Source organism: Anopheles arabiensis, unplaced genomic scaffold (genome assembly GCF_016920715.1).
Source record: "Anopheles arabiensis isolate DONGOLA unplaced genomic scaffold, AaraD3 Autosomal_pericentromeric_contig0015, whole genome shotgun sequence".
NCBI lineage: Eukaryota > Metazoa > Arthropoda > Insecta > Diptera > Culicidae > Anopheles > Anopheles arabiensis.
The window spans coordinates 420,425-492,248 of NW_024412163.1; the positions used below are offsets into that span (position 1 = coordinate 420,425).

Sequence of the window (71,824 nt, forward strand, 5' to 3'; positions counted from 1 at the left end):
CTGTTTGGTAGCTCGGAGATGCCTAATCCCGGAAACAATGTTTGAAGGTGTGTATTGTGGATCTGGTGGTTAAAACATCTGTCTTCAAATTCAACCAGTTGGTGTGTGCTCGTATCGATTCCGGCTCAGCTCCTCCGTGCTTACTTGGGCTGAGAAGCGACGAAACAGTTTGAAACGGTATGGAAATATACCTGCAGTAACTTTTTCGTCCCAATTGGTGGTTCGAAAAACATTTGATTGTGCGTTTCAAAATACTTTCCCTCCATTCCCTCCTTTCCCTCTTTTCCCTCCTTTCCCTCCTTTACACCATTTCCTTTATTTCCCTCCTTTCCCTCCTTTCCCTCCTTTCCCTCCTTTCCCTCCTTTCCCTCCTTTCACTCCTTTCCCTCCTTTCCCTCCTTTCCCTCATTTCCCTCCTTTCCCTCCTTTCCCTCCTTTCCCTCCTTTCCCTCCTTTCCCTCCTTTCCCTAATTTCCCTCCTTTCCCTCCTTTCCATCTTTTCCCTCCTTTCCCTCTTTTCCCTCCTTTTCCTTCTTTCCGTCTGTCGCTTACGATAATTTAGCCTTAAAAACAAAGCGTTGCTAGGTAGCAATACTTGCTGAATAGCTACGTTATGCAACGCGACAGCGATGCGCGCTTTTTTAACGATTTTATGGAAAACATAGGCTAAGAAGAAAATGCTGATCGACGACGGTCAGCATTTTTAGAGTATAAATTCAATTGAAAAAAATAATGAAGGCATAATTTGCCAATAGCCAGTTGGTGCGTTTATTATTGTGCTTAAGTCGGCGTGTACTGTGCCTGTCTTGGGCTGCAGCTCCGAAAGACACTTTCGTGTGCGCGACAAATGGTGGCTCCAGAGAGGATGCATTAACCAACGGATCGGCAAGTAGTCCAATGCCCTCCTTTCCCTCCTTTCCCTCCTTTCACTCCTTTCCCTCCTTTCCCTCCTTTCCAAACTTTCCCTCCTTTCCCTTCTTTCCCTTCTTTCCCTCCTTTCCCTCCTTTCCATCCTTTCCCTCCGTTCCCTCCATTCCCTCATGTCCGTCCTTTCCCTCCTTTCTCGCCTTTCCTTCCTTTCTCACCTTTCCATCCTTTCCCTCCTCATTCCTTTCCCTTCTTTTCCTTCTTTCTGTCCGTCGCTTACGATAATTCAGCCTTAAAAACAAAGCGTTGCTAGGTAGCAATACTTGCTGAATAGCTACGTTATGCAACGCGCCAGCGATTAAACGCGCTGGTTTAACGATTTGCAATAAGCCAGTTGGTGCGTCACTTCGGCAGTGTTCGATACGTGTGCTGTTGGTTTGGAAATCGTATCTATACGACTGAATTCATCGAATGTGTTCGAACTGGTGTTCGATCTGTGTTCTGTTGGTATGTAAATCGTACCTACACAACTGAATTCATCGAACGCGTTCGAACTGGCCCATTGTGTTCGATCTGTGCTCTGTTGGTGTGGAAATTATACATATACAATTCAATAGATCGATCCCGTTCAAACGGATTATTCATTATTCGCGAATGAACTGAACTGGAATTGCGCTCATCATATTGATCCATATTTAAGTAGTTTTTTTTATAGAATCCTTGAGTGTGTATAAGGCATAGGGTGCAATATATGCTGGAGACATCTATGCTCGTATTAGTTTTATACATGCTAGTTTTTGGTCGGTTTTTCGATAGCTAGCCAGACAGCAGATGGGCCGAGTGTTTAATGTTTTTAAATTATTGGTGTCAACCGCAGAATGAGTACTTCTTTGGCTACAGTATGCGGTTATGGCGAAATACATTTGATTGTGCGTTTCGAAATACTTTCCCTCCATTCCCTCCTTTCCTTCTTTTCCCTCCTTTCCCTCCTTTACACCATTTCCTTTATTTCCCTCCTTTCCCTCCTTTCCCTCCTTTCCCTCCTTTCCATCCTTTCCATCTTTTCGCTCCTTTCCCTGCTTTCCCTCCTTTCCCTCCTTTCCCTCCTTTCCCTCCTTTCCCTCCTTTCCCTCCTTTCCCTTCTTTCCCTCCTTTCCATCCTTTCCATCCTTCCTTCCTTTCCCTCATTTCCTCCTTTCCCTCCTTTCCATCTTTTCCCTCCTTTTCCTTCTTTCCCTCTGTCGCTTACGATAAATTAGCCTTAAAAACAAAGCGTTGCTAGGTAGCAATACTTGCTGAATAGCTACCTTATGCAACGCGCCAGCGATGCGCGCTTTTTTAACGATTTTGTGGAAAACATAGGCTAAGAAGAAAATGCTTATCGACGACGGTCAGCATTTTTAGAGTATAAATTCAATTGAAAAAAATTAATGAAGGCATTATTTGCCAATAGCCATTTGGTGCGTTTATTATTGTGCTTAAATCGGCGTGTACTGTGCCTGTCTTGGGCTGCAGCTCCGAAAGACACTTTCGTGTGCGCGACAAATGGTGGCTCCAGAGAGGATGCATTAACCAACGGATCGGCAAGTAGTCCAATGCCCTCCTTTCCCTCCTTTCCCTCCTTTCCCTCCTTTCCCTCCTTTTCCTCCTTTTCCTCCTTTTCCTCCTTTCCCTCCTTTCCAACCTTTCCTCCTTTCCCTCCTTTCCCTCCTTTCCCTCCTTTCCCTCCTTTCCCTCCTTTCCCTCCTTTCCCTCCTTTCCCTCCTTTCCCTCCGTTCCCTCCATTCCCTCATGTCCGTCCTTTCCTCCTTTCTCGCCTTTCCTTCTTTTCTCGCCTTTCCATCCTTTCCCTCCTCATTCCTTTCCCTCCTTTTCCTTCTTTCCGTCTGTCGCTTACGATAATTTAGCCTTAAAAACAAAGCGTTGCTAGGTAGCAATACTTGCTGAATAGCTACGTTATGCAACGCGCCAGCGATTAAGCGATTAGTGGCTCCAGAGAGGATGCATTAACCAACGGATCGGCAAGTAGTGAGATTAATTTAGAAAACATAAATAGGCTGCAAAAGCATCTGAAAGGTTAAGCACTTCGTGCAGTTAGCGGGTCAATGCTTAACCCAGAAAACCGTTGCGCTCGTAATAACCAAGCTCGACAAAATGGTCGGGAACCCTGAAAGCATTTACAAGTCTTTACTGCTAGAATTACTAGTGATAAAACATATTTGTTAGGCAGTGTTCGATACGTGTGCTGTTGGTTTGGAAATCGTATCTATACGACTGAATTCATCGAATGTGTTCGAACTGGTGTTCGATCTGTGTTCTGTTGGTGTGTAAATCGTACCTACACAACTGAATTAATCGAACGCGTTCGAACTGGCCCATTGTGTTCGATCTGTGCTCTGTTGGTGTGGAAATTATACATATACAATTCAATAAATCGATCCCGTTCAAACGGATTATTCATTATTCGCGAATGAACTGAACTGGAAATGCGCTCATTATGTTGATCCCATATTTAAGTAGTTTTTTTATAGAATCCTTGAGTGTGTATAAGGCATAGGGTACAATATATGCTGGAGACATCTATGCTCGTATTAGTTTTATACATGCTAGTTTTTGGTCGGTTTTTCGATAGCTAGCCAGACAGCAGATGGGCCGAGTGTTTAATGTTTTTAAATTATTGATGTCAACCACAGAATGAGTACTTCTTTGGCTACAGTATGCGTCTATGGCGGGTAAATGAAAAAGATAACGAGCTTTCTTTGTAAATAAAAACCCCATGAAAAAAGAACGAAATAATCGTCGTTCACGTACGATTCTTTTTGGTGAGCGAACTAGTTCGTTCGCGTTCGGTCAAAAGAATCGTTTTGCCCATGCCTAGTTGAAACACACGATAAGTACTAAACAAGATAACAAGAATCTTACGCTACAAGACCTAGCAGAATGGCTGAAACCCTCTGAAGAACTAGCCATTATGCGGCCGCGAACGATCCTTCGGATACTCCTGTATCCAAGCAAGAAAGGTCGAAACATCAAAATATACAGCATCGTCACAAAGGGCCAGAAAAGGAAACAATATGTATAATTTGTGGATTTCCTCACGAAACCACTCGTTGCAGGCAATTGAACGGTAAGACACCCAATATAAAATTAACTCTTTTTATTCGGCATAGAATTTGCACCAATTGCTGCAAGTACAGCAACCATAACACCAAAAACTGTCGCCTATCAGCACAATGTAGCGTGGTACGGTTGCGGCAAAACGCATCATAGTATCTGTTGTGTACTGGATTGCCAAACTACGATGAGTTTCAATCGATAGGTTTATTCAAACTGAACGTGTTATTTGCATTCCCTACTTTTTATAGTTCAGAATGTAACAACGTGAACTATGATCAATTAATAATTATTACATGTGTGCTATGATCCAACATCTCCCCCTTATAACCGCAGGACTCCACACAGCATTACACGGAGCGCAACATAACAACTGACAGCTGCTTAACGCTTCAGAAAACGCTTTATTGCCGGTACCATGTTATGAATATCCGTAGTAGGCCGCTCATTTCTCATTGAAAAGCTACCAGCCTACTGCGATTACCGACAGTTAATGAAACGCTTTACCTCCTTTCCCAAGCGTTTTCTTAAGCGTTTGGCAGCTGTCAGTTGTTATGTTGCGCTCCGTGTTATGCTGTGTACTGGTAACAATGATCCAACATCTCTCCCTTAATTGGTACTTCTGGAATGAATTGAGTGTTCGGTAGCTGTTTGGTAGCTCGGAGATGCCTAATCCCGGAAACAATGTTTGAAGGTGTGTATTGTGGATCTGGTGGTTAAAACATCTGTCTTCAAATTCAACCAGTTGGTGTGTGCTCGTATCCATTCCGGCTCAGCTCCTCCGTGCTTACTTGGGCTGAGAAGCGACGAAACAGTTTGAAACGGTATGGAAATATACCTGCAGTAACTTTTTCGTCCCAATTGGTGGTTCGAAAAACATTTGATTGTGCGTTTCAAAATACTTTCCCTCCATTCCCTCCTTTCCCTCTTTTCCCTCCTTTCCCTCTTTTCCCTCCTTTCCATCCTTTACACCATTTCCTTTATTTCCCTCCTTTCCTCCTTTCCCTCCTTTCCCTCCTTTCCCTCCTTTCACTCCTTTCCCTCCTTTCCCTCCTTTCCCTCATTTCCCTCCTTTCCCTCCTTTCCCTCCTTTCCCACCTTTCCCACCTTTCCATCCTTTCCCTCCTTTCCCTCCTTTCCCACCTTTCCCTCCTTTCCCTCCTTTCCCTTTTTTCCAACCTTTCCCTCCTTTCCCTCCTTCCCTCCTTTCCGTCCTTAACTCCTTTTCCTCCTTTCCCTCCTTTTCCTCCTTTCCCTCCTTTCCCTCCTTTCCCTCCTTTCCATCCTTTCCCACCTTTACATCCTTTCCCCTTTTCCAACATTTCCTCCTTTCCCTCCTTTCCCTCCTTGCCATCTTATCCCTCCTTTCCCTCATTTTCCTCCTTTCCCTCCTTTCCCTCCTTTCCCTCCTTTCCCTCCTTTCCCTCCTTTCCCTAATTTCCCTCCTTTCCCTCCTTTCCATCTTTTCCCTCCTTTCCCTCTTTTCCCTCCTTTTCCTTCTTTCCGTCTGTCGCTTACGATAATTTAGCCTTAAAAACAAAGCGTTGCTAGGTAGCAATACTTGCTGAATAGCTACGTTATGCAACGCGACAGCGATGCGCGCTTTTTTAACGATTTTGTGGAAAACATAGGCTAAGAAGAAAATGCTGATCGACGACGGTCAGCATTTTTAGAGTATAAATTCAATTGAAAAAAATAATGAAGGCATAATTTGCCAATAGCCAGTTGGTGCGTTTATTATTGTGCTTAAGTCGGCGTGTACTGTGCCTGTCTTGGGCTGCAGCTCCGAAAGACACTTTCGTGTGCGCGACAAATGGTGGCTCCAGAGGATGCATTAACCAACGGATCGGCAAGTAGTCCAATGCCCTCCTTTCCCTCCTTTCCCTCCTTTCACTCCTTTCCCTCCTTTCCCTCCTTTCCAAACTTTCCCTCCTTTCCCTTCTTTCCCTTCTTTCCCTCCTTTCCCTCCTTTCCTTCCTTTCCCTCCGTTCCCTCCATTCCCTCATGTCCGTCCTTTCCCTCCTTTCTCGCCTTTCCTTCCTTTCTCACCTTTCCATCCTTTCCCTCCTCATTCCTTTCCTTCTTTTCCTTCTTTCTGTCTGTCGCTTACGATAATTCAGCCTTAAAAACAAAGCGTTGCTAGGTAGCAATACTTGCTGAATAGCTACGTTATGCAACGCGCCAGCGATTAAACGCGCTGGTTTAACGATTTGCAATAAGCCAGTTGTTGCGTCACTTCGGCAGTGTTCGATACGTGTGCTGTTGGTTTGGAAATCGTATCTATACGACTGAATTCATCGAATGTGTTCGAACTGGTGTTCGATCTGTGTTCTGTTGGTATGTAAATCGTACCTACACAACTGAATTCATCGAACGCGTTCGAACTGGCCCATTGTGTTCGATCTGTGCTCTGTTGGTGTGGAAATTATACATATACAATTCAATAGATCGATCCCGTTCAAACGGATTATTCATTATTCGCGAATGAACTGAACTGGAATTGCGCTCATCATATTGATCCATATTTAAGTAGTTTTTTTATAGAATCCTTGAGTGTGTATAAGGCATAGGGTGCAATATATGCTGGAGACATCTATGCTCGTATTAGTTTTATACATGCTAGTTTTTGGTCGGTTTTTCGATAGCTAGCCAGACAGCAGATGGGCCGAGTGTTTAATGTTTTTAAATTATTGGTGTCAACCGCAGAATGAGTACTTCTTTGGCTACAGTATGCGGTTATGGCGAAATACATTTGATTGTGCGTTTCGAAATACTTTCCCTCCATTCCCTCCTTTCCCTCTTTTCCCTCCTTTCCCTCCTTTACACCATTTCCTTTATTTCCCTCCTTTCCCTCCTTTCCCTCCTTTCCCTCCTTTCCATCCTTTCCATCTTTTCGCTCCTTTCCCTGCTTTCCCTCCTTTCCCTCCTTTCCCTCCTTTCCCTCCTTTCCCTCCTTTCCCTTCTTTCCCTCCTTTCCATCCTTTCCATCCTTCCTTCCTTTCCCTCATTTCCCTCCTTTCCCTCCTTTCCATCTTTTCCCTCCTTTTCCTTCTTTCCCTCTGTCGCTTACGATAAATTAGCCTTAAAAACAAAGCGTTGCTAGGTAGCAATACTTGCTGAATAGCTACCTTATGCAACGCGCCAGCGATGCGCGCTTTTTTAACGATTTTGTGGAAAACATAGGCTAAGAAGAAAATGCTTATCGACGACGGTCAGCATTTTTAGAGTATAAATTCAATTGAAAAAATTAATGAAGGCATTATTTGCCAATAGCCATTTGGTGCGTTTATTATTGTGCTTAAATCGGCGTGTACTGTGCCTGTCTTGGGCTGCAGCTCCGAAAGACACTTTCGTGTGCGCGACAAATGGTGGCTCCAGAGGATGCATTAACCAACGGATCGGCAAGTAGTCCAATGCCCTCCTTTCCCTCCTTTCCCTCCTTTCCCTCCTTTCCCTCCTTTTCCTCCTTTTCCTCCTTTTCCTCCTTTCCCTCCTTTCCAACCTTTCCTCCTTTCCCTCCTTTCCTCCTTTCCCTCCTTTCCCTCCTTTCCCTCCTTTCCCTCCTTTCCCTCCGTTCCCTCCATTCCCTCATGTCCGTCCTTTCCCTCCTTTCTCGCCTTTCCTTCTTTTCTCGCCTTTCCATCCTTTCCCTCCTCATTCCTTTCCCTCCTTTTCCTTCTTTCCGTCTGTCGCTTACGATAATTTAGCCTTAAAAACAAAGCGTTGCTAGGTAGCAATACTTGCTGAATAGCTACGTTATGCAACGTGCCAGCGATTAAGCGATTAGTGGCTCCAGAGAGGATGCATTAACCAACGGATCGGCAAGTAGTGAAATTAATTTAGAAAACATAAATAGGCTGCAAAAGCATCTGAAAGGTTAAGCACTTCGTGCAGTTAGCGGGTCAATGCTTAACCCAGAAAACCGTTGCGCTCGTAATAACCAAGCTCGACAAAATGGTCGGGAACCCTGAAAGCATTTACAAGTCTTTACTGCTAGAATTACTAGTGATAAAACATATTTGTTAGGCAGTGTTCGATACGTGTGCTGTTGGTTTGGAAATCGTATCTATACGACTGAATTCATCGAATGTGTTCGAACTGGTGTTCGATCTGTGTTCTGTTGGTGTGTAAATCGTACCTACACAACTGAATTAATCGAACGCGTTCGAACTGGCCCATTGTGTTCGATCTGTGCTCTGTTGGTGTGGAAATTATACATATACAATTCAATAAATCGATCCCGTTCAAACGGATTATTCATTATTCGCGAATGAACTGAACTGGAAATGCGCTCATTATGTTGATCCATATTTAAGTAGTTTTTTTATAGAATCCTTGAGTGTGTATAAGGCATAGGGTACAATATATGCTGGAGACATCTATGCTCGTATTAGTTTTATACATGCTAGTTTTTGGTCGGTTTTTCGATAGCTAGCCAGACAGCAGATGGGCCGAGTGTTTAATGTTTTTAAATTATTGATGTCAACCACAGAATGAGTACTTCTTTGGCTACAGTATGCGGTTACGGCGAAATACATTTGATTTTGCGTTTCGAAATACTTTCCCTCCATTCCCTCCTTTCCCTCTTTTCCCTCCTTTCCCTCCTTTACACCATTTCCTTTATTTCCCTCCTTTCCCTCCTTTCCCTCCTTTCCCTCCTTTCCATCCTTTCCATCTTTTCGCTCCTTTCCCTCCTTTCCCTCCTTTCCCTCCTTTCCCTCATTTCTCTCCTTTCCTTCCTTTCCATCCTTCCCTCCTTTCCCTCCTTTCCCTATTTTCCCTCCTTTCCAACATTTCCCTCCTTTCCCGCCTTTCCACCTTTCCCTCCTTTCCCTCCTTTCCCTCCTTTCCCTCCTTTTCCTCCTTTCCCTCCTTTCCATCCTTTCCCCCTTTTCCAACATTTTCCTCCTTTCCCTCCTTGTCATCTTAAACATCCTTTCCCTCTTTTCCCTCATTTTCCTCCTTTCTCGCCTTTCCCTCCTTTCCCTCTTTTCCCTCATTTTCATCCTTTCCCTCCTTTCCCTCCTTTCCCTCATTTCCCTCATTTCCCTCCTTTCCCTCCTTTCCCTCCTTTCCCTCCTTTCCCTCCTTTCCCTCCTTTCCCTCCTTTCCCTCCTTTCCCTCCTTTCCCTCCTTTCCCTCCTTTCCCTCCTTTCCCTCCTCATTCCTTTCCCTCCTTTTCCTTCTTTCCGTCTGTCGCTTACGATAATTTAGCCTTAAAAACAAAGCGTTGCTAGGTAGCAATACTTGCTGAATAGCTACGTTATGCAACGCGACAGCGATGCGCGCTTTTTTAACGATTTTATGGAAAACATAGGCTAAGGAGAAAATGCTGATCGACGACGGTCAGCATTTTTAGAGTATAAATTCAATTGAAAAAAATAATGAAGACATTATTTGCCAATAGCCAGTTGGTGCGTTTATTATTGTGCTTAAGTCGGCGTGTACTGTGCCTGTCTTGGGCTGCAGCTCCGAAAGACACTTTCGTGTGCGCGACAAATGGTGGCTCCAGAGAGGATGCATTAACCAACGGATCGGCAAGTAGTCCAATGCCCTCCTTTCCCTCCTTTCCCTCCTTTCCCTCCTTTTCCTCCTTTCTCTCCTTTCCCTCCTTTCCAACCTTTCCCTTCTTTCCAACCTTTCCCTCCTTTCCCTCCTTTCCAACCTTTCCCTCCTTTCCCTCCTTTCCCTCCGTTCCCTCCATTCCCTCATGTCCCTCCTTTCCCTCCTTTCTCGCCTTTCCTTCCTTTCTCACCTTTCCATCCTTTCCCTCCTCATTCCTTTCCCTTCTTTTCTTTCTTTCCGTCTGTCGCTTACGATAATTCAGCCTTAAAAACAAAGCGTTGCTAGGTAGCAATACTTGCTGAATAGCTGCCTTATGCAACGCGCCAGCGATTAAACGCGCTGGTTTAACGATTTGCAAAGAGCCAGTTGGTGCGTTTATTATTGTGCTTAAGTCGGCGTGTACTGTGCCTGTCTTGGGCTGCAGCTCTGAAAGACACTTTCGTGTGCGCGACAAATGGTGGCTCCAGAGAGGATGCATCAACCAACGGATCGGCAAGTAGTGAAATTAATTTAGTAAACATAAACAGGCTGCAAAAGCATCTGAAAGGTTAAGCACTTCGTGCAGTTAGCGGGTCAATGCTTAACCCAGAAAACCGTTGCGCTCGTAATAACCAAGCTCGACAAAATGGTCGGGAACCCTGAAAGCATTTACAAGTCTTTACTGCTAGAATTACTAGTGAAACATATAACGACAGATAATCCTTCAGCATTTTTAGAATTTTCCAACGCTTTGCGCAATCTCATTGACAACATGGTGTTGTTGAAGCAAGAAGGATTTTTGAATGACCAAAGGCTGCTAAACGATTTAACATCAAGGTTTTCAACCGAACTTCGGAACGAAAGGTTGAACGAGAATCGAACCGTTCGAACAGTTCGGTAAAGTGCACGAACGAACGAGATTCTTAACAAAAAACGACCAGGACTTTTGGAAGAAACTGACTACACCGAACGTGTTCGAACGTTCCGTTCATTGTTCGACGACACACATAAATGTGGTAATGAAACGTGCAAAATCATATTGCTTTCTCGCTCTTGCTCACACCGTGCGAACGGGTCGTCTGAGATCAAAATGTACCCTGTTGGTGTTGAACACTGTTGGCTAACACAAGTACACTCTCATTCATCTCATTCAAAGTGGGCATGCCGGCCACTTTACGCAGTTAGGCTCTATCACCTGAGACATGGCCCTCCGCTCTAACATACCGAGAGTTTCGTGACTACCAGAACAACAACAATAACAATCCCAATACACGCGCCGTCATCGATACTAACTCGATACATCAACTCACACACGATCACCCTGCCACTCTCGCTGCAGACAGCTATCACAATCCACTCTCACGGTCCGGAATAAACGCTCCGATATCAAACACCACTACAGATATGCACTCGCAGCCTAGTCCGATTTCCTCTCCTGCTATGACAACTACAGATGCAGGTTTGTTTACAACTGAACCACAGCAGGATCTCAACGAGCGAATGCTTGTCACCACTACACCTATCAGATCTCCTCCTGAATGCTTAGCCGCTCCTAAAAAGACCGCGACGAGTTAACACTAAACGGACTGATGATTCTGCGGAAGCCGGTCCGTCAGATGAATAGCAATTGAATATCAACAACACAACAACAACATACAAAATACAAAATCGTAATATTAACTGGAAACCTGGTTGAACAATAACATAAACAATGAGTTATTCAACGACGATCGCTATTCTATTTACCGATGCGATAGAACCACCACCAACAGCACTTTCTCCATCGGTGGTGGTGTTCTAATAACCTGCTCTCGCTCTCTCTCATCTTGCGAAATTACACCGACGGATCGAACTATGGAACAGTTGTGGGTCAAAATTCGATTGGGCAATATTTTTGTTTATATCGGTGCCATGTATATTCCACCGTACAACGCATATAACGACATAATTGTTAACAAACATCTGGAAAGTATACGCGAAATTTCATCACGCATGAAAGATAACGATCTTCTGCTTCTGCTGCGCTGGAGATTTTAACAAATGGGACATTACGTGGTCCAAACTCAATCCAGCCGATGTCGAGGATGTACCATTGCGCTCCACTTTCATGCACTATAAACCGTCATCTAAGTCTCGAAATAATCATATTTTCATCGATGGTATGGCAGCAAACGGCCTTTATGAATTAAGCAACGTTAGAAACTCCATGGACCGACAATCCTCCTCTAAATCCGAACCGGCCCTGCTCAAGCTCGACAATTATCATCCTGCACTCGAATCGTCAATACGTCACTATGATCCTCATGCGTCTAGCTCCGATCCAAGCAACACATATCAGCAACGATTAAATTACTCAAAGGCTAATATCGTCGAACTGGAGGAAAGAATATTTCTATTCGGTTCTACTTTTAACTGCTCCAACTTTCCATCTGTTGACGACGCTGTTCATGCCTTCACGATTTTCATGAAAGATGCTCTACAATCCTGTACGCCAATTATGCACCAGAAACGCTCTCCAGCATGGAGTAATAACAGGCTTATCATCCTCAAACGAGCCAAAAACAAAGCCATTAGTCGACACCGTTTTTTGAGAAGTAATATCACTAGGGAAAATCGTAACAACGCTATACATGCATACCGTCAGTATAACCGATCAAGATATAAGCAATATATATCTTCAATCGAAAGGTACCTTTTCCGACATCCCCGAAAATTTTGGCGGTTCATCGACAGCAGACGACGCTCAAACGTAGTTCCAAGCACAATCAAATATAATGATTCCGTGGGCACGTCACCCGAAGATATTTGCAACATTTTTGCAGAACGATTTTCCGATGCCTTTTCCACCCCAATTGTAGATTAAACGGTGATCTCAAGGGCCACATCTTACACACCTCTAAACATGATTGATTACACCATTCCTACGTTTGATATACGCACAGTAGAAAAGTGCCTCAAAAGCCTTAAACCATCTACACCTCCTGGTCCCGATGGCATTCCGAGTTTCATCATCAGTAAATGCTATCAGTCCCTAGCACCTGTATTAACAAACATATACAACACGTCACTGAGTTCCGGTATTTTCCCACGCTTATGGAAGACCTCGTGGATGGTACCAATATTTAAAAAGGGGATCGCTCATGTGCTTCAAACTATCGCGGTATCATATCACATATCACATATCACATCACAAATCGTACCCATACAACTCAATTCCTCGAACGCCGTCGAATTTGTCAGGCAGTGTTCGATACGTGTGCTGTTGGTTTGGAAATCGTATATATACGACTGAATTCATCGAACGCGTTCGAACTGGTGCTCGATCTGTGTTCTGTTGGTGTGTAAATCGTACCTACACAACTGAATTCATCGAACGCGTTCGAACTGGCTCATTTGTGTTCGATCTGTGCTCTGTTGGTGTGGAAATTATACATATACAATTCAATAGATCGATCCCGTTCAAACGGATTATTCATTATTCGCGAATGAACTGAACTGGAATTGCGCTCATCATGTTGATCCATATTTAAGTAGTTTTTTTATAGAATCCTTGAGTGTGTATAAGGCATAGGGTACAATATATGCTGGAGACATCTATGCTCGTATTAGTTTTATACATGCTAGTTTTTGGTCGGTTTTTCGATAGCTAGCCAGACAGCAGATGGGCCGAGTGTTTAATGTTTTTAAATTATTGGTGTCAACCGCAGAATGAGTACTTCTTTGGCTACAGTATGCGTCTATGGCGGGTAAATGAAAAAGATAACGAGCTTTCTTTGTAAATAAAAACCCCATGAAAAAAGAACGAAATAATCGTCGTTCACGTACGATTCTTTTTGGTGAGCGAACTAGTTCGTTCGCGTTCGGTCAAAAGAATCGTTTTGCCCATGCCTAGTTGAAACACACGATAAGTACTAAACAAGATAACAAGAATCTTACGCTACAAGACCTAGCAGAATGGCTGAAACCCTCTGAAGAACTAGCCATTATGCGGCCGCGAACGATCCTTCGGATACTCCTGTATCCAAGCAAGAAAGGTCGAAACATCAAAATATACAGCATCGTCACAAAGGGCCAGAAAAGGAAACAATATGTATAATTTGTGGATTTCCTCACGAAACCACTCGTTGCAGGCAATTGAACGGTAAGACACCCAATATAAAATTAACTCTTTTTATTCGGCATAGAATTTGCACCAATTGCTGCAAGTACAGCAACCATAACACCAAAAACTGTCGCCTATCAGCACAATGTAGCGTGGTACGGTTGCGGCAAAAGGCATCATAGTATCTGTTGTGTACTGGATTGCCAAACTACGATGAGTTTCGCGCAACATAACAACTGACAGCTGCTTAACGCTTCAGAAAACGCTTTATTGCCGGTACCATGTTATGAATATCCGTAGTAGGCCGCTCATTTCTCATTGAAAAGCTACCAACCTACTGCGATTACCGACAGTTAATGAAACGCTTTACCTCCTTTCCCAAGCGTTTTCTTAAGCGTTTGGCAGCTGTCAGTTGTTATGTTGCGCTCCGTGTTATGCTGTGTGGAGTCCTGCGGTAACTGAATGATCCAACATCTCTCCCCTTAATTGGTACTTCTGGAATGAATTGAGTGTTCGGTAGCTGTTTGGTAGCTCGGAGATGCCTAATCCCGGAAACAGTGTTTGAAGGTGTGTATTGTGGAGCTGGTGGTTAAAACATCTGTCTTCAAATTCAACCAGTTGGTGTGTACTCGTATCGATTCCGGCTCAGCTCCTCCGTGCTTACTTGGGCTGAGAAGCGACGAAACAGTTTGAAACGGTATGGAAATATACCTGCAGTAACTTTTTCGTTCCAATTGGTGGTTCGAAATACATTTGATAGTGCGTTTCGAAATACTTTCCCTCCTTTCCCTCCTTTCCCTCTTTTCCCTCCTTTCCCTCCTTTACACCATTTCCTTTATTTCCCTCCTTTCCCTCCTTTCCCTCCTTTCCCTCCTTTCCCTCTTTTCCCTCCTTTCCCTCCTTTCCCTCCTTTCCCTCCTATCCCTCCTTTCCATCCTTTCCCTCTTTTCCCTCCTTTCCACCCTTTCCTCCTTTCCCTATTTTCCCTCTTTTCCCTCTTTTCCCACCTTTCCCTCCTTTCCCACCTTTCCCTCCTTTCCCTCCTTTCCCTCTTTTCCCACCTTTCCCTCCTTTCATTATTTTCCCTCCTTTTTATCTTTCCCTCTGTCGCTGACAATAATAAAGCTTTAAAAACGAAGCGTTGCTGGTCAATACTTGCTGAATAGCTACGTTATGCAACGCACCAGCGATGCGCGCTTTTTTAACGATTTTATGGAAAACATAGGCTAAGAAGAAAATGCTGAACGACGACGGTCAGCATTTTTATAGTATAAATTCAATTGAAAAAACGAATGAAAGCATTATTTGCCAATAGCCAGTTGGTGCATTTATTATTGTGCTTAAGTCGGCGTGTACTGTGCCTGTCTTGGGCTGCAGCTCCGAAAGACACTTTCGTGTGCGCGACAAATGGTGGCTCCAGAGAGGATGCATCAACCAACGGATCGGCAAGTAGTCCAATGTCCTCCTTTCCCTTCTTTCTCTCCTTCCCTCCTTTTCCACATTTCCCTCATTTCCAACCTTTCCCTCCTTTCCCTCCTTTCCCTCCTTTCCAACCTTTCCCTCCTTTCCCTCCTTTCCCTCCTGTTGATGACAGCGCCGCATAATTAGGTCATCACGGCCTGGGAACTGACCGACCGAACGAAAACAATTGTTAGCAAATCTAATGTAAACAATATCGACCAAATAAAAACTGCTGATCGCGATCGATCAGCAGAAAATTAGTATATAAGTTAGGAATAAGCATGAATAAATCGACTTTCAAGCACAAGAACTCAAAGACTAAGTTGTTTGTCTGTTCCAAGCCAAGTCGGACGGTAAAATCCTCCTGTCTTGGCGCTTCCCAACGAGTTCAGACTCGGTGCGGAAAATATATGGTGGCTCCAGAGAGGATTAGTAGAGACCTCGCAACGTACAAGTCGGAGGTTAACTTCCGATCTTGAAACCCAGAGTCGGCAGGAACATACAAGTCGGAGGTTAGCTTCCGATCTTGACGAACGTATTCCTGACCGATAGAGAAAAACAACCGGCACTCCAACGGAGGAAGGTTCGTAAAAGCGGAAAACATCGCGAATGTATAATAGTAGCCAAAAACGTAAAGTGCAACAAACCAAACGAGTGCAAAAAAAACGCCTGAAACAGTGCTTAAGAAGTCCAAGGTACAGAGACAGAATTCAGTAAGGCGCCGTACGATCACCGATATATTGTGATTGAATAAAGACACCGGTGGTAAAAAAAACGACGTTCGCTATATCGTTTCGGTCGTACCACAGGTTTGTAAACAAAACAAAAAGGGTGTGTGTGTGCAGTGAAACGCAACCTCAGAAAGGGCGTTTAAAAACGGACGACCTGAGAACATCTGATCGAAAATCATTACGTAGCGTACTAGTAACAAAGTGCAGTGTAAACAATTACGCGTGTGGCACACATTCGCAGTGAGAACGTAGTAAAACCCACAAGACGCTAACGACCGCGGTTTACGGACGTTCCCGTAAAGCACCCGTAAGCAGTGTACTCCAATTACAACAACACAAGTAAATGTGCGGATCAAGAAAAGATCAACAGTTGGGGAGTGTAACAATACGGGACGTGCATACAAAAAAGAAATCTTCGAGCTAAACCGTATCCGGCTTTAGCATTTCCGGGAAACCACAAACATAAAGGTGTTGATAAGAGTGCGAACTAGTGAAGTACTACGTGTCCAGCTTATTGACGTGTGTTGATACGGTGATCGGTAGCCAATGGTCATCGCCCCGGAAGACCCGATTATCCAACGAAAAAGCGTGGCGGCAATACTACCCAAGCAGCGGATCTGAAGGGATCACCTGAAGACGACCTCGAGCAGGACAAGCAGGGGCGTTGTAAGAGCAGCAACGACACGACGACACCCATCCAGATCGGCAGCGACAGCCCAGTTACTTTATCCACCGGTTACGCAAAGTGAGTAGTATGGATATCATATTTAAAAGCAACCCGAAAGGCAATTGCAAGCTATGCAAGAACCCCGATGAGTGGGACACACAAGTTAATTGTATCGAGTGTGACAGATGGTTACATCTCAAATGTCTGAAGCTAGAAGGTCCCGTTAAAAAATATGTGTGTCTAAAATGCTACACAATAGCTGAGGAACGCAAGGGAAATAGGGAGGCCTTAATGCAACCTAAAAAGAACTAGAGAAGAAAACGAAAGGTGTGAGAAGGAAATCGAAAGACTAGAAGACATATTAAGAAATGAAGAAATACATAACCAATCCGACACAACTCACCTACAAGACGACCTACAGACACCTACAACAAACGTAAATAAAATGGCAAACTTGGGTTTTGCTCCACGCAAGAAGACAGTTTTAAAACTTCCGGATTTCTATGGCAATTATAGAACATGGCCTCGTTTTAAACTACTGTTCGAAGAAACCACTCGAACAGAAAAATTTACGAATTTGGAAAACCTTACACGGCTCCAAATTCACCTTAAGGGAGATGCATTGCGATCCGTTAGCGGGTTGATGTTGAACCCAAGTAACGTGGATGCAATAATGGAAAGATTGGGGAGGTTATATGGCAACCCAGTTAGCATTTTTAACGCCTTACTAAAAGACCTTATGGTGGTTAAACGGTCATCTTTGGAAAATCCATCTTCGATTATTGAGTTCTGTAACGCACTGAATAACATGGTGGAAAATATGACCATGTTGAATCAAACGGAGTACTTGATGGACCAAAGGCTCCTTACAGATCTGGTCGCAAAACTCTCTCCGGACCTTAAAACCAGGTGGCTCAGAGATTCACTTAACGAGGAAGGTGACAAAATCAAAACCTTGAAAGATTTCAGCAAATGGTTGAAACCAACAGAAGACGTGGCGATCACACTTCTTGCTATGGAAGGTGGTCAAAGAGACAGACCGGCAAGGCTGAATACTCACTATTCAGCCAGCCATCAAATTTCAAATAAAAGCTGTCTAATTTGCAGCCGTCCTCATGAAACCATATCTTGTTACAAGCTAAAGAATGCCTCAGTAAACGAAAGATGGAAAATGCTGAAGGAGAAAAACGTTTGCACTAACTGCTGCAAATTCTCTAACCATGCGGCCATTAACTGTCGCTCAAGGCCGCAGTGTACAGTGAATGGTTGTGGACGACGACACAACACCATATTGCATGAAGAAAAATTCAACTCAATGGGCGCGGCGTCAAAAGCACATTTAAATTTTCATCAAAACTCGGAACAATACCTATTTCAAGTTCTGCCAATAAGCCTCATGACAGAAAGCCTAAGACAGAAACTAAATCTGCATGGCCCAAGGAAGCCGTTAACACTTTCGTGGACAAATGGATGCAACCAGGTAGAGGATACAAGCACGTCGGTATCTCTGAAACTCAGAGGTCCAAACGGCAGGCTGCTTTATGTCAAGGACATTAGGACAGTAAATGAACTGGACCTACCCACTCAAAGCATCAATGCAAACGTGTTGAAGAGAAAATTTTCCCACTTAAAGACGGTAAATATTTCAAGCTACAAAAATGCTAAACCCACCATTCTGTTAGGACTTCCACATGCTTATTACACGCAAGCTGTGGAGTCCAAATCAGAGCGCCCAATGAACCAGTGGCACACAAAACACGCATTGGTTGGGTCGTATTTGGAAAGTGCAGAGATGGTGATGCAAAAGAAAATCAACATCTTTTCACAATACAGGATAAGAAAGAGGAGGAAGAAAAGTCAATGAGGGACCTGATGAAAAGGTTTTTTTCAACAGAAGAATTTGGCGTAAGGGAAACCAAATTCACCCCAAAATCAAAGGACCATGAAAGAGCCCTAAGTGTAATGAATGACACACTGAAATATACAAATAATCAGTATGAGATTGGCCTACTTTGGAAAGATCCCAATGTATCCTTACCAAGCAGGTACGCACAGGCGCTAAGAAGGCTCGAAAGTCAAGAACGGAAAATGAAAGGTAATGACGAGATGAAAACCTGGTATAAAAATCAAATTACTGATTATGTTCAGAAAGGTTACGCTCGTAAACTAACACCATTTGAATTGCTGAATAGAGATCCAAAGATCAATTACATTCCCCATTTTATGGTCATCAATCCAAATAAGCCAACTCCAAAACCAAGACTGGTTTTCGATGCAGCTGCAAAGAACGAAGGGATTTCACCTAACTCTACTCTCTTGTCCGGACCAGACGCCACTACGTCAATTTTTGGAGTATTAATCCGCTTTCGCGAATACCCTATCGCCTGTTCAGGGGACATCAAGGAGATGTTCCATCAGATACGGATCCGCAAAGAAGATCAAGTGGCTCAACGATTTTTATTCAGGGATAATCCACGCAACGAACCCCAAGTATACGTTATGAACGTCATGACCTTCGGTGCCACATGCTCTCCTGCTTGTGCCCAGTTCGTTAAAAATGAAAACGCCTTAAAATATAAAGACAAATACCCCACTGCAGTGGAAGCAATAGTAAAAACCACTATGTTGATGATTATCTTGATAGTTTTCGGACTATCAATGATGCAATTAAGACTATTAACGAGGTTTGCCTCATACATGATAGAGCGCATTTCTTTATGAGAAATTTCGTTTCTAACTGTCAGGAGGTAATAAGAAGCATCCCAGATGATAGATCCTCACAACAAGAGCTGCTGCACATCTCTAATAAAGATATGAATTTTGAGAAAATTTTGGGGCAATACTGGGACAAAACAAACGATGTGTTAAGGTATAAGCTTAAACATACCCCGTGTTCCATAATTTCAAAAAGAGAAATGCTAGCCTACTTGATGAATCATCCAAGATCATCCAAGACAAAACAAACGATGTGTTAAGGTATAAGCTTAAGCATACCCCGTGTTCCATAATTTCAAAAGAGAAATGCTAGCCTACTTGATGAATTCCAAGTCATCATCCAAGAAATTTGGAAAACAGAACTGGATTGGGATAGCCCAGTACCAGAACGCATAATGGAACAATGGCAAAGATGGAAGGAAAGAATAAAGGAACTAGAACACATACAAATACCTAGATGCTACTCGGTGGCTAGCAATATCGAAGTAACTGAGTTACACACTTTCGTTGACGCTTCGGAGAAAGCGTTCGCAGCAGTAGTGTACTTAAGAACATTAACAGAAAAGGGGATTGACGTAAACATAGTGGCGGCAAAAACGAGAGTGGCACCAATAAAACCACTCTCAATTCCTAAGCTGGAACTTCAAGCAGCAGTACTCGGAGTCAGACTCGCCGAGACTGTTAAGGAGGAATTAAGAATTACCACTGATAGGGACTATTATTGGTCAGATTCCAAAACCGTCCTAGGATGGATCAATGCCGATCCACAAAAGTACAAACAATTTGTGGCGGTAAGAATTGGAGAGATTTTAGATACTACCAATGCTAGTCAATGGAAGTGGGTCTCCTCCGAAAGTAATCCTGCAGACGAAGCAACCAAGGTAGTTACAAGAAAATCTATATGGCTGAATGGCCCAGTATTTCTTAAACAAAGGGAAATTGAATATAGGGACTCCAAGCTAATCATTACTCATGAAGAAATCCGTCCAAATCTTATGATTAAAACCATAGAGAAGAGAACATTCAACTTTATAAAAATCGAATGGTGTTCAAATTGGCTAAGACTGAAGAGATCACTGGCAATCGATTTAAAATATATAGAATTTTTGAAAAGCAAGGTCAAGCGATTAGCATTTTCCCCGATAGTAGAAAAGGAAAACCTGGATAAAGCAGAAAAACTCCTATTGCAAAAGGCACAATGGGAGATATACGAAGATGATTTAGTTCAGCTTTCACTCAATGGACAAGTCTCTAAAAACAGCACAATAAAGAATCTCAATCCACAAGTAATAGAAGGACTACTACGAGCAAGGGGACGATTAGCAAATATATGCTACCTCTCCGATGACGTGAAACAACCCATAATATTACCCAAGAGGCATCACGTGACAGAATTGATCATACAGCATTATCATGAACGCTACATGCATAAAAAGATGGAAGCAGTTATTGCGGCAATCCGGCAAAGGTTTTGGGTAATCGACCTTAGGGCCGTGGTAAGAAGCGTGATCAGCAAATGCCAGCGTTGCAAAAATGAACGCGCACGTCCCATTGCCCCGATGATGGCCCCCCTTCCAGAAAGCCGAGCCGCTGTGTTCAAAAAACCCTTCACCCATACAGGTGTAGATTACTTTGGACCCATGACAGTGTCAATCGGAAGAAGGGTAGAAAAAAGATGGGGAGCGATATTCACGTGTATGACAACGCGCGCTATACATTTAGAAATCGCTAAAGACTTAAGTACAAATTCCTTCATAATGTGCCTAAAAAATGTGCAGCATAGGCGTGGAAAGATTTGTCACATATACAGTGACAATGGTACAAGCTTCGTTGGGGCAAACAGGCAAATAACGGAACTCATCGAAAGATGTGCAACCAACGGTATCAAATGGCACTTCAATCCCCCGGCCGCGCCTCACTTTGGAGGTGTATGGGAGAGAATGGTCCGAGAGCTTGCTGCCAAATAATAATAATATGCCAGAAGAAGTATTAAGATCGGCCTTTATCGAGATCGAATTTATTCTCAATAATACACCTCTTACTCACATCCCCCTCGAAACTGAAGACGACGAACCTCTCACACCGTTTCACTTCTTGATAGGGTGTTCCGGAGAGGCCGAACCTACGCCAGCCGGGATTTCAGCAGCTGAAGCTAGCAAAAACAACTGGAAGAAGGCACAAGTGATCACCCAAAACTATTGGGAACGTTGGTTGAAGGAGTACCTCCCAACATTAGCCAAACGAGAAAAGTGGATAGAACGCTCAGACCCAATACAACCTGATGACATAGTCGTCTTCCCAGACGAACAACGCGTGGGTAGGTGGTTAAAGGGCCGGGTAGTAGAAGTTTATCCCGCTAAAGACGGGCAAGTTAGATCCGCAAAGATTAAAGTTGAAAACGGCGAATACAAACACCCTGTTATCAACTTATCAGTACTAGAAGTAAAGGCCAAAAAATTTGCAGACGTACCTTCGTGGGGAGTTAAAAGACCGGTCAACATCGCCTACGTCAAGAAATTAGCTGAACAATTAAAAACTCCTCCTGCAAAAAGGAGGAAGCATCTCGTAAAACCTTATAATGGCCCGGTATCTATGCATTATAAGCCTGTTAGCCGCATGGAAACTAACAGACAATCTTTCAGTTAAACCAGTTGAAGAAGCTGGTATATTCTTCGACCACGAAGGAACGCTTCTCTTGAAAAGGGGTGTGTGGGAAACAACCTTCCACACGAAAATACACCCCGAAAATGACACAGAGACTTTACTGACAATGGAGAAAGAGGTGACCACAGTATTCAAGGCACTGAGCGACATGGACACTAATCTTCTAAATTTGAAATTGACATTAGAACAAAACATTCGACACGCACTTCAACTCTCACAGACTGCAGTAAAAAGACGAACCAAACGATCTAGCGGCATATTTGGATTTTTGAAAGGTATTCTTTTTGGAGAAGACGATATTGACGAACAGTTAGCCCTCTTTAGAACTTCTGAAGACCAGAAATTGAAACATATATCGGAAGACATGACTCATAAAATCAAGCAGGGTGACAGACTTAGAAACGAACTTAATATGAAAATAGACCACATGAACGAAGGTATTAAGAGTCTTAATAAAAGCTTCAATGAAAACAAAAAAAAACGTACTTATAAAGCATGTCACAGAAACAATCATGCTAGTTGAAGACATAGTACAATACATTACGACAAGGTATCTAGAGTTAGAAATCCAGCCCCTTAGCATATTCGACTCGACGAAAATTTCCGAGAAGATACAATCAAGGTTACCCGATGGGTATATAATTCTAGACCACCCCCGAATTTCTAGCAAAGAGTTATTTAGAGGAGAAATAATAGTACATATTGAAAACGTCATCGTTTCGCAAGAGAAATTCGAAATATTCCATATCACTGTAATACCAAACCTAAAAAACTTTACAACTCTGGACTTAGATGAAAATGTAATAGCTATAAACGATATACACTATATATACCCTACAGATATTACGCGATACAATAGCACTCATCACGTGTCCTCCGATGTAGCCGTTAGAAGAGATTTGGATTGTATATCCTCATCTTTCAGACATATAAAAACAGAATGCTTGTGTGGTATAAAACCAATTAAAAACTCAATAACCAATTTGTAAAGCTCTCCCAGCCGAACAAAATCCTATACTACTCTTCTCATCCTAACGAAATATACCTCAAATGTAACAAAACACTGACACTTAATAACACTTAGCCAAGACTGTAAAATACAGACCAAGAACATAGAAATCCAGCCAACCATGAAAATTGCAGCTGTAGAAACAAAAATGTATTTCAAGCCGCTGGCCAAAATACTGAATTTAAGCGCAGAGCAAAAGAAGAAACAAATTGGGATCAGCTCTACCTCATAAAAATTACAAGTACAAAAGCCTGCGTCGCCACTTTAATATTAGGAATAACCATAGCATTTATTATCAAACAAGTACGAGGTAAAATGTACACTTTACGCCCCCCGCCGTTTAAACCGTCACCAAATAGTAACCCCTCTACGAGGAATTACGGGGGTCAGGATGTTGATGACAGCGCCGCATAATTAGGTCATTACGGCCTGGGAACTGACCGACCGAACGAAAACAATTGTAAGCAAATCTAATGTAAACAATATCGACCAAATAAAAACTGCTGATCGCGATCGATCAGCAGAAAATTAGTATAAGTTAGGAATAAGCATGAATAAATCGACTTTCAAGCACAAGAACTCAAAGACTAAGTTGTTTGTCTGTTCCAAGCCAAGTCGGACGGTAAAAACCTCCTGTCTTGGCGCTTCCCAACGAGTTCAGACTCGGTGCGGAAAATATACCTCCTTTCCCTCCTTTCCCTCATTTCCCTCCTTTCCCTCCGTTCCCTCCATTCCCTCATGTCCTTCCTTTCCCTCCTTTCTCGCCTTTCCAACCTTTCCCTCCTCATTCCTTTCCCTCCTTTTCCTTCTTTCCGTCTGTCGCTTACGATAATTCAGCCTAAAACAAAGCGTTGCTAGGTAGCAATACTTGCCGAATAGCTACCTTATGCAACGCGCCAGCGATTAAACGCGCTGGTTTAACGATTTGCAAAGAGCCAGTTGGTGCGTTTATTATTGTGCTTAAGTCGGCGTGTACTGTGCCTGTCTTGGGCTGCAGCTCCGAAAGACACTTTCGTGTGCGCGACAAATGGTGGCTCCTGAGAGGATGCATCAACCAACGGATCGGCAAGTAGTCCAATGTCCTCCTTTCCCTTCTTTCTCTCCTTCCCTCCTTTTCCTCATTTCCCTCATTTCCCTCATTTCCAACCTTTCCCTCCTTTCCAACCTTTCCCTCCTTTCCCTCCTTTCCCTCCTTTCCCTCATTTCCCTCCTTTCCCTCCGTTCCCTCCATTCCCTCATGTCCTTCCTTTCCCTCCTTTCTCGCCTTTCCATCCTTTCCCTCCTCATTCCTTTCCCTCCTTTTCCTTCTTTCCGTCTGTCGCTTACGATAATTCAGCCTTAAAAACAAAGCGTTGCTAGGTAGCAATACTTGCTGAATAGCTACCTTATGCAACGCGCCAGCGATTAAACGCGCTGGTTTAACGATTTGCAAAGAGCCAGTTGGTGCGTTTATTATTGTGCTTAAGTCGGCGTGTACTGTGCCTGTCTTGGGCTGCAGCTCCGAAAGACACTTTCGTGTGCGCGACAAATGGTGGCTCCTGAGAGGATGCATCAACCAACGGATCGGCAAGTAGTCCAATGTCCTGCTTTCCCTTCTTTCTCTCCTTCCCTCCTTTTCCTCATTTCCCTCATTTCCCTCATTTCCAACCTTTCCCTCCTTTCCAACCTTTCCCTCCTTTCCCTCCTTTCCCTCCTTTCCCTCCTTTCCCTCCTTTCCATCCTTTCCCTCCTTTCCCTCCTTTCCCTCCTTTCCCTTCTTTCCCTCCTTTCCCTCCATTCCCTCATTTTCTACCTTTCCCTCCTTTCTCGCCTTTCCATCCTTCCCTCCTTTCCCTCCTTTCCCTATTTTCCCTCCTTTCCAACATTTCCCTCCTTTCCCGCCTTTCCACCTTTCCCTCCTTTCCCTCCTTTCCCACCTTTCCCTCCTTTCCCTCCTTTCCCTCCTTTCCATCCTTTCACCATTTTCAAACATTTCCCTCCTTTCCCTCCTTTCCCTCCTTGTCATCTTATCACTCCTTTCCCTCTTTTCCCTCATTTTCCTCCTTTCTCGCCTTTCCCTCCTTTCCCTCTTTTCCCTCATTTTCCTCCTTTCCCTCCTTTCCCTCCTTTCCCTCCTTGTCATCTTATCCCACCTTTCCCTCTTTTCCCTCATTTCCTCCTTTCTCGCCTTTCCCTCCTTTCCCTCATTTTCCTCCTTTCCCTCCTTTCCCTCCTTTCCCTCCTTTCCCTCCTTTCCCTCCTTTCCCTCCTTTCCCTCCTTTCCCTCATTTCCCTCCTTTCCCTCCTCATTCCTTTCCCTCCTTTTCCTTCTTTCCGTCTGTCGCTTACGATAATTTAGCCTTAAAAACAAAGCGTTGCTAGGTAGCAATACTTGCTGAATAGCTACGTTATGCAACGCGCCAGCGATGCGCGCTTTTTTAACGATTTTATGGAAAACATAGGCTAAGGAGAAAATGCTGATCGACGACGGTCAGCATTTTTAGAGTATAAATTCAATTGAAAAAAAATAATGAAGGCATTATTTGCCAATAGCCAGTTGGTGCGTTTACTATTGTGCTTAAGTCGGCGTGTACTGTGCCTGTCTTGGGCTGCAGCTCCGAAAGACACTTTCGTGTGCGCGACAAATGGTGGCTCCTGAGAGGATGCATCAACCAACGGATCGGCAAGTAGTCCAATGTCCTCCTTTCCCTTCTTTCTCTCCTTCCCTCCTTTTCCTCATTTCCCTCATTTCCCTCATTTCCAACCTTTCCCTCCTTTCCAACCTTTCCCTCCTTTCCCTCCTTTCCCTCCTTTCCCTCCTTTCCCTCCTTTCCCTCCTTTTCCTCCTTTCCAACCTTTCCCTCCTTTCCAACCTTTCCCTCCTTTCCAACCTTTCCCTCCTTTCCCTCCTTTCCCTCCTTTCCCTCCTTTCCCTCCTTTCCCTCCTTTCCCTCCATTCCCTCCTTTCCCTCCTTTCCCTCATTTCCCTCCTTTCCCTCCATTCCCTCATTTTCTACCTTTCCCTCCTTTCTCGCCTTTCCATCCTTTCCCTCCTCATTCCCTTCCCTCCTTTTCCTTCTTTCCGTCTGTCGCTTACGATAATTTAGCCTTAAAAACAAAGCGTTGCTAGGTAGCAATACTTGCTGAATAGCTACCTTATGCAACGCGCCAGCGATTAAGCGATTAGTGGCTCCAGAGAGGATGCATTAACCAACGGATCGGCAAGTAGTGAAATTAATTTAGAAAACATAAATAGGCTGCAAAAGCATCTGAAAGGTTAAGCACTTCGTGCAGTTAGCGGGTCAATGCTTAACCCAGAAAACCGTTGCGCTCGTAATAACCAAGCTCGACAAAATGGTCGGGAACCCTGAAAGCATTTACAAGTCTTTACTGCTAGAATTACTAGTGATAAAACATATTTGTTAGGCAGTGTTCGATACGTGTGCTGTTGGTTTGGAAATCGTATCTATACGACTGAATTCATCGAATGTGTTCGAACTGGTGTTCGATCTGTGTTCTGTTGGTATGTAAATCGTACCTACACAACTGAATTCATCGAACGCGTTCGAACTGGCCCATTTGTGTTCGATCTGTGCTCTGTTGGTGTGGAAATTATACATATACAATTCAATAGATCGATCCCGTTCAAACGGATTATTCATTATTCGCGAATGAACTGAACTGGAATTGCGCTCATTATGTTGATCCATATTTAAGTAGTTTTTTTATAGAATCCTTGAGTGTGTATAAGGCATAGGGTACAATATATGCTGGAGACATCTATGCTCGTATTAGTTTTATACATGCTAGTTTTTGGTCGGTTTTTCGATAGCTAGCCAGACAGCAGATGGGCCGAGTGTTTAATGTTTTTAAATTATTGGTGTCAACCGCAGAATGAGTACTTCTTTGGCTACAGTATGCGGTTATGGCGAAATACATTTGATTGTGCGTTTCGAAATACTTTCCCTCCTTTCCCTCCTTTCCCTCTTTTCCCTCCTTTCCCTCCTTTACACCATTTCCTTTATTTCCCTCCTTTCCCTCCTTTCCCTCCTTTCCATCCTTTCCCTCTTTTCCCTCTTTTCTTCCTTTCCCTCCTTTCCCTCCTTTCCCTCCTTTCCCTCCTTTCCCTCCTTTCCCTCCTTTCCCTCCTTTCCCTCATTTCCCTCCTTTCCCTCCTCATTCCTTTCCCTCCTTTTCCTTCTTTCCGTCTGTCGCTTACGATAATTTAGCCTTAAAAACAAAGCGTTGCTAGGTAGCAATACTTGCTGAATAGCTACGTTATGCAACGCGCCAGCGATGCGCGCTTTTTTAACGATATTATGGAAAACATAGGCTAAGGAGAAAATGCTGATCGACGACGGTCAGCATTTTTAGAGTATAAATTCAATTGAAAAAAAATAATGAAGGCATTATTTGCCAATAGCCAGTTGGTGCGTTTACTATTGTGCTTAAGTCGGCGTGTATTGTGCCTGTCTTGGGCTGCAGCTCCGAAAGACACTTTCGTGTGCGCGACAAATGGTGGCTCCAGAGGGGATGCATTAACCAACGGATCGGCAAGTAATCAAATGCCCTCCTTTCCCTCCTTTCCCTCCTTTTCCTCCTTTCCCTCCTTTCCCTCCTTTCCAACCTTTCCCTCCTTTCCAACCTTTCCCTCCTTTCCCTCCTTTCCAACCTTTCCCTCCTTTCCAACCTTTCCCTCCTTTCCCTCCTTTCCCTCCTTTCCCTCCTTTCCCTCCTTTCCCTCCTTTCCCTCCTTTCCCTCCGTTCCCTCCATTCCCTCATGTCCTTCCTTTCCCTCCTTTCTCGCCGTTCCTTCCTTTCTCACCTTTCCATCCTTTCCCTCCTCATTCCTTTCCCTTCTTTTCCTTCTTTCCGTCTGTCGCTTACGATAATTCAGCCTTTAAAACAAAGCGTTGCTAGGTAGCAATACTTGCTGAATAGCTACCTTATGCAACGCGCCAGCGATTAAACGCGCTGGTTTAACGATTTGCAAAGAGCCAGTTGGTGCGTTTATTATTGTGCTTAAGTCGGCGTGTACTTTCCCTCCGTTCCCTCATGTCCTTCCTTTCCCTCCTTTCTCGCCTTTCCTTCCTTTCTCACCTTTCCATCCTTTCCCTCCTTTCCCTCATTTCCCTCCTTTCCCTCCATTCCCTCATTTTCTACCTTTCCCTCCTTTCTCGCCTTTCCATCCTTTCCCTCCTTTTCCTTCTTTCCGTCTGTCGCTTACGATAATTTAGCCTTAAAAACAAAGCGTTGCTAGGTAGCAATACTTGCTGAATAGCTACGTTATGCAACGCGCCAGCGATTAAGCGATTAGTGGCTCCAGAGAGGATGCATTAACCAACGGATCGGCAAGTAGTGAAATTAATTTAGAAAACATAAATAGGCTGCAAAAGCATCTGAAAGGTTAAGCACTTCGTGCAGTTAGCGGGTCAATGCTTAACCCAGAAAACCGTTGCGCTCGTAATAACCAAGCTCGACAAAATGGTCGGGAACCCTGAAAGCATTTACAAGTCTTTACTGCTAGAATTACTAGTGATAAAACATATTTGTTAGGCAGTGTTCGATACGTGTGCTGTTGGTTTGGAAATCGTATCTATACGACTGAATTCATCGAATGTGTTCGAACTGGTGTTCGATCTGTGTTCTGTTGGTATGTAAATCGTACCTACACAACTGAATTCATCGAACGCGTTCGAACTGGCCCATTTGTGTTCGATCTGTGCTCTGTTGGTGTGGAAATTATACATATACAATTCAATAGATCGATCCCGTTCAAACGGATTATTCATTATTCGCGAATGAACTGAACTGGAATTGCGCTCATTATGTTGATCCATATTTAAGTAGTTTTTATAGTATCCTTGAGTGTGTATAAGGCATAGGGTACAATATATGCTGGAGACATCTATGCTCGTATTAGTTTTATACATGCTAGTTTTTGGTCGGTTTTTCGATAGCTAGCCAGACAGCAGATGGGCCGAGTGTTTAATGTTTTTAAATTATTGGTGTCAACCGCAGAATGAGTACTTCTTTGGCTACAGTATGCGGTTATGGCGAAATACATTTGATTGTGCGTTTCGAAATACTTTCCCTCCTTTCCCTCCTTTCCCTCTTTTCCCTCCTTTCCCTCCTTTACACCATTTCCTTTATTTCCCTCCTTTCCCTCCTTTCCCTCCTTTCCATCCTTTCCCTCTTTTCGCTCCTTTCCCTCCTTTCCCTCCTTTCCCTCCTTTCCCTCCTTTCCCTCCTTTCCCTCCTTTCCCTCCTTTCCCTCCTTTCCCTCATTTCCCTCCTTTCCTTCCTCATTCCTTTCCCTCCTTTTCCTTCTTTCCGTCTGTCGCTTACGATAAATTAGCCTTAAAAACAAAGCGTTGCTAGGTAGCAATACTTGCTGAATAGCTACGTTATGCAACGCGCCAGCGATGCGCGCTTTTTTAACGATTTTATGGAAAACATAGGCTAAGGAGAAAATGCTGATCGACGACGGTCAGCATTTTTAGAGTATAAATTCAATTGAAAAAAAATAATGAAGGCATTATTTGCCAATAGCCAGTTGGTGCGTTTACTATTGTGCTTAAGTCGGCGTGTACTGTGCCTGTCTTGGGCTGCAGCTCCGAAAGACACTTTCGTGTGCGCGACAAATGGTGGCTCCAGAGAGGATGCATTAACCAACGGATCGGCAAGAAGTCAAATGCCCTCCTTTCCCTCCTTTCCCTCCTTTCCCTCCTTTCCTTCCTTTCCCTCCTTTTCCTCCTTTCCCTCCTTTCCCTCCTTTCCAACCTTTCCCTCCTTTCCAACCTTTCCCTCCTTTCCCTCCTTTCCCTCCTTTCCCTCCTTTCCCTCCTTTCCCTCCTTTCCCTCCTTTCCCTCCTTTCCCTCCTTTCCCTCCTTTCCCTCCTTTCCCTCCTTTCCTCCGTTCCCTCCATTCCCTCATGTCCTTCCTTTCCCTCCTTTCTCGCCGTTCCTTCCTTTCTCACCTTTCCATCCTTTCCCTCCTCATTCCTTTCCCTTCTTTTCCTTCTTTCCGTCTGTCGCTTACGATAATTCAGCCTTTAAAACAAAGCGTTGCTAGGTAGCAATACTTGCTGAATAGCTACCTTATGCAACGCGCCAGCGATTAAACGCGCTGGTTTAACGATTTGCAAAGAGCCAGTTGGTGCGTTTATTATTGTGCTTAAGTCGGCGTGTACTTTCCCTCCGTTCCCTCATGTCCTTCCTTTCCCTCCTTTCTCGCCTTTCCTTCCTTTCTCACCTTTCCATCCTTTCCCTCCTTTCCCTCATTTCCCTCCTTTCCCTCCATTCCCTCATTTTCTACCTTTCCCTCCTTTCTCGCCTTTCCATCCTTTCCCTCCTCATTCCTTTCCCTCCTTTTCCTTCTTTCCGTCTGTCGCTTACGATAATTTAGCCTTAAAAACAAAGCGTTGCTAGGTAGCAATAGTTGCTGAATAGCTACGTTATGCAACGCGCCAGCGATTAAGCGATTAGTGGCTCCAGAGAGGATGCATTAACCAACGGATCGGCAAGTAGTGAAATTAATTTAGAAAACATAAATAGGCTGCAAAAGCATCTGAAAGGTTAAGCACTTCGTGCAGTTAGCGGGTCAATGCTTAACCCAGAAAACCGTTGCGCTCGTAATAACCAAGCTCGACAAAATGGTCGGGAACCCTGAAAGCATTTACAAGTCTTTACTGCTAGAATTACTAGTGATAAAACATATTTGTTAGGCAGTGTTCGATACGTGTGCTGTTGGTTTGGAAATCGTATCTATACGACTGAATTCATCGAATGTGTTCGAACTGGTGTTCGATCTGTGTTCTGTTGGTATGTAAATCGTACCTACACAACTGAATTCATCGAACGCGTTCGAACTGGCCCATTTGTGTTCGATCTGTGCTCTGTTGGTGTGGAAATTATACATATACAATTCAATAGATCGATCCCGTTCAAACGGATTATTCATTATTCGCGAATGAACTGAACTGGAATTGCGCTCATTATGTTGATCCATATTTAAGTAGTTTTTTATAGTATCCTTGAGTGTGTATAAGGCATAGGGTACAATATATGCTGGAGACATCTATGCTCGTATTAGTTTTATACATGCTAGTTTTTGGTCGGTTTTTCGATAGCTAGCCAGACAGCAGATGGGCCGAGTGTTTAATGTTTTTAAATTATTGGTGTCAACCGCAGAATGAGTACTTCTTTGGCTACAGTATGCGGTTATGGCGAAATACATTTGATTGTGCGTTTCGAAATACTTTCCCTCCTTTCCCTCCTTTCCCTCTTTTCCCTCCTTTCCCTCCTTTACACCATTTCCTTTATTTCCCTCCTTTCCCTCCTTTCCCTCCTTTCCATCCTTTCCCTCTTTTCGCTCCTTTCCCTCCTTTCCCTCCTTTCCCTCCTTTCCCTCCTTTCCCTCCTTTCCCTCCTTTCCCTCCTTTCCCTCCTTTCCCTCATTTCCCTCCTTTCCTTCCTCATTCCTTTCCCTCCTTTTCCTTCTTTCCGTCTGTCGCTTACGATAATTTAGCCTTAAAAACAAAGCGTTGCTAGGTAGCAATACTTGCTGAATAGCTACGTTATGCAACGCGCCAGCGATGCGCGCTTTTTTAACGATTTTATGGAAAACATAGGCTAAGGAGAAAATGCTGATCGACGACGGTCAGCATTTTTAGAGTATAAATTCAATTGAAAAAAATAATGAAGGCATTATTTGCCAATAGCCAGTTGGTGTGTTTATTATTGTGCTTAAGTCGGCGTGTACTGTGCCTGTCTTGGGCTGCAGCTCCGAAAGACACTTTCGTGTGCGCGACAAATGGTGGCTCCAGAGAGGATGCATTAACCAACGGATCGGCAAGAAGTCAAATGCCCTCCTTTCCCTCCTTTCCCTCCTTTCCCTCCTTTCCTTCCTTTCCCTCCTTTTCCTCCTTTCCCTCCTTTCCCTCCTTTCCAACCTTTCCCTCTGTTTCGTCGCGAATAATTTTCGGATAAAGTTTCCTTTTCTTTCTTTGGTTTTTGCTGCTAATAATTACCGAAGCCGTTGTAAGAAATTGCTGGTGATGAAGAGAGAGAAAAAGCCTTTTCGCTCTCTATTTATTAATTGAAGATCGATAGAGATGTGTACATGAACGGGCACGGATGTGATCCGATCCGCAGTTCAAATCTGCACGATTCGCGCAGCTGCTCGAACATCCTCCCCACCTTGACGAATGTCAACAAAAAGTTGTTTCCTACATTACACGGGGTTTTCGCTATCAGTGCTGAGCGGTAAAACGCATATTTTCGTGATCGGTCGCGTAATTATTCCCTTAGCTGTCTTGAGCGTAACGACGCGTACTATCTTGTCTTCACCGGGATGGATTTCAACGATACGCGCGAGAGGCCAACGAGTGGTGGGTAACGATTCGTCCATGAGGATCACTAACCTGCCGGGAAGTATGTTGCTGTTGTTGCTGCCACCACTTGCATAACTTTTTTGCATTTCTTGTAGATACTCAGTGGCCCAATGCTTCCAAAAACGCTGAACTAAAAGCTGCCACTTCTGAAGATCATCTAGCGTGCAGGATTTCAGCTGGGTGTAGTCCGGTTCAGGCACGGCGAACATCGATGTGCCAATAAGGAAGTGTGCCGGTGTGAGTGCAGCTAGCTCGTTGGGATCGTCGGACAAAGGCAACAGCGGACGGGAATTAATCGCTGCCTCGATTTGGTGGAGCACAGTGCAGTAGCCTTCGTACGACAGCCGCGTATTGCCCAGGTGACGATAGAGGTGTCGCTTCGCCGTCTTTACTGCTGCTTCCCATAATCCGCCGAAGTGTGGAGCTTTTGGTGGGTTGAAATGCCAAGTGATTCCCCGGTCAGCGCATCTGGTAGCCACGGTGTTGCGGTGTTGTTCGTCGTTGAACAGCTCAAAAAGCTCCTTCAGTTCACGTTCTGCGCCTTCGAAGTTTTTCCCATTATCAGAATGTATGTGGGCTGGCAATCCGCGTCGTGATGTGAATCGGCGTAGCGCTGCTAAGAATCCCGCCGTTGTGAGGTCTCCTACGAGTTCCAAATGCACAGCTTTCGTAGCGAAACACACGAAAACGCACAGATAGCTCTTAGTAGCTGCTGCCTTCCGGTGCGCTGGCTTCAAATAGAATGGACCGGCGTAGTCCACTCCGGTTACAGAAAACGGTCGGCTCGGTGTGATGCGGGATGGTGGAAGCTGGCCAACCGGCTGCCGTGCGAGTGCGGGATCTTGCCGAACACAGCGGAAGCAGTTCCTTGCAATGCTTTTTACCAAGCGACGTCCATCCAGTGGCCAATACAGCTCTCTAATGCGGGATAGCAATAGCCTTCCACTAGCATGTTTCATCTCTTCATGATAATCTTCCGCAAGTAGACGAGTGAATTTGTGGTTCTTCGGTAGAACAGCTGGATGCTTGGACTGATACGGTAGTTGCGACAAGTTCAATCGTCCTCCCACCCGTATTACTTCTTCTGTATCCAGGAATGGGGTAAGTTTTCGTAAAGGTGATTGTTTCATCAATGCTTCTCCCTTTTTTAGCTGCTTGATTTCCGCGGAAAATGCATCTTGCTGGGCTAGTCTGCAAAGCACAGTTTTTGCAGCATCCACGTACTTGGGCGTGATCGTCTTGGATGCGTTGGTGTGCGGTATCGGTCGCTGGGATCGCGCCTTCTGCTTGGTGTTGCGCACAAACCGTATGCAGTATGCAATGATGCGTACCATTCTGGTGAAGGATGAAGAAATGCCAAACCATGGATGAGTTGGTGTACAAACTAAAGCGGCACTCACCTGGCGTGTTTCTAGGTCCGCCTCATCGCTTGGTTCTGGATCTGAGCTGGGCCAATGGGACGAAGGTTGCACAAGCCAATCTGGACCGCTATTCCAAAGCTGATTCTGCGTGAAGTGTGCTGCCGACATGCCTCGGGAAACCAAGTCAGCAGGATTGGATGTGCCAGGAACGTGCCTCCATTGCCTTGGATGAGAGTAGTGTTGCACCTCAGCTACTCGATTTGCCACGAACGTCTTCCAGGAGTTGGGAGGTGACGCAATCCATTTTAGCGTCACTGTTGAGTCGGACCAGAAAAACGATTCGGCGCACACGATCTGCATTGCCTCCTTGACGCGATGATGCAGATGGGCGCCCAGGACAGCTGCGCTTAGTTCAAGCCTCGGCAACGTGACGCGCTTCAGTGGTGCCACTCGAGACTTCGAAGCTAATAGGCTGATGCGGACTTCTCCCGCCGCGTTTTCACAACGAGCGTAGACACATGCTCCGTAGGCGGCCTCCGAAGCATCGGTAAATGTGTGGAATTCTACTGTTGCATCTGGTAAGAGAGCGTAACGGTTAGTCCTGTACTCGGATAACATTTTCCAGTCGCTCTGAATCGCCTTCCATTTTTTACAGATGTGATTAGGAACAGGTTCATCCCAGCCGGATTTGAGTAGCCATAGCTCCTGCATCAGCATCTTAGCACGCACGATCACCGGTGCTATCAATCCGAGCGGATCGTACATTTTGGCAATGCTCGACAAAATAGATCGCTTGGTCGACGTGGCTTCATCAGCCTCAGTGTTGGATTCAAAACACAGCTCATCCGATTCAGGCTTCCACGAGATGCCGAGTGCTTTGACCGTCTCGTTGGGTATAAAATGCAGCGATGAGTGTGTGCCGATATACTCGGTGCTTAAGCCGGAGAGTACGCTCAGATTGTTTGAGGACCACTTGCGCAACTCAAACCCACCTTTGGCAAGTAGCGCTGATAACTCCTTACGCAGCTGAACAGCTTCACGAACGTTATTGGCACCACCAATGAAGTCGTCCACGTAAAAGTTTCGTTTCAGGGCTGCAGGTGCAAGCGCATACTCAGTCCCTTCATCATCTGCTAGTTGGATAAGTGTGCGTGTAGCCAGAAACGAGGAAGGTGCTAGTCCGTATGTAACGGTGTTGAGCTCATATACTTGGATCGGAGCTTGCGGCGAAAATCGAAAGAATATGCGCACCAATCGACGATCATCAGAATGCAGCAATATTTGTCGGTACATTTTAGCTATATCTCCCACAAGTGCTATTTGGTAGGTGCGGAATCGCAACACAATATCAAGCAGCTCGTCCTGCACGATTGGACCAACACATAGAATGTCATTCAAGGAATAACCGGTGCTTGTTTTTGCAGATCCGTCGAACACGACCCTTACTTTCGTGGTGGTACTGGAGGCTTTAAATACGGGATGGTGCGGTAGGTAGTACGCCCGTTCATCCCCACTATCTTTGTTCATGAGCGACATGTGCCCCAGCTCCAAATACTCCTTCATGAAGGCATGATAGTCTTCCTTGAGCTGTGGGTTGCGTTCTAGCCTCCTCTCCAGCAGCTCGAAGCGTCTCAAAGCGGTAGTTTTAGACAGGCCAAGCTTTTCCGTGAAGTCGGTCTGTTTGGGCAATCGTACAATATAGCGACCCGACTCGTCGCGCTGAGTGGTTTCTTTATACAATGTTTCGCATCGCCGCTCATCAGGTGAGTACGAATCATTGACGCTTAACTCTTCCAGCTTCCAAAAGCGTTCGAGAGACTCCTCCAGGGATGCCATGCAGACGATTGTGGACGCGGCGGTGCAATCGGTCGGAGATGCAGGATTCTGAGGAGAGGTGGGACCAATCATGACCCACCCAAACACGCTGTTCAGCATAGTTGGAAGGTTCGGAGCAAGCTCGTGCGATTTTACGCTCGTAAAGAAGGAAGCGTAATGACGGGCACCAAGGATGAGATCAATCGGGGCTGATTTATCGAACTGCGGGTCAGCCAAAACAAATTCCGAAGGAATGTTCCAGCCGCGAGTGGAAACATCATGCGTCGGCAGATCAGCGATCACCCTGTCTACTACCAGAAAATCGACATCCAAGTCAAAATGTTCAACACGTGAAGCAATTTGAGCTCGAACCGACCTCCTCACCGTTCTGGTGGATAGTCCTGCTCCTTTGAGGGTTATGTTAACCGTGCTACCTTTCAAAGCCAACCTCTGAGCAAGGCGATTGCTCATCAAATTGGGCTGTGATGCGCTGTCTAAGAGTGCACGCACAGGATGCAGGATGCCGTGTGCATCGGTTACATTTAGAAGTGCAGTTTGTAATAATATTTGTGAAGGTGATTGTTTTATTGCAGCTGCGTAGCTGCGTTGTATGCTAGCCGTGTGATCATCAGTGGCGTGTGTTGTGTGTGAAGGTTCATCTTGCGCAGCTAGCATTGGAAATGTAGTGGAAGATGTGCTGGGAGTGCTTTCAGTGTGAATCATTGTGTGATGCGCCAAGTTGCAATGACGACACTTGTACTGTGACGAGCAATCGCGGGCACGGTGATTGTCTCGCAGACAATTCAAACACAAGCGGGCATCAAGTACCTTACGGTACCGCTGGGCAGGATTCATGGCATTAAATCGCTGGCATTTTGTGATGGTGTGCGGCATATTGCACAACGGGCATTTATTAACATCGCGGTCAGTGGTAGCAAAACTAGCAGTGCGCGGAAAAATGGTGCGTCTTGGTGGTATCGGTGTTTCTATAGGTGATGGTTCGGGTTTGTTTACTAATAGCGTCTCGAGTACGCGCATACGGCGGTGTAAAAAGGCAATCAACGAATCGTAGCTCGGATTGTCATTGGTCGAAGCAAATTCTTCCCAATCGCGCAATGTGTTAGAGGGCAATTTTGTGCAAAGTAAATGCTCTAATATGCTGCTCCAGCCGTCAGTTTTCTCTCCCAAGTGATTTAGGGTTTTTTTGTGACGCTCGAACTCGTCCACTAACTGGTGCAGGGTTGTCGCACTTTCCCTCTTCGCTGGTGTGATGCCGAACATCGCTTGCAAGTGGCGTTTTTTCAGCAGATATTCATTCGAATATCGCTCAGCGAGTGTTTTCCAAGCTAATTCATAGCTGGAGGCGCTTATTGTAATGGCCTCGATCACTTGCGCTGCTTCACCTTTTAGGGCTGCGCGTAGATAATGGAATTTTTGTATTGGCGGCAAATCAACATTATCGTGAATCAAACACTCAAAGGTATCCCTAAAGGTCAGCCATTGCATATAATCGCCGTCAAACTCCGGCAGAGCGATGGTGGGCAGTTTTATGCCTTGTAGCGGGTTCCTACCGGCTCCTTGCTGCGACACTTCGCTGCGCGGAATTTCTCTATATTTCGCTTTCAATGCCGATTGAACGCGAATCAAGCGCCGTTCAAAATCCTCCCTAAGGGCGGCATTGTGTGCCATCTCTTCAGCAGTGGTTGCACTGTCCTCCAGCTGCTGTTGAAGGTTCTCCAAATCCTTGCATATTTGGTCAAATTTGGCCATACGAGTTTCCACCTCGATAGAATCCCTATCGGGCTGGTAGTTTTGAAGAAACTCTTCGTAACGGGCCAAAATGGCAATCAAAATCGTTCGTCTCGACGACAAAATAAGCGGTTGAGCTGGCATCTTACTAAAACTGCGATTATCGTGTACGCGAGTGTAGTGTAAAGTGCAGTGTAACGGTCGGGCAGTGAAAGGCAAAGGTGTTTAACACTTTATCGAAAAAATTGCGAATATTCAGGCTATCGGCACAATCCTGGTCACGGCACCAATGTTTCGTCGCGAATAATTTTCGGATAAAGTTTCCTTTTCTTTCTTTGGTTTTTGCTGCTAATAATTACCGAAGCCGTTGTAAGAAATTGCTGGTGATGAAGAGAGAGAGAAAAAGCCTTTTCGCTCTCTATTTATTAATTGAAGATCGATAGAGATGTGTACATGAACGGGCACGGATGTGATCCGATCCGCAGTTCAAATCTGCACGATTCGCGCAGCTGCTCGAACACCCTCCTTTCCAACCTTTCCCTCCTTTCCCTCCTTTCCCTCCTTTCCCTCCTTTCCCTCCTTTCCCTCCTTTCCCTCCTTTCCCTCCTTTCCCTCCTTTCCCTCCTTTCCCTCCTTTCCCTCCGTTCCCTCCATTCCCTCATGTCCTTCCTTTCCCTCCTTTCTCGCCGTTCCTTCCTTTCTCACCTTTCCATCCTTTCCCTCCTCATTCCTTTCCCTTCTTTTCCTTCTTTCCGTCTGTCGCTTACGATAATTCAGCCTTTAAAACAAAGCGTTGCTAGGTAGCAATACTTGCTGAATAGCTACCTTATGCAACGCGCCAGCGATTAAACGCGCTGGTTTAACGATTTGCAAAGAGCCAGTTGGTGCGTTTATTATTGTGCTTAAGTCGGCGTGTACTTTCCCTCCGTTCCCTCATGTCCTTCCTTTCCCTCCTTTCTCGCCTTTCCTTCCTTTCTCACCTTTCCATCCTTTCCCTCCTTTCCCTCATTTCCCTCCTTTCCCTCCATTCCCTCATTTTCTACCTTTCCCTCCTTTCTCGCCTTTCCATCCTTTCCCTCCTCATTCCTTTCCCTCCTTTTCCTTCTTTCCGTCTGTCGCTTACGATAATTTAGCCTTAAAAACAAAGCGTTGCTAGGTAGCAATACTTGCTGAATAGCTACGTTATGCAACGCGCCAGCGATTAAGCGATTAGTGGCTCCAGAGAGGATGCATTAACCAACGGATCGGCAAGTAGTGAAATTAATTTAGAAAACATAAATAGGCTGCAAAAGCATCTGAAAGGTTAAGCACTTCGTGCAGTTAGCGGGTCAATGCTTAACCCAGAAAACCGTTGCGCTCGTAATAACCAAGCTCGACAAAATGGTCGGGAACCCTGAAAGCATTTACAAGTCTTTACTGCTAGAATTACTAGTGATAAAACATATTTGTTAGGCAGTGTTCGATACGTGTGCTGTTGGTTTGGAAATCGTATCTATACGACTGAATTCATCGAATGTGTTCGAACTGGTGTTCGATCTGTGTTCTGTTGGTATGTAAATCGTACATACACAACTGAATTCATCGAACGCGTTCGAACTGGCCCAATTGTGTTGCAAACTATTGCAACAGCACTCTTTCTTTCGCCCGTAGTAGTATTTGGTATTAAAAAACAAGCGTTTTCTTAAGCAGTCTATATTATTATTTTATTGCGACGCTAAAAATCAATCGCTTGACTCGGGCTACCGCGAAAGAGTGGCCTTCGGTCATTGCCTTAGCCACGCTGTTCGGGAGCCTTTGAGCGATCGGGAATATTCGGCTCGATCGGTATTGGATGCTTCCCACACTACGCGTTTGTACCGCGCTCTGTCGGGAATCACGGTAGATAACACCGACAGATCGAATCTAACGTTAATAATTATTAACATTACCCCCAGTGTTTGTGAGCCATACGAACACTCTTCCTGGTTTGATTCGATCTTAACAGTCGGTGCTTCCTATTTCTATACGAACGCAATACTGGCTTACGAAATTTGGCTGAATAATAGTTTGTTGAATTTTGCATCGTATTATTACGTCCTGACTGATTGCTCTGCCCTGCATAGTTGCTCTGCCCTGCCTGTAGGATTTGCTCCCTTGGAGAAAATGGCGTTACACTTCTCACTGAACAGATTGCATCGCTGAGCGTTGTCAATTGTGCTAACGTAAATAATGCCGATAAATATGCTATGTTCATTGCACGAAATACTAACGTTTGGCATATATTGTAATAACACCTCGAAAAAGATCACTTGTTTGTATCAGCTTTCCTAATACACTGCACTTCAGCACGGCTTGTTCCGATTTTCCTCAGGAACTATTAGGCACCGGCAACGGGTGAGCTGAACAGGGAACCGACACAATAACTGATTTCTGTTCCTAGCATTTCTACTAACACACGCACAACCGCTATAAAACAATTCCTCAACTAGTAACTTATTCTGTTCCTCACTTCAGCACAGCGATTCCGAATTACCTCAGGAACTTTTCTAAGCTGGCAACGGGTGAGATTGTTGAAAGAAAAACTGTTTTAAGTAAAAGGAACTTTTAATTCGTCAAATGATTTTTAGAATGCTGCAAACTATTGCAACAGCACTCTTTCTTTCGCCCGTAGTAGTATTTGGTATTAAAAAACAAGCGTTTTCTTAAGCAGTCTATATTATTATTTTATTGCGACGCTAAAAATCAATCGCTTGACTCGGGCTACCGCGAAAGAGTGGCCTTCGGTCATTGCCTTAGCCACGCTGTTCGGAAGCCTTTGAGCGATCGGGAATATTCGGCTCGATCGGTATTGGATGCTTCCCACACTACGCGTTTGTACCGCGCTCTGTAGGGAATCACGGTAGATAACACCGACAGATCGAATCTAACGTTAATAATTATTAACAGTACTTCTTTGGCTACAGTATGCGGTTATGGCGAAATACATTTGATTGTGCGTTTCGAAATACTTTCCCTCCTTTCCCTCCTTTCCCTCTTTTCCCTCCTTTCCCTCCTTTACACCATTTCCTTTATTTCCCTCCTTTCCCTCCTTTCCCTCCTTTCCATCCTTTCCCTCTTTTCGCTCCTTTCCCTCCTTTCCCTCCTTTCCCTCCTTTCCCTCCTTTCCCTCCTTTCCCTCCTTTCCCTCCTTTCCCTCCTTTCCCTCATTTCCCTCCTTTCCCTCCTCATTCCTTTCCCTCCTTTTCCTTCTTTCCGTCTGTCGCTTACGATAATTTAGCCTTAAAAACAAAGCGTTGCTAGGTAGCAATACTTGCTGAATAGCTACGTTATGCAACGCGCCAGCGATTAAGCGATTAGTGGCTCCAGAGAGGATGCATTAACCAACGGATCGGCAAGTAGTGAAATTAATTTAGAAAACATAAATAGGCTGCAAAAGCATCTGAAAGGTTAAGCACTTCGTGCAGTTAGCGGGTCAATGCTTAACCCAGAAAACCGTTGCGCTCGTAATAACCAAGCTCGACAAAATGGTCGGGAACCCTGAAAGCATTTACAAGTCTTTACTGCTAGAATTACTAGTGATAAAACATATTTGTTAGGCAGTGTTCGATACGTGTGCTGTTGGTTTGGAAATCGTATCTATACGACTGAATTCATCGAATGTGTTCGAACTGGTGTTCGATCTGTGTTCTGTTGGTATGTAAATCGTACATACACAACTGAATTCATCGAACGCGTTCGAACTGGCCCAATTGTGTTGCAAACTATTGCAACAGCACTCTTTCTTTCGCCCGTAGTAGTATTTGGTATTAAAAAACAAGCGTTTTCTTAAGCAGTCTATATTATTATTTTATTGCGACGCTAAAAATCAATCGCTTGACTCGGGCTACCGCGAAAGAGTGGCCTTCGGTCATTGCCTTAGCCACGCTGTTCGGGGAGCCTTTGAGCGATCGGGAATATTCGGCTCGATCGGTATTGGATGCTTCCCACACTACGCGTTTGTACCGCGCTCTGTCGGGAATCACGGTAGATAACACCGACAGATCGAATCTAACGTTAATAATTATTAACATTACCCCCAGTGTTTGTGAGCCATACGAACACTCTTCCTGGTTTGATTCGATCTTAACAGTCGGTGCTTCCTATTTCTATACGAACGCAATACTGGCTTACGAAATTTGGCTGAATAATAGTTTGTTGAATTTTGCATCGTATTATTACGTCCTGACTGATTGCTCTGCCCTGCATAGTTGCTCTGCCCTGCCTGTAGGATTTGCTCCCTTGGAGAAAATGGCGTTACACTTCTCACTGAACAGATTGCATCGCTGAGCGTTGTCAATTGTGCTAACGTAAATAATGCCGATAAATATGCTATGTTCATTGCACGAAATACTAACGTTTGGCATATATTGTAATAACACCTCGAAAAAGATCACTTGTTTGTATCAGCTTTCCTAATACACTGCACTTCAGCACGGCTTGTTCCGATTTTCCTCAGGAACTATTAGGCACCGGCAACGGGTGAGCTGAACAGGGAACCGACACAATAACTGATTTCTGTTCCTAGCATTTCTACTAACACACGCACAACCGCTATAAAACAATTCCTCAACTAGTAACTTATTCTGTTCCTCACTTCAGCACAGCGATTCCGAATTACCTCAGGAACTTTTCTAAGCTGGCAACGGGTGAGATTGTTGAAAGAAAAACTGTTTTAAGTAAAAGGAACTTTTAATTCGTCAAATGATTTTTAGAATGCTGCAAACTATTGCAACAGCACTCTTTCTTTCGCCCGTAGTAGTATTTGGTATTAAAAAACAAGCGTTTTCTTAAGCAGTCTATATTATTATTTTATTGCGACGCTAAAAATCAATCGCTTGACTCGGGCTACCGCGAAAGAGTGGCCTTCGGTCATTGCCTTAGCCACGCTGTTCGGAAGCCTTTGAGCGATCGGGAATATTCGGCTCGATCGGTATTGGATGCTTCCCACACTACGCGTTTGTACCGCGCTCTGTAGGGAATCACGGTAGATAACACCGACAGATCGAATCTAACGTTAATAATTATTAACAGTACTTCTTTGGCTACAGTATGCGGTTATGGCGAAATACATTTGATTGTGCGTTTCGAAATACTTTCCCTCCTTTCCCTCCTTTCCCTCTTTTCCCTCCTTTCCCTCCTTTACACCATTTCCTTTATTTCCCTCCTTTCCCTCCTTTCCCTCCTTTCCATCCTTTCCCTCTTTTCGCTCCTTTCCCTCCTTTCCCTCCTTTCCCTCCTTTCCCTCCTTTCCCTCCTTTCCCTCCTTTCCCTCCTTTCCCTCCTTTCCCTCATTTCCCTCCTTTCCCTCCTCATTCCTTTCCCTCCTTTTCCTTCTTTCCGTCGGTCGCTTACGATAATTTAGCCTTAAAAACAAAGCGTTGCTAGGTAGCAATACTTGCTGAATAGCTACGTTATGCAACGCGCCAGCGATGCGCGCTTTTTTAACGATTTTATGGAAAACATAGGCTAAGGAGAAAATGCTGATCGACGACGGTCAGCATTTTTAGAGTATAAATTCAATTGAAAAAAATAATGAAGGCATTATTTGCCAATAGCCAGTTGGTGCGTTTACTATTGTGCTTAAGTCGGCGTGTATTGTGCCTGTCTTGGGCTGCAGCTCCGAAAGACACTTTCGTGTGCGCGACAAATGGTGGCTCCAGAGGGGATGCATTAACCAACGGATCGGCAAGTAGTCAAATGCCCTCCTTTCCCTCCTTTCCCTCCTTTTCCTCCTTTCCCTCCTTTCCCTCCTTTCCAACCTTTCCCTCCTTTCCAACCTTTCCCTCCTTTCCCTCCTTTCCAACCTTTCCCTCCTTTCCAACCTTTCCCTCCTTTCCCTCCTTTCCCTCCTTTCCCTCCTTTCCCTCCTTTCCCTCCTTTACCTCCTTTCCCTCCTTTCCCTCCGTTCCCTCCATTCCCTCATGTCCTTCCTTTCCCTCCTTTCTCGCCGTTCCTTCCTTTCTCACCTTTCCATCCTTTCCCTCCTCATTCCTTTCCCTTCTTTTCCTTCTTTCCGTCTGTCGCTTACGATAATTCAGCCTTTAAAACAAAGCGTTGCTAGGTAGCAATACTTGCTGAATAGCTACCTTATGCAACGCGCCAGCGATTAAACGCGCTGGTTTAACGATTTGCAAAGAGCCAGTTGGTGCGTTTATTATTGTGCTTAAGTCGGCGTGTACTTTCCCTCCGTTCCCTCATGTCCTTCCTTTCCCTCCTTTCTCGCCTTTCCTTCCTTTCTCACCTTTCCATCCTTTCCCTCCTTTCCCTCATTTCCCTCCTTTCCCTCCATTCCCTCATTTTCTACCTTTCCCTCCTTTCTCGCCTTTCCATCCTTTCCCTCCTTTTCCTTCTTTCCGTCTGTCGCTTACGATAATTTAGCCTTAAAAACAAAGCGTTGCTAGGTAGCAATACTTGCTGAATAGCTACGTTATGCAACGCGCCAGCGATTAAGCGATTAGTGGCTCCAGAGAGGATGCATTAACCAACGGATCGGCAAGTAGTGAAATTAATTTAGAAAACATAAATAGGCTGCAAAAGCATCTGAAAGGTTAAGCACTTCGTGCAGTTAGCGGGTCAATGCTTAACCCAGAAAACCGTTGCGCTCGTAATAACCAAGCTCGACAAAATGGTCGGGAACCCTGAAAGCATTTACAAGTCTTTACTGCTAGAATTACTAATGATAAAACATATTTGTTAGGCAGTGTTCGATACGTGTGCTGTTGGTTTGGAAATCGTATCTATACGACTGAATTCATCGAATGTGTTCGAACTGGTGTTCGATCTGTGTTCTGTTGGTATGTAAATCGTACCTACACAACTGAATTCATCGAACGCGTTCGAACTGGCCCATTTGTGTTCGATCTGTGCTCTGTTGGTGTGGAAATTATACATATACAATTCAATAGATCGATCCCGTTCAAACGGATTATTCATTATTCGCGAATGAACTGAACTGGAATTGCGCTCATTATGTTGATCCATATTTAAGTAGTTTTTATAGTATCCTTGAGTGTGTATAAGGCATAGGGTACAATATATGCTGGAGACATCTATGCTCGTATTAGTTTTATACATGCTAGTTTTTGGTCGGTTTTTCGATAGCTAGCCAGACAGCAGATGGGCCGAGTGTTTAATGTTTTTAAATTATTGGTGTCAACCGCAGAATGAGTACTTCTTTGGCTACAGTATGCGGTTATGGCGAAATACATTTGATTGTGCGTTTCGAAATACTTTCCCTCCTTTCCCTCCTTTCCCTCTTTTCCAACCTTTCCCTCCTTTACACCATTTCCTTTATTTCCCTCCTTTCCCTCCTTTCCCTCCTTTCCATCCTTTCCCTCTTTTCGCTCCTTTCCCTCCTTTCCCTCCTTTCCCTCCTTTCCCTCCTTTCCCTCCTTTCCCTCCTTTCCCTCCTTTCCCTCCTTTCCCTCATTTCCCTCCTTTCCCTCCTCATTCCTTTCCCTCCTTTTCCTTCTTTCCGTCTGTCGCTTACGATAAATTAGCCTTAAAAACAAAGCGTTGCTAGGTAGCAATACTTGCTGAATAGCTACGTTATGCAACGCGCCAGCGATGCGCGCTTTTTTAACGATTTTATGGAAAACATAGGCTAAGGAGAAAATGCTGATCGACGACGGTCAGCATTTTTAGAGTATAAATTCAATTGAAAAAAAATAATGAAGGCATTATTTGCCAATAGCCAGTTGGTGCGTTTATTATTGTGCTTAAGTCGGCGTGTACTGTGCCTGTCTTGGGCTGCAGCTCCGAAAGACACTTTCGTGTTCGCGACAAATGGTGGCTCCAGAGGATGCATTAACCAACGGATCGGCAAGAAGTCAAATGCCCTCCTTTCCCTCCTTTCCCTCCTTTCCCTCCTTTCCTTCCTTTCCCTCCTTTCCCTCCTTTCCCTCCTTTCCCTCCTTTCCAACCTTTCCCTCCTTTCCAACCTTTCCCTCCTTTCCCTCCTTTCCCTCCTTTCCCTCCTTTCCTCCTTTCCTTCCTTTCCCTCCTTTCCCTCCTTTCCCTCCTTTCCCTCCTTTCCCTCCTTTCCCTCCTTTCCCTCCGTTCCCTCCATTCCCTCATGTCCTTCCTTTCCCTCCTTTCTCGCCGTTCCTTCCTTTCTCACCTTTCCATCCTTTCCCTCCTCATTCCTTTCCCTTCTTTTCCTTCTTTCCGTCTGTCGCTTACGATAATTCAGCCTTTAAAACAAAGCGTTGCTAGGTAGCAATACTTGCTGAATAGCTACCTTATGCAACGCGCCAGCGATTAAACGCGCTGGTTTAACGATTTGCAAAGAGCCAGTTGGTGCGTTTATTATTGTGCTTAAGTCGGCGTGTACTTTCCCTCCGTTCCCTCATGTCCTTCCTTTCCCTCCTTTCTCGCCTTTCCTTCCTTTCTCACCTTTCCATCCTTTCCCTCCTTTCCCTCATTTCCCTCCTTTCCCTCCATTCCCTCATTTTCTACCTTTCCCTCCTTTCTCGCCTTTCCATCCTTTCCCTCCTCATTCCTTTCCCTCCTTTTCCTTCTTTCCGTCTGTCGCTTACGATAATTTAGCCTTAAAAACAAAGCGTTGCTAGGTAGCAATACTTGCTGAATAGCTACGTTATGCAACGCGCCAGCGATTAAGCGATTAGTGGCTCCAGAGAGGATGCATTAACCAACGGATCGGCAAGTAGTGAAATTAATTTAGAAAACATAAATAGGCTGCAAAAGCATCTGAAAGGTTAAGCACTTCGTGCAGTTAGCGGGTCAATGCTTAACCCAGAAAACCGTTGCGCTCGTAATAACCAAGCTCGACAAAATGGTCGGGAACCCTGAAAGCATTTACAAGTCTTTACTGCTAGAATTACTAGTGATAAAACATATTTGTTAGGCAGTGTTCGATACGTGTGCTGTTGGTTTGGAAATCGTATCTATACGACTGAATTCATCGAATGTGTTCGAACTGGTGTTCGATCTGTGTTCTGTTGGTATGTAAATCGTACCTACACAACTGAATTCATCGAACGCGTTCGAACTGGCCCATTTGTGTTCGATCTGTGCTCTGTTGGTGTGGAAATTATACATATACAATTCAATAGATCGATCCCGTTCAAACGGATTATTCATTATTCGCGAATGAACTGAACTGGAATTGCGCTCATTATGTTGATCCATATTTAAGTAGTTTTTATAGTATCCTTGAGTGTGTATAAGGCATAGGGTACAATATATGCTGGAGACATCTATGCTCGTATTAGTTTTATACATGCTAGTTTTTGGTCGGTTTTTCGATAGCTAGCCAGACAGCAGATGGGCCGAGTGTTTAATGTTTTTAAATTATTGGTGTCAACCGCAGAATGAGTACTTCTTTGGCTACAGTATGCGGTTATGGCGAAATACATTTGATTGTGCGTTTCGAAATACTTTCCCTCCTTTCCCTCCTTTCCCTCTTTTCCCTCCTTTCCCTCCTTTACACCATTTCCTTTATTTCCCTCCTTTCCCTCCTTTCCCTCCTTTCCATCCTTTCCCTCCTTTCCCTCCTTTCCCTCCTTTCCCTCCTTTCCCTCCTTTCCCTCCTTTCCCTCCTTTCCCTCCTTTCCCTCCTTTCCCTCCTTTCCCTCATTTCCCTCCTTTCCTTCCTCATTCCTTTCCCTCCTTTTCCTTCTTTCCGTCTGTCGCTTACGATAATTTAGCCTTAAAAACAAAGCGTTGCTAGGTAGCAATACTTGCTGAATAGCTACGTTATGCAACGCGCCAGCGATGCGCGCTTTTTTAACGATTTTATGGAAAACATAGGCTAAGGAGAAAATGCTGATCGACGACGGTCAGCATTTTTAGAGTATAAATTCAATTGAAAAAAATAATGAAGGCATTATTTGCCAATAGCCAGTTGGTGCGTTTACTATTGTGCTTAAGTCGGCGTGTACTGTGCCTGTCTTGGGCTGCAGCTCCGAAAGACACTTTCGTGTGCGCGACAAATGGTGGCTCCAGAGGATGCATTAACCAACGGATCGGCAAGAAGTCAAATGCCCTCCTTTCCCTCCTTTCCCTCCTTTCCCTCCTTTCCTTCCTTTCCCTCCTTTTCCTCCTTTCCCTCCTTTCCCTCCTTTCCAACCTTTCCCTCCTTTCCAACCTTTCCCTCCTTTCCCTCCTTTCCCTCCTTTCCCTCCTTTCCCTCCTTTCCCTCCTTTCCCTCCTTTCCCTCCTTTCCCTCCTTTCCCTCCTTTCCCTCCGTTCCCTCCATTCCCTCAAGTCCTTCCTTTTCCTCCTTTCTCGCCGTTCCTTCCTTTCTCACCTTTCCATCCTTTCCCTCCTCATTCCTTTCCCTTCTTTTCCTTCTTTCCGTCTGTCGCTTACGATAATTCAGCCTTTAAAACAAAGCGTTGCTAGGTAGCAATACTTGCTGAATAGCTACCTTATGCAACGCGCCAGCGATTAAACGCGCTGGTTTAACGATTTGCAAAGAGCCAGTTGGTGCGTTTATTATTGTGCTTAAGTCGGCGTGTACTTTCCCTCCGTTCCCTCATGTCCTTCCTTTCCCTCCTTTCTCGCCTTTCCTTCCTTTCTCACCTTTCCATCCTTTCCCTCCTTTCCCTCATTTCCCTCCTTTCCCTCCATTCCCTCATTTTCTACCTTTCCCTCCTTTCTCGCCTTTCCATCCTTTCCCTCCTCATTCCTTTCCCTCCTTTTCCTTCTTTCCGTCTGTCGCTTACGATAATTTAGCCTTAAAAACAAAGCGTTGCTAGGTAGCAATACTTGCTGAATAGCTACGTTATGCAACGCGCCAGCGATTAAGCGATTAGTGGCTCCAGAGAGGATGCATTAACCAACGGATCGGCAAGTAGTGAAATTAATTTAGAAAACATAAATAGGCTGCAAAAGCATCTGAAGGTTAAGCACTTCGTGCAGTTAGCGGGTCAATGCTTAACCCAGAAAACCGTTGCGCTCGTAATAACCAAGCTCGACAAAATGGTCGGGAACCCTGAAAGCATTTACAAGTCTTTACTGCTAGAATTACTAGTGATAAAACATATTTGTTAGGCAGTGTTCGATACGTGTGCTGTTGGTTTGGAAATCGTATCTATACGACTGAATTCATCGAATGTGTTCGAACTGGTGTTCGATCTGTGTTCTGTTGGTATGTAAATCGTACATACACAACTGAATTCATCGAACGCGTTCGAACTGGCCCAATTGTGTTCGATCTGTGCTCTGTTGGTGTGGAAATTATACATATACAATTCAATAGATCGATCCCGTTCAAACGGATTATTCATTATTCGCGAATGAACTGAACTGGAATTGCGCTCATTATGTTGATCCATATTTAAGTAGTTTTTATAGTATCCTTGAGTGTGTATAAGGCATAGGGTACAATATATGCTGGAGACATCTATGCTCGTATTAGTTTTATACATGCTAGTTTTTGGTCGGTTTTTCGATAGCTAGCCAGACAGCAGATGGGCCGAGTGTTTAATGTTTTTAAATTATTGGTGTCAACCGCAGAATGAGTACTTCTTTGGCTACAGTATCCGGTTATGGCGAAATACATTTTATTGTGCGTTTCGAAATACTTTCCCTCCATTCCCTCCATTCCCTCTTTTCCCTCCTTTCCCTCCTTTACACCTTTTCCTTTATTTCCCTCCTTTCCCTCCTTTCCCTCCTTTCCATCCTTTCCCCCTTTTCCCTCCTTTCCCTCCTTTCCCTCCTTTCCCTCCTTTCCCTCCTTTCCCTCCTTTCCCTCCTTTCCCTCCTTTCCATCCTTCCCTCCTTTCCCTCCTTTCCCTATTTTCCCTCCTTTCCAACATTTCCCTCCTTTCCCGCCTTTCCACCTTTCCCTCCTTTCACTCCTTTCCCACCTTTCCCTCCTTTCCCTCCTTTCCTTCCTTTCCCTCCTTTCCCTCCTTTCCATCCTTTTCCCCTTTTCCAACATTTCCCTCCTTTCCCTCCTTGTCATCTTATCCCTCCTTTCCCTCTTTTTCCTCCTTTCTCGCCTTTCCCTCTTTTCCCTCATTTTCCTCCTTTCCCTCATTTCCCTCCTTTCCCTCCTTTCCCTCCTTTCCCTCCTTTCCCTCCTTTCCCTCCTTTCCCTCCTTTCCCTCCTTTCCCTCCTTTCCCTCCTTTCCCTCCTTTCCCTCATTTCCCTCCTTTCCCTCTTTTCCATCTTTTCCCTCCTTTTCCTTCTTTCCGTCTGTCGCTTACGATAATTTAGCCTTAAAAACAAAGCGTTGCTAGGTAGCAATACTTGCTGAATAGCTACATTATGCAACGCGCCAGCGATGCGCGCTTTTTTAACGATTTTATGTAAAACATAGGCTAAGGAGAAAATGCTGATCGACGACGGTCAGCATTTTTGAAATATAAATTCAATTGAAAAAAAATAATGAAGGCATTATTTGCCAATAGCCAGTTGGTGCGTTTATTATTGTGCTTAAGTCGGCGTGTACTGTGCCTGTCTTGGGCTGCAGCTCCGAAAGACACTTTCGTGTGCGCGACAAATGGTGGCTCCAGAGAGGATGCATTAACCAATGGATCGGCAAGTAGTCCAATGTCCTCCTTTCCCTTCTTTCTCTCCTTCCCTCCTTTTCCTCATTTCCCTCCTTTCCAACCTTTCCCTCCTTTCCAACCTTTCCCTCCTTTCCCTCCTTTCCCTCCTTTCCCTCCTTTCCCTCCTTTCCCTCCTTTCCCTCCGTTCCCTCATGTCCTTCCTTTCCCTCCTTTCTCGCCTTTCGTTCCTTTCTCACCTTTCCATCCTTTCCCTCCTTTCCCTCATTTCCCTCATGTCCTTCCTTTCCCTCCTTTCTCGCCGTTCCTTCCTTTCTCACCTTTCCATCCTTTCCCTCCTCATTCCTTTCCCTTCTTTTCCTTCTTTCCGTCTGTCGCTTACGATAATTCAGCCTTTAAAACAAAGCGTTGCTAGGTAGCAATACTTGCTGAATAGCTACGTTATGCAACGCGCCAGCGATTAAACGCGCTGGTTTAACGATTTGCAAAGAGCCAGTTGGTGCGTTTATTATTGTGCTTAAGTCGGCGTGTACTGTGCCTGTCTTGGGCTGCAGCTCCGAAAGACACTTTCGTGTGCGCGACAAATGGTGGCTCCAGAGAGGATGCATCAACCAACAGATCGGCAAGTAGTCCAATGTCCTCCTTTCCCTTCCTTCTCTCCTTCCCTCCTTTTCCTCATTTCCCTCATTTCCAACCTTTCCCTCCTTTCCAACCTTTCCCTCCTTTCCCTCCTTTCCCTCCTTTCCCTCCTTTCCCTCCTTTCCCTCCTTTCCCTCCTTTCCCTCCTTTCCCTCCTTTCCCTCCTTTCCTTCCTTTCCCTCCTTTCCCTCCTTTCCCTCCTTTCCCTTCTTTCAGTCCTTTCCCTTATTTCCCTTCTTTCCTTCCTTTCCCTCCTTTCCCTCCATTCCCTCATTTTCTACCTTTCCCTCCTTTCTCGCCTTTCCATCCTTTCCCTCCTCATTCCTTTCCCTCCTTTTCCTTCTTTCCGTCTGTCGCTTACGATAATTTAGCCTTAAAAACAAAGCGTTGCTAGGTAGCAATACTTGCTGAATAGCTACGTTATGCAACGCGCCAGCGATTAAGCGATTAGTGGCTCCAGAGAGGATGCATTAACCAACGGATCGGCAAGTAGTGAAATTAATTTAGAAAACATAAATAGGCTGCAAAAGCATCTGAAAGGTTAAGCACTTCGTGCAGTTAGCGGGTCAATGCTTAACCCAGAAAACCGTTGCGCTCGTAATAACCAAGCTCGACAAAATGGTCGGGAACCCTGAAAGCATTTACAAGTCTTTACTGCTAGAATTACTAGTGATAAAACATATTTGTCAGGCAGTGTTCGATACGTGTGCTGTTGGTTTGGAAATCGTATCTATACGACTGAATTCATCGAATGTGTTCGAACTGGTGTTCGATCTGTGTTCTGTTGGTATGTAAATCGTACCTACACAACTGAATTCATCGAACGCGTTCGAACTGGCCCATTTGTGTTCGATCTGTGCTCTGTTGGTGTGGAAATTATACATATACAATTCAATAGATCGATCCCGTTCAAACGGATTATTCATCATTCGCGAATGAACTGAACTGGAATTGCGCTCATCATGTTGATCCATATTTAAGTAGTTTTTTTTGTAGAATCCTTGAGTGTGTATAAGGCATAGGGTACAATATATGCTGGAGACATCTATGCTCGTATTAGTTTTATACATGCTAGTTTTTGGTCGGTTTTTCGATAGCTAGCCAGACAGCAGATGGGCCGAGTGTTTAATGTTTTTAAATTATTGGTGTCAACCGCAGAATGAGTACTTGTTGCAAACTATTGCAACAGCACTCTTTCTTTCGCCCGTAGTAGTATTTGGTATTAAAAACAAGCGTTTTCTTAAGCAGTCTATATTATTATTTTATTGCGACGCTAAAAATCAATCGCTTGACTCGGGCTACCGCGAAAGAGTGGCCTTCGGTCATTGCCTTAGCCACGCTGTTCGGGAGCCTTTGAGCGATCGGGAATATTCGGCTCGATCGGTATTGGATGCTTCCCACACTACGCGTTTGTACCGCGCTCTGTCGGGAATCACGGTAGATAACACCGACAGATCGAATCTAACGTTAATAATTATTAACATTACCCCCAGTGTTTGTGAGCCATACGAACACTCTTCCTGGTTTGATTCGATCTTAACAGTCGGTGCTTCCTATTTCTATACGAACGCAATACTGGCTTACGAAATTTGGCTGAATAATAGTTTGTTGAATTTTGCATCGTATTATTACGTCCTGACTGATTGCTCTGCCCTGCATAGTTGCTCTGCCCTGCCTGTAGGATTTGCTCCCTTGGAGAAAATGGCGTTACACTTCTCACTGAACAGATTGCATCGCTGAGCGTTGTCAATTGTGCTAACGTAAATAATGCCGATAAATATGCTATGTTCATTGCACGAAATACTAACGTTTGGCATATATTGTAATAACACCTCGAAAAAGATCACTTGTTTGTATCAGCTTTCCTAATACACTGCACTTCAGCACGGCTTGTTCCGATTTTCCTCAGGAACTATTAGGCACCGGCAACGGGTGAGCTGAACAGGGAACCGACACAATAACTGATTTCTGTTCCTAGCATTTCTACTAACACACGCACAACCGCTATAAAACAATTCCTCAACTAGTAACTTATTCTGTTCCTCACTTCAGCACAGCGATTCCGAATTACCTCAGGAACTTTTCTAAGCTGGCAACGGGTGAGATTGTTGAAAGAAAAACTGTTTTAAGTAAAAGGAACTTTTAATTCGTCAAATGATTTTTAGAATGCTGCAAACTATTGCAACAGCACTCTTTCTTTCGCCCGTAGTAGTATTTGGTGTTAAAAAACAAGCGTTTTCTTAAGCAGTCTATATTATTATTTTATTGCGACGCTAAAAATCAATCGCTTGACTCGGGCTACCGCGAAAGAGTGGCCTTCGGTCATTGCCTTAGCCACGCTGTTCGGAAGCCTTTGAGCGATCGGGAATATTCGGCTCGATCGGTATTGGATGCTTCCCACACTACGCGTTTGTACCGCGCTCTGTAGGGAATCACGGTAGATAACACCGACAGATCGAATCTAACGTTAATAATTATTAACAGTACTTCTTTGGCTACAGTATGCGGTTATGGCGAAATACATTTGATTGTGCGTTTCGAAATACTTTCCCTCCATTCCCTCCTTTCCCTCTTTTCCCTCCTTTCCCTCCTTTACACCATTTCCTTTATTTCCCTCCTTTCCCTCCTTTCCCTCCTTTCCATCCTTTCCCCCTTTTCCCTCCTTTCCCTCCTTTCCCTCCTTTCCCTCCTTTCCCTCCTTTCCCTCCTTTCCCTCCTTTCCCTCCTTTCCCTCCTTTCCCTCCTTTCCCTCCTTTCCCTCCTTTCCCTCCTTTCCCTCCTTTCCATCCTTCCCTCCTTTCCCTCCTTTCCCTCCTTCCCTCCTTTCCCTCCTTTCCCTCCTTTCCCTCCTTTCCAACATTTCCCTCCTTTCCCGCCTTTCCACCTTTCCATCCTTTCCCCCTTTTCCCACCTTTCCCTCCTTTCCCTCCTTTCCCTCCTTTCCCTCCTTTCCCTCCTTTCCCTCCTTTCCCTCCTTTCCCTCCTTTCCCTCCTTTCCCTCCTTTCCCTCCTTTCCCTCCTTTCCCTCCTTTCCCTCCTTTCCCTCCTTTCCCTCCTTTCCCTCCTTTCCCTCCTTTCCCTCCTTTCCCTCCTTTCCAACATTTCCCTCCTTTCCCGCCTTTCCACCTTTCCATCCTTTCCCTCCTTTCCCACCGTTCCCTCCTTTCCCTCCTTTCCTTCCTTTCCCTCCTTTCCTTCCTTTCCATCCTTTTCCCCTTTTCCAACATTTCCCTCCTTTCCCTCCTTGTCATCTTATCCCTCCTTTCCCTCTTTTTCCTCCTTTCTCGCCTTTCCCTCTTTTCCCTCATTTTCCTCCTTTCCCTCCTTTCCCTCCTTTCCCTCCTTTCCCTCCTTTCCCTCCTTTCCATCCTTTCCCTCCTTTCCCTCCTTTCCCTCCTTTCCCTCCTTTCCCTCCTTTCCCTCCTTTCCCTCCTTTCCCTCATTTCCCTCCTTTCCCTCCTTTCATTCTTTTCCCTCCTTTTCCTTCTTTCCGTCTGTCGCTTACGATAATTTAGCCTTAAAAACAAAGCGTTGCTAGGTAGCAATACTTGCTGAATAGCTACGTTATGCAACGCGCCAGCGATGCGCGCTTTTTTAACGATTTTATGGAAAACATAGGCTAAGGAGAAAATGCTGATCGACGACGGTCAGCATTTTTAGAGTATAAATTCAATTTAAAAAAATAATGAAGGCATTATTTGCCAAGAGCCAGTTGGTGCGTTTATTATTGTGCTTAAGTCGGCGTGTACTGTGCCTGTCTTGGGCTGCAGCTCCGAAAGACACTTTCGTGTGCGCGACAAATGGTGGCTCCAGAGAGGATGCATTAACCAATGGATCGGCAAGTAGTCCAATGCCCTCCTTTCCCTCCTTTCCCTCCTTTCCCTCCTTTCCCTCCTTCCCCTCCTTTTCCTCCTTTCCCTCCTTTCCCTCCTTTCCAACCTTTCCCTCCTTTCCAACCTTTCCCTCCTTTCCCTCCTTTCCCTCCTTTCCCTCCTTTCCCTCCTTTCCCTCCTTTCCCTCCTTTCCCTCCTTTCCCTCCTTTCCCTCCTTTCCCTCCTTTCCCTCCTTTCCCTCCTTTCCCTCCTTTCCCTCCTTTCCCTCCCTTCCCTCCATTCCCTCATGTCCTTCCTTTCCCCCCTTTCTCGCCGTTCCTTCCTTTCTCACCTTTCCATCCTTTCCCTCCTCATTCCTTTCCCTTCTTTTCCTTCTTTCCGTCTGTCGCTTACGATAATTCAGCCTTTAAAACAAAGCGTTGCTAGGTAGCAATACTTGCTGAATAGCTACCTTATGCAACGCGCCAGCGATTAAACGCGCTGGTTTAACGATTTGCAAAGAGCCAGTTGGTGCGTTTATTATTGTGCTTAAGTCGGCGTGTACTGTGCCTGTCTTGGGCTGCAGCTCCGAAAGACACTTTCGTGTGCGCGACAAATGGTGGCTCCAGAGGATGCATCAACCAACGGATCGGCAAGTAGTCCAATGTCCTCCTTTCCCTTCTTTCTCTCCTTCCCTCCTTTTCCTCATTTCCCTCATTTCCAACCTTTCCCTCCTTTCCAACCTTTCCCTCCTTTCCCTCCTTTCCCTTCTTTCCCTCCTTTCCCTCCTTTCCCTCCTTTCCAACCTTTCCCTCCTTTCCCTCCTTTCCCTACTTTCCCTCCTTTCCCTCCTTTCCCTCCTTTCCCTCCTTTCCCTCCTTTCCCTCCTTTCCCTCCTTTCCCTCCCTTCCCTCCATTCCCTCATGTCCTTCCTTTCCCTCCTTTCCCTCCTTTCCCTCCCTTCCCTCCATTCCCTCATGTCCTTCCTTTCCCTCCTTTCTCGCCGTTCCTTCCTTTCTCACCTTTCCATCCTTTCCCTCCTCATTCCTTTCCCTTCTTTTCCTTCTTTCCGTCTGTCGCTTACGATAATTCAGCCTTTAAAACAAAGCGTTGCTAGGTAGCAATACTTGCTGAATAGCTACGTTATGCAACGCGCCAGCGATTAAACGCGCTGGTTTAACGATTTGCAAAGAGCCAGTTGGTGCGTTTATTATTGTGCTTAAGTCGGCGTGTACTGTGCCTGTCTTGGGCTGCAGCTCCGAAAGACACTTTCGTGTGCGCGACAAATGGTGGCTCCAGAGGATGCATCAACCAACGGATCGGCAAGTAGTCCAATGTCCTCCTTTCCTTCTTTCTCTCCTTCCCTCCTTTTCCTCATTTCCCTCATTTCCAACCTTTCCCTCATTTCCAACCTTTCCCTCCTTTCCAGCCTTTCCCTCCTTTCCCTCCTTTCCCTCCTTTCCCTCCTTTCCCTCCTTTCCCTCCTTTCCAACCTTTCCCTCCTTTCCCTCCTTTCCCTACTTTCCCTCCTTTCCTCCTTTCCCTCCTTTCCCTCCTTTCCCTCATTTCCCTCCTTTCCCTCCATTCCCTCATTTTCTACCTTTCCCTCCTTTCTCGCCTTTCCATCCTTTCCCTCCTCATTCCTTTCCCTCCTTTTCCTTCTTTCCGTCTGTCGCTTACGATAATTTAGCCTTAAAAACAAAGCGTTGCTAGGTAGCAATACTTGCTGAATAGCTACGTTATGCAACGCGCCAGCGATTAAGCGATTAGTGGCTCCAGAGAGGATGCATTAACCAACGGATCGGCAAGTAGTGAAATTAATTTAGAAAACATAAATAGGCTGCAAAAGCATCTGAAAGGTTAAGCACTTCGTGCAGTTAGCGGGTCAATGCTTAACCCAGAAAACCGTTGCGCTAGTAATAACCAAGCTCGACAAAATGGTCGGGAACCCTGAAAGCATTTACAAGTCTTTACTGCTAGAATTACTAGTGATAAAACATATTTGTCAGGCAGTGTTCGATACGTGTGCTGTTGGTTTGGAAATCGTATCTATACGACTGAATTCATCGAATGTGTTCGAACTGGTGTTCGATCTGTGTTCTGTTGGTATGTAAATCGTACCTACACAACTGAATTCATTGAACGCGTTCGAACTGGCCCATTTGTGTTCGATCTGTGCTCTGTTGGTGTGGAAATTATACATATACAATTCAATAGATCGATCCCGTTCAAACGGATTATTCATTATTCGCGAATGAACTGAACTGGAATTGCGCTCATCATGTTGATCCATATTTAAGTAGTTTTTTGTAGAATCCTTGAGTGTGTATAAGGCATAGGGTACAATATATGCTGGAGACATCTATGCTCGTATTAGTTTTATACATGCTAGTTTTTGGTCGGTTTTTCGATAGCTAGCCAGACAGCAGATGGGCCGAGTGTTTAATGTTTTTAAATTATTGGTGTCAACCGCAGAATGAGTACTTGTTGCAAACTATTGCAACAGCACTCTTTCTTTCGCCCGTAGTAGTATTTGGTGTTAAAAAACAAGCGTTTTCTTAAGCAGTCTATATTATTATTTTATTGCGACGCTAAAAATCAATCGCTTGACTCGGGCTACCGCGAAAGAGTGGCCTTCGGTCATTGCCTTAGCCACGCTGTTCGGGAGCCTTTGAGCGATCGGGAATATTCGGCTCGATCGGTATTGGATGCTTCCCACACTACGCGTTTGTACCGCGCTCTGTCGGGAATCACGGTAGATAACACCGACAGATCGAATCTAACGTTAATAATTATTAACAGTACTTCTTTGGCTACAGTATGCGGTTATGGCGAAATACATTTGATTGTGCGTTTCGAAATACTTTCCCTCCATTCCCTCCTTTCCCTCTTTTCCCTCCTTTCCCTCCTTTACACCATTTCCTTTATTTCCCTCCTTTCCCTCCTTTCCCTCCTTTCCATCCTTTCCCCCTTTTCCCACCTTTCCCTCCTTTCCCTCATTTCCCTCCTTTCCCTCCTTTCCCTCCTTTCCCTCCTTTCCCTCCTTTCCCTCCTTTCCCTCCTTTCCATCCTTCCCTCCTTTCCCTCCTTTCCCTATTTTCACTCCTTTCCAACATTTCCCTCCTTTCCCGCCTTTCCACCTTTCCATCCTTTCCCTCCTTTCCCACCTTTCCCTGCTTTCCCTCCTTTCCTTCCTTTCCCTCCTTTCCCTCCTTTCCCTCCTTTTCCCCTTTTCCAACATTTCCCTCCTTTCCCTCCTTTCCCTCCTTGTCATCTTATCCCTCCTTTCCCTCTTTTTCCTCCTTTCCTTCCTTTCCCTCCTTTCCCTCTTTTCCCTCATTTTCCTCCTTTCCCTCCTTTCCCTCCTTTCCCTCCTTTCCCTCCTTTCCCTCTTTTCCCTCCTTTCCCTCCTTTCCCTCCTTTCCCTCCTTTCCATCCTTTCCATCCTTTCCCTCCTTTCCCTCCTTTCCCTCCTTTCCCTCCTTTCCCTCCTTTCCCTCCTTTCCCTCATTTCCCTCCTTTCCCTCATTTCCATCTTTTCCCTCCTTTTCCTTCTTTCCGTCTGTCGCTTACGATAATTTAGCCTTAAAAACAAAGCGTTGCTAGGTAGCAATACTTGCTGAATAGCTACGTTATGCAACGCGCCAGCGATGCGCGCTTTTTTAACGATTTTATGGAAAACATAGGCTAAGGAGAAAATGCTGATCGACGACGGTCAGCATTTTTAGAGTATAAATTCATTTTAAAAAAATAATGAAGGCATTATTTGCCAATAGCCAGTTGGTGCGTTTATTATTGTGCTTAAGTCGGCGTGTACTGTGCCTGTCTTGGGCTGCAGCTCCGAAAGACACTTTCGTGTGCGCGACAAATGGTGGCTCCAGAGAGGATGCATTAACCAATGGATCGGCAAGTAGTCCAATGCCCTCCTTTCCCTCCTTTCCCTCCTTTCCCACCTTTCCCTCCTTCCCCTCCTTTTCCTCCTTTCCAACCTTTCCCTCCTTTCCCTCCTTTCCCTCCTTTCCCTCCTTTCCCTCCTTTCCCTCCTTTCCCTCCTTTCCCTCCTTTCCCTCCTTTCCCTCCTTTCCCTCCTTTCCCTCCTTTCCCTCCTTTCCCTCCTTTCCCTCCTTTCCCTCCTTTCCCTCCTTTCCATCCTTTCCCTCCTTTCCCTCCTTTCCCTCCTTTCCCTCCTTTCCCTCCTTTCCCTCCTTTCCCTCCTTTCCCTCCCTTCCCTCCATTCCCTCATGTCCTTCCTTTCCCTCCTTTCTCGCCGTTCCTTCCTTTCTCACCTTTCCATCCTTTCCCTCCTCATTCCTTTCCCTTCTTTTCCTTCTTTCCGTCTGTCGCTTACGATAATTCAGCCTTTAAAACAAAGCGTTGCTAGGTAGCAATACTTGCTGAATAGCTACGTTATGCAACGCGCCAGCGATTAAACGCGCTGGTTTAACGATTTGCAAAGAGCCAGTTGGTGCGTTTATTATTGTGCTTAAGTCGGCGTGTACTGTGCCTGTCTTGGGCTGCAGCTCCGAAAGACACTTTCGTGTGCGCGACAAATGGTGGCTCCAGAGAGGATGCATCAACCAACGGATCGGCAAGTAGTCCAATGTCCTCCTTTCCCTTCTTTCTCTCCTTCCCTCCTTTTCCTCATTTCCCTCATTTCCAACCTTTCCCTCATTTCCAACCTTTCCCTCCTTTCCAGCCTTTCCCTCCTTTCCCTCCTTTCCCTCCTTTCCCTCCTTTCCCTCCTTTCCCTCCTTTCCAACCTTTCCCTCCTTTCCCTCCTTTCCCTACTTTCCCTCCTTTCCCTCCTTTCCCTCCTTTCCCTCCTTTCCCTCATTTCCCTCCTTTCCCTCCATTCCCTCATTTTCTACCTTTCCCTCCTTTCTCGCCTTTCCATCCTTTCCCTCCTCATTCCTTTCCCTCCTTTTCCTTCTTTCCGTCTGTCGCTTACGATAATTTAGCCTTAAAAACAAAGCGTTGCTAGGTAGCAATACTTGCTGAATAGCTACGTTATGCAACGCGCCAGCGATTAAGCGATTAGTGGCTCCAGAGAGGATGCATTAACCAACGGATCGGCAAGTAGTGAAATTAATTTAGAAAACATAAATAGGCTGCAAAAGCATCTGAAAGGTTAAGCACTTCGTGCAGTTAGCGGGTCAATGCTTAACCCAGAAAACCGTTGCGCTCGTAATAACCAAGCTCGACAAAATGGTCGGGAACCCTGAAAGCATTTACAAGTCTTTACTGCTAGAATTACTAGTGATAAAACATATTTGTCAGGCAGTGTTCGATACGTGTGCTGTTGGTTTGGAAATCGTATCTATACGACTGAATTCATCGAATGTGTTCGAACTGGTGTTCGATCTGTGTTCTGTTGGTATGTAAATCGTACCTACACAACTGAATTCATCGAACGCGTTCGAACTGGCCCATTTGTGTTCGATCTGTGCTCTGTTGGTGTGGAAATTATACATATACAATTCAATAGATCGATCCCGTTCAAACGGATTATTCATCATTCGCGAATGAACTGAACTGGAATTGCGCTCATCATGTTGATCCATATTTAAGTAGTTTTTTTTGTAGAATCCTTGAGTGTGTATAAGGCATAGGGTACAATATATGCTGGAGACATCTATGCTCGTATTAGTTTTATACATGCTAGTTTTTGGTCGGTTTTTCGATAGCTAGCCAGACAGCAGATGGGCCGAGTGTTTAATGTTTTTAAATTATTGGTGTCAACCGCAGAATGAGTACTTGTTGCAAACTATTGCAACAGCACTCTTTCTTTCGCCCGTAGTAGTATTTGGTATTAAAAAACAAGCGTTTTCTTAAGCAGTCTATATTATTATTTTATTGCGACGCTAAAAATCAATCGCTTGACTCGGGCTACCGCGAAAGAGTGGCCTTCGGTCATTGCCTTAGCCACGCTGTTCGGGAGCCTTTGAGCGATCGGGAATATTCGGCTCGATCGGTATTGGATGCTTCCCACACTACGCGTTTGTACCGCGCTCTGTCGGGAATCACGGTAGATAACACCGACAGATCGAATCTAACGTTAATAATTATTAACATTACCCCCCAGTGTTTGTGAGCCATACGAACACTCTTCCTGGTTTGATTCGATCTTAACAGTCGGTGCTTCCTATTTCTATACGAACGCAATACTGGCTTACGAAATTTGGCTGAATAATAGTTTGTTGAATTTTGCATCGTATTATTACGTCCTGACTGATTGCTCTGCCCTGCATAGTTGCTCTGCCCTGCCTGTAGGATTTGCTCCCTTGGAGAAAATGGCGTTACACTTCTCACTGAACAGATTGCATCGCTGAGCGTTGTCAATTGTGCTAACGTAAATAATGCCGATAAATATGCTATGTTCATTGCACGAAATACTAACGTTTGGCATATATTGTAATAACACCTCGAAAAAGATCACTTGTTTGTATCAGCTTTCCTAATACACTGCACTTCACCACGGCTTGTTCCGATTTTCCTCAGGAACTATTAGGCACCGGCAACGGGTGAGATGAACAGGGAACCGACACAATAACTGATTTCTGTTCCTAGCATTTCTACTAACACACGCACAACCGCTATAAAACAATTCCTCAACTAGTCACTTATTCTGTTCCTCACTTCAGCACAGCGATTCCGAATTACCTCAGGAACTTTTCTAAGCTGGCAACGGGTGAGATTGTTGAAAGAAAAACTGTTTTAAGTAAAAGGAACTTTTAATTCGTCAAATGATTTTTAGAATGCTGCAAACTATTGCAACAGCACTCTTTCTTTCGCCCGTAGTAGTATTTGGTATTAAAAAACAAGCGTTTTCTTAAGCAGTCTATATTATTATTTTATTGCGACGCTAAAAATCAATCGCTTGACTCGGGCTACCGCGAAAGAGTGGCCTTCGGTCATTGCCTTAGCCACGCTGTTCGGAAGCCTTTGAGCGATCGGGAATATTCGGCTCGATCGGTATTGGATGCTTCCCACACTACGCGTTTGTACCGCGCTCTGTAGGGAATCACGGTAGATAACACCGACAGATCGAATCTAACGTTAATAATTATTAACAGTACTTCTTTGGCTACAGTATGCGGTTATGGCGAAATACATTTGATTGTGCGTTTCGAAATACTTTCCCTCCATTCCCTCCTTTCCCTCTTTTCCCTCCTTTCCCTCCTTTACACCATTTCCTTTATTTCCCTCCTTTCCCTCCTTTCCCTCCTTTCCTTCCTTTCCCCTTTTCCTCCTTTCCTCCTTTCCCTCCTTTCCTCCTTTCCCTCCTTTCCCTCCTTTCCCTCCTTTCCCTCCTTTCCCTCCTTTCCCTCCTTTCCATCCTTCCCTCCTTTCCCTCCTTTTTAACCTTTCCCTACTTTCCCTCCTTTCCCCCCCTTTCCCCCTTTCCCTCCTTTCCTTCCTTTCCCTCTGTTGTAACCGTTGTAAGGTTCCGCCGAACTGTCAGCCAAGCGCATCGCGGATAGGACAAAATAGTTTAAATAGTAAAACGAACTCACCGAGAGAACAAGCCACAAAACGCCTAAAATAAAAACTATTTTTTTGGCACCACGCCTAAGCCTAAAAAATTCGGTTTCTTTGTTAGTTTCTAACACCCTCCTTTTCCTCCTTTCCGTCTGTCGCTTACGATAATTTAGCCTTAAAAACAATCGTAGCAATACTTGCTGAATAGCTACGTTATGCAACGCGCCAGCGATTAAACGCGCTTAACGATTAAATGGAATTTAACGATTCAATGGAAAACCTAGGCTAAGAAGAAAATGCTGATCGACGACGGTCAGCATTTTTAGAGTATAAATTCAATTGAAAAAAAATAATGAAGGCATTATTTGCCAAGAGCCAGTTTGTGCGTTTATTATTGTGGGTAAGTCGGCGTGTACTGTGCCTGTCTTGGGCTGTTGCTCCGAAAGACACTTTCGTGTGCGCGACATATGGTGGCTCCAGAGAGGATGCATCAACCAACGGATCGGCAAGTAGTCCAATGCCCTCCTTTCCCTTCTTTCCCTCCTTTCCCTCCTTTCCCTCCTTTCCCTCCTTTCCCTCCTTTCCCTCCTTTCCCTCATTTCCCTCATTTCCCTCCTTTCCCTCCTTTCCCTCCTTTCCCTCCTTTCCTTCCTTTCCCTCCTTTCCCTCCTTTCCCTCTTTTCCCTCTTTTCCAAACTTTCCCTCCTTGCCATCTTATCCCTCCTTTCCCTCTCTTCCCTCCTGTAATGAGTTCGGACGATAGCTACGGTCGCCATGTAATGCGATGATCGTACAACTGTACTTCGAGTACCGTCGCGGTAGGTCAGTTTTTACTGACATGAGCCGAGGTGGATTAAAACTTCGAAGCGGACGTTCGACACTTGATCGTCCAGGCGATCATAGAAACCTTTAGGAGGTTTCCCTTACTAGAAACGTTGGAGTTTAGAGGCCTTACCTTGGGTAGGGGGACATAACTAAACTCTTTAAATGAGAAGTCGATAGATGTAGGATGGGCATAGTCCTATCCTGACGTTGCGGTGCTATGATATGATCTGATTTACTGAATGTGTTATAATGAATGTGTTACAATGGTGTGGTTTGGCTTTCTAAAGTGTGTTACAATGTGTCTATAGCTGATAGTGTGTATTATAATAAGTTTTGTATAGCAGATATGCTACACTCCTTTCCCTCCTTTCCCTCCTTTTCCTCCTTTCCATCCCTTCCCCCCTTTTCCTTCTTTCCGTCTGTCGCTTACGATAATTTAGCCTTAAAAACAAAGCGTTGCTAGGTAGCAATACTTGCTGAATAGCTACGTTATCCAACGCGTCAGCGATGCGCGCTTTTTTAACGATTTTATGGAAAACATAGGCTAAGAAGAAAATGCTGCTCGACGACGGTCAGCATTTTTAGAGTATAAATTCAATTGAAAAAATTAATGAAGGCATTATTTGCCAATAGCCAGTTGGTGCGTTTATTATTGTGCTTACTAGTTAAGGCCCGGTAAAATCTACCGGATGTCCTCAAATTAAGAATTATTTTCAAACTCTACACGTTCAGTGGCAACAACCATAACTCAAAGACCTATTTGTTCTTATGCGTTACACCACAAATGTGTTAACCTTGTAACTTCTTGGACAGTTACTGTACTTTGCAGGAACGTTTAATATCGTTGAGGCTACTTTTGAGCCAAGTCACGCAATTTTGTATTTTCGAACTGATACGTTCCATGCCTCTGTTGACACAAATGTATAATTTTTTGATTATTATTTTTTAGTTATCGGTGTAATTTTATGGAAAACATAGCTAAGTAGTAACCTCAACAACGCGTCCATTGAATAACGTATTGATGTGCAGTGGATTAAAAAAAATAGGATGCCGCTAATACATATATAACATGTTTAGATCCAATCCCAATTGCGTACTTAAAAACATACAATTTTTGAAATGCTTATTTCTGCTTCAATCCATTTTGTGTTTTTTGTGCCCATAGATGTAAGATTGAACTGTCAAAATATGATATTGCACGAGGTTCGAATTCCATTTCTACTCTTTTTTCGAATTATGTTTCATACGTTAGGTAATAAGTAATCGATGCTTACAACATTTTCAATGTAAATTTTTCCGGTCTTAAATTTCAAAAAGGTCATTTTTAAAAACGCCGTCAAAATTTTATTTTATTATCCTGAAACTGGTTTTGAAGTATTGAATGGAATTGGTATTTAGGTATGAGACAATTGTTATCGTTGTGCCAAATATCAGATTTCGACAACATATCCCCTCATATAACCATTCCAAATGTGTAGTTCTAATATTCCGATCTATACTTTTATAAAAAGAATATAGAAATGGTTCAACACTGTTATAGCCTTTCCAGATCAATTAACTAAATTCACGTTTACTTGCAAACTACTTTATTTACTCTTGCCACCCCACATCTTTCAGATTTTGCTTCTAAATTGACATGTCCTTGATTATAACGTGGTTGTTCTTAATCAACACCATAGTACGGTGATAGCATCACATGATAGATATCGCCATCACTCTTGATAGATACAGTCAGAATCTTTTCAGCCTTCTTGGGCACGTTACAGTGAGCATAGTTTCATTGTTGATCATTCTGTAGTTGATGCTGATCCGGCTAAATGCAGTGCGCACGGTTGTCTCACCTAACGCGCAGTGTATTGCAGTCATGTTGCACAATGAACCATCTCTCCCTTTAGTGCTTTGTTCCGGAGTGCTTTGTTTTCAAACATGTTTTTTTTATATTGCCTTGAATATCTTGATTAATAATGGGAAGGGGTATGAGATGGGACACTTTATCATCAGGTGGCTAATTTGCAACTTTAATTATTAAAAAAAATCATTAGGGGAAGGTAGGTAAAGACGGACACTGCGGGTAAGATGGACACTTTTCATAAATGCATGAAAAAGGTAATTTTGCAAAAATCAACAATGCAGTATCCTAACTTAAAGTTTAACAACATGTTTGAGAACATTTTTACATAATATATGCAAAATTGGTTAAATCCACGAACAAAATAAATTTTCAATCGTGTGCACCCTTGTGGATCTAATATGACTACTACGGATCTTAAGCTCTACAACTTGTATCGTTTATATTTCCGGAAGTTTTATTTCATGAATGAGTTGTCGTGATCATTAATGAAAAAACTGGCGAAAGAACGAGGATGAAACCAATGCAAAATATGGTTTTCTGGTGGTTTAAACATCCTGGCACCAAAGCGGGAAAGACGGACACTTTGTTGTAGGGAAAGATGGACACCGAATTTATTGATTTATTTTACTTCTTATATCAATTGGTGATGAATAGATTTCTTCAAATACCTTAAATAAAGGTATTCCAAAGCTATACACCAATCAGCAACTAGATAAAGTATTGAAATTAACGAGAAATGAAACAACGGTCAAAATAGTAGCCATTCATTATGCTATTACTCGCTTGACGCTGAAGAGGCGCTTCAAGAAATCCAATATCTTGTCACGACTTGGACAACTTTAAGCAATAAAAAGATGAGGCATCGATACGACATCGTTCAGGAATAAATGAGAAATTCTGTGGGATTACAAATATCAAATGTTGAATTGCGACATGGATTATGGACATGGAAAATTGATTAAACTATTAACAAGTCCCTCAAAAATTACTGGGGTCATGGTCTTTTCGCGGAGTAATTTCCTTAAAGGAAGTTCTAGGCAGTTGTTCTGTAAGCTGGAGCAACGTCAGCTGTAAGTGCGCGATATTTCAATAATGCTTTAGATCCTGCATTCTACGATATATTACAAGCGCCGTTTACAATTCCTAAATTCATGGCTGAATGAATCGCCGTTGCAATAGACCAAGAATTGGTTTATAAACGTACCAGGACGTGGAAAGCGATAGAATTTGTTAAAATGCTGTAAAACTCTTCATTTTCTAACCTTTTCTACAGGTGTCCATCTTACCCTTGATGGTGTCCATCTTTCCCATATCAGGTGTCCGTCTTACCCGAACATTTAAAAACCGCACGAAAAAAATCATGTTTTTCATTCATGAAAAAACGCAAAAATCGATGGAAACTTAAAAGTCTCAACACATTTTCTGATAAAACATGAGTGTAAGATAATGTATGCACATTTTCATGGTCGTTGAACTTATATATCCCAAGATTTTTACCATTTCCCTTAACGTGTCCGTCTTTACCTATCTTCCCTATATCCAATACCATGTGTTTTCAAATCGGTTTGTGTAAACAAAAAATCTATGTAACCATTGCCCTCATTACTTGCGGCCTAGCAGTGGTGCGTTGCTTAGAGCTCTGCTCTCATCTCTTTCTCTCTCTCTCTCTCTCTCTCTCTCTCTCTCTCTCTCTCTCTCTCTCTCTCGCTGAATGTTTACTCTCACGTCATTGTGGCGATTTTCGATTTTATATATAGTGAAAAGCCGGCGTGTACTGTGCCTGTCTTGGGCTGTTGCTCCGAAAGACACTTTCGTGTGCGCGACAAATGGTGGCTCCAGAGAGGATGCATCAACCAACGGATCGGCAAGTAGTCCAATGCCCTCCTTTCCCTTCTTTCTCTGCTTGTCCTCCTTTCCCTTCTTTCCAACCTTTCCCTCCTTTCCCTCCTTTCCCTCCTTTCCCTCCTTTCACTCCTTTCCCTCCTTTCCCTCTGTTCAGGCACAGCCCTGTCACTTCATATCGTGCTTAACGAAACACGAACATTCTTCGTTCAATTTCGAGTGTTCGGCTCGATCGAGTAGTTTATAAATAACAGTGTATGTCGCGAATAAACTCTCTCTTCCAATTTTGCTGCACAACGAATAACTGCTGGTAAATATTTGTTGTCGGCGGAACTCGGGCCAGGCCACGCGAAGGAAAGGCCTTCAGTGTCCTGAGATTCAACCGAAAACAAATTTATATAAAGATGCCCGAAAGGAGTTACCAAAATAAATTGTACATTAAACCTTCGGCTAGTGTTCGCGGTTCGTGGGAACCTATGCTTCGAAAGTGGCACAATTCATTCAATAACTTTTCGGATGGGGGCAGAGGGACCCGGATGAGACCTAAAGAAAAAAACTTAGGAAAGACCAAGACGTTCAAAGAAAATCGAGACGTTTTCCGTTCCGTTTCTAAATTAGATCTGCTGGTTTATTTGACAAAATTGGTTCTTATATGCTAACATTTTTGATGGTGTTAAACGTGTCCGTACACGTCGTTTAATTGTATTGGTGCCAGTGTGTGAAAGTACCGTGGCCCTTTTTGTCAATGCATGCAGCAATTTGTTTATAATCTTTATGTTTTCGTATGGTGTTTTGTTTATACTTCAAGTCTACGCCTTCTAGATTGATCCTACAAACACTTGACCGTGGCCCTTTTTTTGCAATGCATGCAACAATTTGTTTATAATCTTTATGTTTTCGTATGGTGTTTTGTTTATACTTCAAGTCCACGCCTTCTAGATTGATCCTACAAACACTTGACCGTGCACGTTGTGGCTTATGCTTATCGATGAACTCAAGAAACGGGCCGTTCCAATTGTATGTTTAGGCCAGCGATCTCGTTCTCATACGATAAGTTACAATAGCTTCGAATTTCTATCCAAACTTAGCCGTTGCAAATGAAATATTTGTTAAACTTTTGAATCGTACCAACCTACCCGTTGCTGTCGCAACAATATTAAAGGTTTGAAAGTTACACCGAAACGCGGAAAATAAATTATCCGAAATAGTGAGATTAAACATTGGTGCCGTGACCAGGATTAAGACGAATCTGGTTTTCTGAATCTTAATTATTCTCGCGATAATCACTGTTTGCGCGCGTGTAACTGTGCTTTAGTCGCCTCACAATCGACCAAGTTCACTGTGTCCGCGAAATTTAGCGTTTTGTCAAACCGCACTATGACTGCTCCGATAAACGTTTTGTCGTCCAGAAGGACAGTTTTACTAGCAGTATTGGCTAAGCACGAACAATTTTTGGCAGAATTTGACCCGGAACGGGATGCAATCGAAATCAACATTCGCATTGCAAAGGTCCAGAAGCTTTCCGTTGATTTGGAAGCAATTCAGGCCAAATTGGAAGATGCGGCGGCCACCGAGGAAGTGATAAGTCACAATGCCGCGTTACGAGACGATTTTGGCTCGCGTTTGATACGCCTTGAAGCCCATTTGAAGGCTAAACGGGTGCACGCTCCGCGATCCGCAAGCACAACACCAAACACTAACCCGTTGGCAGGTATAAAGCTTCCCACCATCTCACTTCCTGAGTTCGATGGTGATTACATGCAATGGCTCACGTATAGGGACACTTTTGAGGGATTAATTCACGAAAACATGGAACTACCACCGATACAAAAGTTTCATTATTTACGAGCTTCCATGAAAGGCGAGGCCGCAAAGGTGATCGAAGCAATCACGATCAGCGCAGCCAATTACGAGCTAGCATGGCAAATGCTCACCGAACGATACTCGAATGAGTATTTGTTAAAGAAACGACATCTTCAAGCACTTTTTGGTATGGCCACCGTTAAGAAGGAGAGTGCATCAACCCTTCACCATCTTGTGGACGAGTTCGAACGTCACAAGAAAACGCTCAATCATCTAGGCGAAAAACGGAGGCATGGAGCTGCTTGTTAGAACACTTAATGTGCACAAAATTGCCTACCTCCACATTAAGAGATTGGGAGGAAAATGCCTCAACTAGCCAAAATCCTAGTTACGAAGGATTAATCGCATTTTTACAGCGCCGTTTGCGAGTGTTGGAAACCCTACAGGTAAACATTACCGAAGCTCCCCCTACCGTGAACCAAACGCACTACGCACATAAACATGCTCCGCCTATGCGCTTAGCAAGCTTTCCGTCAACATCACACGACACACGCACATGCCCTTTATGCCACTCCGATTACAATTTAACGAAATGCCCCCGTTTCATGCAAATGTCACCGGAGGAACGGTACCGAAACACAATGACACTGAAATTGTGCTTGAATTGCTTGCGCGACAATCACCGTGTGCGTGATTGCTCATCGCAATACAAGTGCAGACACTGCAATTCAACACACCACTCGCTTTTACACTCTTCACAAAATTACGGCACATTTTCCACTGCGAACACGTCAGCTGCGCAAAATGCTTCCGTACGCAACACACACAACACAGACGATCACACGGCAAACACGCAACGCACTTATGCAGCAGCTTTGAGGCAAACTACGGAACAAGTTCTGCTTCAAACTGCACTTGTAAACATTGTTGATGCACATGGCATAATGCATCCTGCACGCGCACTTTTAGATAGTGCCTCCCAGCCAGATTTGATGAGTAGCCATTTTGCTAACCGGCTAGGTATCAAATCGGGCACGGTCGACATCACGCTGATTGGTGCTGGTCAATCGTCCACCCCGGTGCGGAAATCGATGCGCACCACGGTATCATCCAGAGCGAGCCCTTATGCTATTAACGTTGAGTTTTTGATAGTCGAGAAGCTTATTGCTGATCTGCCCGCACATGATGTGCCCACCAGCGGCTGGAAATTACCGCCACATATTATATTCGCCGACCCCCATTTCGAGAAGTCGGCACCGATCGACATTATTCTCGGTGCCCGGCACTATCACACGTTCTTTGTAAGCGGGGCGCAATAAAAAATGTCATCGAATCTACCAGTCCTGATGGAGAGCGTATTTGGCTGGGTCGTGAGTGGATCAGCATCTACCTCTCAGCCAGCAACATCCAATACTTTTCACACTTCATCCGTGGTGTGTATGGTTTCACTAGAAGAATCAATAGAGCGTTTCTGGAAAGTAGAAGAACTACAGGTTAACGATGGCTATTCTCCTGAGGATCGCAAATGTGAGCAATTTTACAAGGATACAACACAGCGAGATGAAGCTGGTCGTTATATGGTATGCTTACCTTGTAGTAGGTTTGGAGATAGCTATGGTCGTCATATAGTATGTTCGGTTTTTGATACGGTCGCCATGTAATCTGATGAGCGTACAACGGTACAACTGATCAACGCGTACCATCGCGGTAGGTCAGTGTTTCGCTGACAAGTATCGAGGTTGAATAACACTTTGTTCGAAGCGGACTTTTCGACACTTGATCGTCCAGGCGATCATAGAAACCTTTAGGAGGTTTCCCTTACTAGAAACGTTGGAGTTTAGAGGCCTTACCTTGGGTAGGGGGACATAACTAAACTCTTTAAATGAGAAGTCGATAGATGTTGGATGGGCATAGTCCTATCCTGACAGTCCGAACGAATCTGACTTGCCATGGTCGGAATTGGTTTTATTTATACTCAATGGGCTTCGTACATTTGGTTTTGGAATGTGTTTTTGTCCTAATTAAAGGTTATTGATATGAAGTACAATTCATACATTGTATTGGAGTGAGGTGTCTATCAATTTGTGCCTATGTTGGGCTTTTAGTGTTTTTACAAAGGTTCTGGAAAGTTTCAACTGTTCTAGCCAAGGAACGGGTGCGTTGGTCGATCTTTGCCTACACTGCGCTTTTTAGCAATAAGTTGCTATGCGTTCTCTGTTTGTCCACTTTGCCGCAGTAACGCTTGAATTGCTTATGTTGCGCGTTTCGGTTGTTTTCGATAAATGTGTCTCAATTGTTTTTCTATGAACGGTATGGTCTGGATGTGTTGCTATGGTGTGGATTGATTTGCTGATGTGTTATAATGAATGTGTTGCAATGGTGTGATTTGGCTTTCCGAAGTGTGTTACAATGTGTCTATAGCTGATAGTGTGTATTATAATAAGTTCTGTATAGCAGATATGCTACAACCTAAACAAGCAGACTTCGATGATAAGCTTGGCCTTTTGAAGGCAGCAGCATTAAGGCGGTTTAGTTTGCTAGAAAAGAGGTTAGAACGAGATCCAAACGTAAAAGCGGCGTACCATGATTTCATGCGTGAGTATCTGGAGCTTGGGCACATGTCACGCATAAAAATCCCTCCGACGACGAACGCGCGTATTATCTGCCTCACCATCCCGTGTTCAAAGCCGCTAGCTCCACAACAAAGGTCCGTGTGGTATTTGATGGTTCAGCTAAGACGTCCACCGGCTTTTCGCTAAACGAGGCGTTATGCGTCGGCCCTGTCGTGCAGGACGATCTGTTCGACATAATTTTGCGCTTCCGCACATATAAGGTAGCCGTTGTTGGAGATATTGCGAAAATGTATCGACAAGTATTGCTCCATCCTAACGACCGGAAATTTGTACGCATTTGCTTTCGATTTTCGCCTCACTCGCCAATCGAATATTTTGAGCTGAATACGGTTACTTATGGCTTAGCCCCTCATCATTCTTGGCAACCAGAACATTGCTGCAGCTTGCAAACTATGAGGGCACCTCTTGTCCCAATGCTGCAGCTGCTTTGAAAACTAACTTCTACGTTGACGATTTCATCGGTGGTGCTGATTCCATCGGAAATGCTCGCCAGTTGCGAATCGAGCTTTCTCAATTGCTCGCCAAAGGCGGCTTCGAGCTGCGAAAGTGGACATCCAATCAGCTCGAGGTGCTCGCCGGTTTAAATGCGGATCAAATCGGCACACAGTCAGCGCGGCAATTCTTACCACACGAGACGGTAAAGGCTCTTGGTGTTTCATGGGAGCCAGAGCATGACGTTTTATCCTTCGAACCGCAACATCCAGTGATGTGTGCATTCCGACAAAGCAATCCATTCTATCTAACGTAGCTCGCATGTTCGATCCGCTGGGCCTGATCTCCCCGATTGTCATTCGGGCCAAGATGATGATGCAGGAATTATGATTGCAGAAAGCTGGTTGGGACGAGTATGTTCCAGATACTATCTGTAAGAAATGGAAAACAATACAAGAGGATTGGCAACTCATCTCTGAATTCAAGGTTAGTCGTTATGCACTTCTACCTGGTGCGCATATTCAGCTACATACCTTCTGTGATGCATCGGAGGCAGCATATGGAGCCTGCATTTATGCGCGTTGTGAAGGCGAAGGTGGGCAGATTCGCATAACGTTGCTTTCTTCCAAATCGTGTGTGGCACCGCTCAAGCGCGTCACACTACCCCGCTTTGAACTATGCGCTGCTGTATTAGGAGTACACCTGCATCACCGAGTAAAGAAGGCGATGGGGATCAACGTTGCAGAATCTTTCTTTTGGTCGGATTCCACCATCACCTTTACCTGGATCAGCGCCACACCCAACACATGGGCAACGTTTGTGGCTAACCGGGTATC

At 44.5% G+C, this 71,824-nt stretch overlaps 2 protein-coding genes across 2 annotated transcripts; one reads left to right on the plus strand and one right to left on the minus strand.

Moving 5' to 3' along the window:
* Window positions 1-32,088: 32,088 nt before the first annotated feature.
* On the minus strand, window positions 32,089-37,317 carry LOC120908301. Its single transcript, XM_040319214.1, has 2 exons — window positions 36,996-37,317; window positions 32,089-35,735 (listed from the first exon to the last, which is right to left on the minus strand). The coding sequence occupies exons 1-2, from the start codon at window positions 37,315-37,317 to the stop codon at window positions 32,089-32,091; spliced, it is 3,969 nt and encodes a 1,322-aa protein (XP_040175148.1).
* A 30,180-nt stretch (window positions 37,318-67,497) lies between these two features.
* Window positions 67,498-68,232, plus strand: LOC120908303. The gene has a single exon (XM_040319215.1). The coding sequence runs from the start codon at window positions 67,498-67,500 to the stop codon at window positions 68,230-68,232; it is 735 nt and encodes a 244-aa protein (XP_040175149.1).
* The last annotated feature ends 3,592 nt before the right edge of the window (window positions 68,233-71,824 follow it).

Excerpts from the sequence above, each read along its gene's own strand:
- LOC120908303 (XM_040319215.1), top strand. The coding sequence starts at position 67,498 with ATGACTGCTCCGATAAACGTTTTGTCGTCCAGAAGGACAGTTTTACTA.
- LOC120908301 (XM_040319214.1), bottom strand. The coding sequence starts at position 37,317 with ATGCCAGCTCAACCGCTTATTTTGTCGTCGAGACGAACGATTTTGATT. Across the intron at positions 35,736-36,995 it reads AGTGTCGCAGCAAGGAGCCG|TAGACAGGGTGATCGCTGAT; the intron begins GTAGGAACCCGC and ends ATTTTCTGGTAG.